This window comes from Schistosoma haematobium, chromosome 2, assembly GCF_000699445.3.
Source record: "Schistosoma haematobium chromosome 2, whole genome shotgun sequence".
Taxonomy (NCBI): domain Eukaryota; kingdom Metazoa; phylum Platyhelminthes; class Trematoda; order Strigeidida; family Schistosomatidae; genus Schistosoma; species Schistosoma haematobium.
The window spans coordinates 36801535-36873623 of NC_067197.1; the positions used below are offsets into that span (position 1 = coordinate 36801535).

Genomic DNA, 72089 nt, shown 5'->3' on the forward strand with positions numbered 1-72089 from the left:
GATTCCTACATTAGGGCACCGATCACCAAAACTGCTAGAATTGGAAGCTCGTTAAACAGTCAACTCTTCTGTTTTGTCCTCAACCCTTTGACACACTTTGATTTTCTAGAATTTGAAACGACGTATATAACCATTCTTTATTCGAAAACCATTAGATGACTAGGCAGAGCATTTCAAGTGATATTCAAATGCAAACCAAGCTAGAAACGTCTTTGGGCACCATTTTAACAGCTTAGGGAAAGAGTGTTATATCATCTGATTCAAATAATATGGTTTGTTTAATTGACTCGGAATAGCACAACTGTAAATTTACCGCCGTTTTGGAGATTCGTAGATCAGCTGCGACAACCATGTTGTGACAAAGTTTTACCCCCATTTTATACCGAATCAGGTTTTTAAAATTCCAAGAATCTAACAATTTAGTAGAGAAAAGTGTTTTAAAACCCTATTTTACTCATATTTATTCTTCTATACCAATTTGTTGGGATATCAGCGTATGTTATGGATCTGGATCATCGAAACGGCTATCATCAGTCAGAAAACTCTCACAACCAAGGAAATGTGATCCACAAATGTGCGATGTATGAAGCGAAAAGGCCTTTGGGTGATCGCACTGTTCTGGGAAACTTAACAAATAGACAACGGGTAAATTTCACGTTTCATAACAATATTCTGTACTAGGACGATTCGGCACGTGAGACATTTATCGGCTCCCAGTTCAATCCAAGTAAGTTGTTTCTGAAAAAAATCATGAGTTATTACGTTATATGACGAGGACGTGCAGTCAATATCACACAACTGCCATTTTAGAGTAGTGTCCAGATATCCCAGTTTGTGGATATATGACTCACTCTTATCATGTGTTCAGAAATACGTCAAAATTTACTCAGGAAGCAAATTTGTCTAAACTTTTGAGGTCGTAGGGAGTGGACTACAAGTTCATAAAGTCACATCAGTCATTATATCATCCTCAGTCAAGAATAAAATTCAGTGATGTATAAATTTGTTTGTAAACTCACGTCATTTCGACTTCATAGACGTTTCTTAGATAATTCTGGCGGCAATTGCATCTTCATGTCAGTGTTCCACCTACTTTGGATGAAGTGATCGTACAAATGGGGGAATGTTTGTGTGTGTTATGAGCCTACAATAAATTCACTAAATGATGGTTCGCAACTAGTCAATATTGTCTTATTGACTATGTTGCGTAAGACGTCTGACAAACCAAGTAGTGATTGTTGATTTTCGATCTAAGGCTTTTTTGGTAAATGAGAGCAATTACTAAGTAACAGGTAAAGATGAGCCCAATAGTAGTCTTTATCGATGCATTTTTAGCCGTAAAGTGCTGATTGTAGTTTCATCAAAATAGCAGTTTTCAACGTAACGTCCTAAAAACAATTAAGAACTTTAAAAAAACCACTTATTAATTGTTTGGGATAGTATCGAAACACTAACAGTTACTACCGTCGCTGTGATCCTACCATGACCATCTTTACTTATGCTGAGTACCATTTTTACCCATTGATTCGTAAATGAAATGTTTTTTGACCTAGTCTTCTGAAACAACTCGTTTGGCAAGCATAGGTTTAATGTATTGAGCTACAAAACATTGTGTGGCGGCTGGTAGTGTCTACGCTGCCGAAACCGAAATAGTTGAAGTGGGGTTCAAGCATGCGACCAACTTGGTGGGATGCAAATGTTTTAATTAATAACTAAATAAGGAACCGAGTCTTCTCAGAGGTTCTCGAAGGTATGTCGGAACTTCTCCAAAACCATCTTTTCTGACTATATATCAGTACAATTTACAATGTGAGACCATCACGAGTCATTTGCCGTTTTTAATCCTTAATAATCGGGAACTAGATATAAACTCCCTCAAATAGGAGAGTGGATATTTATTTATTTATTATTTATTTGAACACAAATATTGGTACAAGAGGGCACCAAATATATATGCGCCACACAAAACAATGAGAATGGGAAGAGAAGAAAGGTAAGATGCGTATAAGGAAAAAAAGAACAATAACGACCACAGGTTAGTGTAAGGTAGTGTAATAATTATGATAATGGGGGAAACGGAAAGGTACAACCAAAAGAATTCTTTCAGTTAAGGAAGATACTACCACTTTTTATGAAGAAAGTAAAAGGTTACAGCAGGATCGCCACTAGCTTCTATTCTGAGCTATATCTGATAACGTCTCTAGCCACAGTAGTCTTTAACACATTTGTGTAGGTCATCTAGAACAACAATTGAATGGTAAACGAGTGACTGCTCTTACTCTGCTTACGTGGTTTGGGAAGATAGCTGGAGATGTTCTTTGTCAGATCTCCCCTTAATTGACTTGCATTAATCTGTCTTCAGCGGCCACTACACAACTAAAAAGACTACCAAGTTTGCAGTCTTTGAGAAAAGCATAAATCTGTATAATTGAAAGAAGGCTGGTATCCAGTAGTCATTAATTTGAAGTGTACCTGTGGTCATTCAAATAATCTTTCTGCACACAAATCAATCATACTTAGTTTACCATTGACAGTCGTATGTTAGCAGTCATGCCAATTTTTAACAACGATTAATCCTAACTACGATCTAAGTACAGTTTGTTTTTGACTATGACGGTAAAGTAGTTCGTTTTGTCAAGAAATAAGCTTCGAGGTATTGAAAATTATGTGGTGAGGATATGTCACTGAACACATTTTCTCAACTTCGGGTTCGGATTTCCTTATATAATTGAAAGTCCAATGATCTCAGTATGCATACTGTTAACATATAGTCTTGGTTGTTTGTTAAAGCTGACCCAGTACCATTCCAAATAAATTTAAACTGCTAATAACATTTTGTAAGAAATGATGGATAGTGACTAACAGTGGAATCCAGGACGCGCGTTTCGTCCTATACACACAGTATGCACATATGCCAATAACAGACTGATCAGTTGCAGTCTTAAGCATCAATGGGAAGATACAAGCCAAACAATACCAAATGCTGATTACATTTTATATAAAGACTACGTTGCTAACAATACATTTGTGTAATTGGCACCATAAATTACATATTGGTTATATCAGAAAATGTTTCATCTCTTTCCAAATTCTACTCTGGGTTCATTTTGTGGCTAGTCTTTCTAACATTCTCTGAGGATAGATTAAGTTTTAGCGTAGGTACATTAACCCTGTACAGACTCTCCTCTCGAACACTATTGGCTGAGCCAAAGCTTACGGGGAATTCTCTTTGGGATTGGTAACTTCAAGTTGTGTTCGTCAGCGTTATCGACATTCATCATTTTTATTTAACCTTGTCATAGATATTCCTTTAGACATAACTCGTCGTCTAATTTCAGGAACTGGTCTACCAGAAGATCCACTTTTGACTTAGAATACCCAGATGATATAGTTCCGTTTGGTGAAGACACTGACAAAATGCATAGTCTTTTGACTACCTAAAACACTAGTGCTATAATGTTTGGGATGCGTTTCTCTCCCTCCAAATGCAAAATGTTCTTTCAAGATTTGTCTGTGTCAACCCCAGAATTAATGATAGGTAGTGAAGTAGTTGAGTGTGTAGACCACTTCGTTTATCTCGGAAGTGACGTCACCGCTAATGAGTTTGCCTAATGAAATTTCGGCGTGGATTTTAAAAACTGGGTAATTGCCGAATTTATTGGGGTTTGTATGATTTCCGTAACTAATAACTAAACACTAGATGACAATTCGATTTACTCTTTGTTTTCCCTTAGGTCCTAAGTTTCTAGCTTCTTCACAACCTTTTTATTCCACTAATTTATATATTCGATCACCAATTTTTTTCTGTTACTATTGTCAGTGTTTCTACCTCTATTACTCTAAGATTTACTATGACAATTCCATCTCGCTGTGCTAATGAGGTATTGGAAATTGGACTAGTGTACATACGTACCAGGCACTACGTTACGCTTGACTGACTGAATGGACAGCCGGGTAGTATCCCAGCCCACACACAAATCAATCATAATTACTGCTGGACAGGTTTTCCTTGCTTCAACGCTCACTCAGACAATCTATATTCACAATCATTTGGTGGCATTCGTTTTCATTTCCTTTATACTATGTCACTTGTGTACTCCCCTTTATTCTCATTTTGTGTATTTTATTTTTCAACTTATACAGCAGCTCGCTTATGGTGGAAACCCTGTCCTGTCTAAACGATCTGAAGTCTTTGACTGGTCGGAAGTTGAATACTACCACCGACTACGAATACTGAACCAATCTTTCTGAAACCACGTAAACCCTTCAAACTGGCCTTCAACGTAGTGCTAATGAGGTATGGCAACTTGAACCGATGCATATATGTGATTAGTCCTACGTTGTAGCTGACTGAACGTTCTCATACTAATTCGGATCGGACCACAGGTAGGGGTGGCTATGTCTTTTGGAAGTCTCAGCATCGATATCTGTTGTCTGTTCCGGATCCGTATTCAAGACTAATGAAGTACTACGGATTAACTCTCCGTCACTTCGAAAAGCTTGTTTCACGTGCGTTTATCCGGGGACCCTGTGGCACTTTCGCTTAGTTTTGCGGGCGTTGGTATCGCACTAAGCTGTAGATATCAGCGAACACTAATCGATTGGATCCCCATTCACAGTCGATCATGTGCTGTTAGATTAGGAAGTTCCATCAAAGTGCGAAGAAATCAGTGGGAAAAAATGTCTTTTCGTCATCTTTGTCTATGCCTGTATACAGAAAGTGCGTTTGACAGATATTGTAGTACCAGTCGCAGACTTGAATACATAGATCGGGCGTGTCTAGGTAGAGAGGAGAGTCGTTTGGTCGACCGATAAGGAATTGTTCGTCGTAAATCAGATAATACTGACCGTCCACTGCATCTGTCTGCATCACGTGGAGTCAGTCAATCAGCTACAACTTAGGACCAGACACATATATGCATTGGTCTAAGTTGCCATACCTTATTAGCATAACAAGATGAACACCAAATTCATAGAAGCAGTTACTTCATTGACAGTAATATATAGAAAAATCGCGTATAAGAATATTATACAGGGAAAAAGAATTAGTTCATGGAAAGAAATGTATAAAGTAATTTTAATCTCACTTTTTGAGGGAAGACACAGAGTGTATAAACCTACGCCATTGCGATCGATTCTGAGCCATGTCACCCACAGTCTCCAGCTATTGGTTGCGATAGTCACGCGGACCCCAACCGAGTAACCTGCATTTACCAACATGGTTCAGACCAAAAGTTGAGGATTGATGCCAAGTTTTGGTTTGGCCGCCCCTAACCTCCGTCCGTCCCCAACACTAGTCAGCATTGCGCGTCGTGGTAGTCGGTGGTTGTGCATGCGTAATACGTGGCCCAGCCATCTCAGTCGATGAAAATTAACAACCTCACCAACTGATTAACCATCATTCTCTAATAACTTGCGTCTAGCTTCACTGTTACTTGCCCTGTGATCCCAGCAGATGCGAGCAATATTTCTAAGACATTTGTGATCAAGTGCTAGTAATTTACGGGTATCCTCTACTCTTAATGACGACGTTTCGCAGCCATAAAGTAAAACAGGACGAACTGATACGCAGCATGCTCTTCCCTTAATCACAACTTTGCACAGACTACGACCTGTTTTCAGTTTGCACTAACTATCGACACAGTCATCGCCGATGTGCTAACTGGCGTTTTCCTTCTGCATCTCGGACTTGGACTTAGAATGGTCACATCGTGATCAGCTACTCCTGGAGCGGTCGTGTTCGAGACTACCACTCCTTTTCGAGTAGCCATCTGAATTCTGATCATGCCCTTGCTTGCGCTAATCTAACCTTATGTTTCATTGGGCAATAAATTTATCGTCCTAGACGGTTCGATGTCAGTGAATCGGTTGCAACTTCTATTGCAACTAAATATCAAACCGAGATAGGTTCAAGGTTAGTTACCAACACGCCGAAAAGCGTAGATGAGCGTTGGTTGGGATTGCATGACGCCATGAAAATGGCGAGTAAAGTCGCTTGTGGCTTCACGAAACGCCTCGCTTATAAGCACTGGATTTCTACGGGCTCCTTATAGCTCATTGAGGCACGTCAGTTGACTCCGGCTGACTGCGAGTTGGACCACAAACGAAGATTGTTACGTAATGAAATTGTGCAAAGTTTGCGTAAGGACTGAAAAGCCTAGTGGTCAGAGAGTGCTAATGAGTTGGAAGAAGCAGCTGCATTTGGTAAAAGTCGGAAGCTCTTTCAGCTCCTCCGAGTCACTCGTAGTAAGACGTCTGGTGTGAGTGAAACAATCTGTGAAGTTGACGTGATGCTAATCACCAACATCTATCGACGTCTTGGACGGTAGGAAGAGTTTTCCGAGGATCAATTCAACTGGTCTGCTGCTCCAGCGACATCAAGCAAACTGTTCTATCCTCCATGGATTGTGGTGACCTCTCCACCTTGTTCCTGAAGCGCCACAAATCACCAAGCCCAGATGACTTGCCTCCGACTTCTTTTTAGAGATGATGACGACTTTCTGGTCAGAGAACTGACTGAGTTGTCTACAAAGGTCTGGGAATTAGAGAATATCCCAACATCACGGAATGAGTCGAAAATTGCACCCATCTTTAAAAAGGGTTCATTTCGTTCTTGCAACAACCATCAGAGGGTAAGTCTACCTCCGATAGTGTCCAAACCATTAGCTTCCGTCATACTTCGTAGATTTTTCAAAACCCGAGAAAGATTGACTTGTGAGGCAGGCTGGTTTTCGTTCTGACCGATGATGTCTTGTTCATACCTTCACCCATCCGCCAAATGTTAGAACATCGTCATACTAATTGCAAGCCAACAGTCGTAGTGTTTCATGCCTTTTGGGCCTCCCTCGATTCGTTGGACAGGACTTCTCTGGGATTATCTATTTTAGAAGGATGTGCCTGAGAAGTTTATTAACATATTGAAAGCCCTATATACTAACTCCTCCGGCAGAGTGGAGGCATATAACCACCTCTCCACTGTTCATTTCAAGCAATGAGGACAGGCAGGGTTTCCAATCTCACCATTCCTCCTCAACTTTGCCATCGATGGCATTCTGGAAACAGCTCTGATGGATGTAGGTAAAGGTGGTATTGTTCTGTTGCCCGGAGAAAGACTTTTCAACCTTGAGTATGCGGTGGCGTGAGTTATGAGATCAATCCACGTGTAGCGAAAGCCTGAACGGTTTATGCCGATCAGGGTCACCTTCGCCTCCTTCGTGATGTTAGTCTAGCTGTAAAAGATTGGATCTACAACGCGTCGGTGAGAGCAGTTCTGCTCTATGCTTGTGAAACCTGGCCTCTCCGAGTTGAGAACGTTAGACGACTCTGTGTTTGATCATCTTTGTCTCCGAAGGATTGCTGACACCCAGTGGCAACACCATGTTATTTATTTATTTTAACACATAAATATTGGTGGAAGGAGGCACCAAATACATATGCGCCACAAAAATCACATTCGATATGTGTGAGGGCTGTGATATTGCCCGGGTGCCCAGGCCGAAGCAGGTGGTTTTCTTAGGGGGCCACTCCCCGAGCCTTCGACCTGAAGGTCTGATCCACAAGGCAGTGGGGCATTGTATAGAGATGCAGTCCCATGGAAGCCAGTGACCAACGATTGATTCATACGCCATTTGTTCCAGCAGGATACTGAAGCCCATGTGCACCATTGATTTGGTTTGGGATCCGGTTAAAGCGCCGGACATTCACTGTTCGTCCTCTCATTTTCGTAAACAACACCCGTGGTACGAGACGGTTGTGGAGGATATATACGCGTGGCCATGTGAGAGCATTTCGAGAGGGAGAGCGGACTCTTCCCACTCTCGGCCGTACGTTCGGCATCGTGTGTTCAGGCACATAGACGATAATGCAATTGGTGTCACCATCTTGAATCATCGACTTCGGTGGCTTGGACATGTTCTACGAATTTCGTCCCAGAGAATTCCACGTCGTGCATTATTTGCCGACGCTGGGACCGGTTGGATGAAGTGGAGAGGTGGTCAGTGTATGACATGGTGTCGGGGTATGAAAGAAAGCTACAAAGAGCTGGCGTCTGTTGGTCCTTCACGACTCCCCGGTTGGGGTCATAGAGGTGGTGCAACACAATGGCTAGAGGTGTTATCACTCATGGTTCAGGATAGAAACCAGTGGCAGTCCTGCTGTAACTTTCTTTTACTTCATAAAAGTAAACGTAACTTCAACTAAAAGAATTTCTGGCTGTATTTTCACTAACTGAACTGTTTCTGCCATTATTATTCATTCTCACACACTAATTTCTTTTTGTTTTTTTATTATTATACGCTATTTACATCCTCACAACCTCATTGTTTGGCGCGTATGTATTAGGTGCCCCCTTGTACCAATATTTATGTGTTCAAATAAATGATTTTTTCTTTTCACCATATCCATTTTGTTGAAAATCGTATGTTAGTATTTCATCTGAACACTTTGATGTTCACCCACATTGATATTTACAATAGCTAACCTTCTGTTAAATCTTAATGTAAGCTACAATGCTAAAAAGTCATATTTTGTGTTTATCTAAATCACTAACATTATCATAGGATAATTTTTAAACAGATGAAATTGTCTGAACCATCCGTAAAGCGAATTTTACAACTAGAATACCCTGCAGTAAATAAAGAGTTCACTAAAAACTGCAATCCCTAAAGTATTATTTATTAAAGTATACACTCATCTAATTTGTTCAAGAATTTTTTGGTTAATATTCAGTAATTTATTGCTAGTCCATATGTTATGAAGTTGTCGACTTAATCTGGTTTGTTTTCGAAACTTTGCTAGTTCACAGAAATAGCAAGTTGATAAATATAGAAGCTAAATACTCATCAATAGTTTCAACTACATTGGGTCATGGTGATTTGAACTCAACATCAAGTGCAGATAGTGGTTATGGCAGCATAAACACTGAATCGATTGTTGTGGAATCCAAACTTACATCCAAATCGTTAACACAATCACTTTTGTGCTGTAAATCATTGAATTCCGAACAAGTATCAATATCAAAACGACCTCGTTATGACGAATCTGATACAACTTCTCAGGTAGAAGTATCTTGCGTTGATGAAGATTCAGATGATGATAGACGACCATTTGAATCAAAGGTGAGTATTCTGTGTAGTTTTTTTGTACGACATGAACTTGTTTAACGATTTTTAATTGTCTGTAATTTTCTTTGATGTACATAAATCAAGCTCAACAAAGTGATCAAAATATTCCAACCGTCATACTTTAGAAGCAAGTGATATCACTTTACTCTGCAACATTTATGTTAGATTCACCCAGTTTTAAGGAGGTTTAATTTCAGTTATGAATTAATGTTAGTTAGAATCTTACTGTAACACGACAAAATTGGTTTGTTAAACATTCATAACTGACTTTATCGTATTCTTTAACAGCTGGCTTGTGATATTGTTCGAGCTGCATTTGCTGATCGTGTTCAGTTGGAAGAACTTTTAGCAGAATGTAGAAGGGCCGATTTCGCTATTTCAGCCTTGGATCGCTCTCCGGTTGATCGCATGATGGAAGCTACAGACTATATTGTTGGGATAATGGCCTATGAACAAACAAGGGAAGCAAAAGTAAGATTCTATCTAAAGAGGTTCCTAATCAGTGTTATAATGTGCTGATTTACTGTAATCAGTATAATATACACCCTCATAATCAATCAGTAATTAATATTCTGCCTTTGAATAGCCTCTTGAGCACCAGATAACATTTTTAACTTATTTTTTCTGGTTAAACACTATGACCAGTGCATTTGTTTATTTATTATATTTTAGGAAGATTTTCAAGTGAATGATTTTTTGGCTGCTGGTAAGCAACCTAATCTCAATGCTGATATGTTAACAACACTAGCCGATTGGTTGGTCGAGGTTCAAGAAAATTTCGCATTGAATCATGAAACAATTCATTTGGCTTGGGGCCTTTTATATGCGTTTTTAGATCGTGGTCAACCACTTGCTCGGTAATTTTTTCTTCCTGTATCCCATTAATTACTAAAAATTTGATTTTTTTTGACAACAGCTTTTGGATTTCCCGTGAAGTTTAGTTGTAGCTGAATTGTGTACAAATGTATCAAATTCACATCTAAAAGTGTTATTAGTTCTCAGTGTTATAGCATAACATTCGAATAATTAACGTCCTTAAATAAAAATCATGTTTTAGTCCATTGATTTTGATTGTCTCAATAATTACATTCATACTAGTTAAAGCATGAATAGTTTTGTAAAAAAAAAACATTAAGATCCTATGTTAGAGGATTTACATTGAATTGGTTTGATTCGAATAGGTTTTTTTATCGGTTTACAAAAAAACTCTAAGAATCTTAACAAAATAAAACCTGAGCTCACGGATTCACTATTTCAACTTGTTGACATAATTGTTATTTTATGCCAGTTTAGATGTGCTTTTTTGTCATTGTGTCAAATTTGTGTGTTTATTCGGTGCTCCAAATTATTCTATAATTAGCCACATATTCTCACTTGATTTCATGTTTAAAACCTTGTTCAACGTAAATCTTACCATAATTATCAATAGTAGTTGGAAACTATTTCAAGAACATACTGTTTAGATTTTGCCTTTGCGGGCTTGTGAAAAAACTGTAATATGAATTAGCCATCTTCAGGACTGCTCACTGTCTACACTTCTATCCAACTTCATTATAGACATTCCTAGATAAGTTTTTGATTGAGAACATGAACAAACTGATGTTATACCACCATTGGAAACCTGGAGGCACTGGACGGCGGTTTCTTCCTATTGTGGGACTCCTCAGCAGTGCGCATCCACGATCCCTCTCTCGAGATTCGAACCCAGGGCCTCCGGTCTCGCGCGAGAACACTAAGCCTCTAGACCGCTCAGTGTGAATCCCACGGTGTTAATGTCTAACCTCAACCAATCCACGAAATTGCGCGACCATCTTCCATTTTACTGAAGTAGATACCTATCACTACCTGACATGGATTAGCCCCACTTCTACTTCAGTAAAATGAAAGATGGTCGCGCAATTCCGTGGATTGGTTGAGGTTAGACATTAACACCGTGGGATTCACACTGAGCGGTCTAGAGGCTTAGTGTTCTCGCGCGAGACCGGAGGCCCTGGGTTCGAATCTCGAGAGAGGGATCGTGGATGCGCACTGCTGAGGAGTCCCACAATAGGAAGAAACCGCCGTCCAGTGCCTCCAGGTTTCCAATGGTGGTATAACGTCAGTTTGTTCATGATCTCAATTAAATACTTAATAACCTCCACAACCCCATACTGATGATTCCTAGATACGTCGTCCTTCGTCCGAATCTTTGTAGATTGGCCTCCTACGAAGAGATTCAGTTGTCGAATTATTTTGCCAATTCATTCTCAGATCTTTCTTACTATCACTGATACTACCACTTTCACCACTCCGATGCTTATCTTGATAATTTCATCCCACTCTGCTGATAAGGTTTAGGAATGTGGTCAGGTACACGGTTGTGGTAGGTTCTTACGTTTGTTATAAGTGATCGGCTGAGTACTCTATATCAAACCTAAGTGCTGTGGTCGCATTCAGAATTTTATCTACATAATATATCCTGTAATTTCAAGCCACTGCCATATTTCTTGATTCTTCAGCTTTTTGATGTATAGAGTTTGGCTGACTTTTTTTCTTCTATGAATACTACAGGCGTGAGATTCAGTTAATGGCATGTGCTGCAATCATGGTTGCTTGCAAACATGAAGAACGACAAATGCCTCATCTGAATGAATTTTTGTACATAACGGACAACGCGTATACAAAAGAAGAATTCATTGAAGCTGAACGCCGTCTACTGATAGCGATCGATTTTGCTGTACATCGTCCAAATCCTTATGTTTTTTTGCGTCGTTATGCTAGGGTAATTCATGATTTTGTGACCTTGTTTTATAATAACAATTAGTAGTTTGTTCTATCATATTAGTTTTTATTTTTTAATTGACGATTGGATAATGCTCATATTGATCAGTAGTTTTCGGTCGGGAAGGAAAGCTAGGGGCGATTAGAGTGATTTGTGATACTGGCCAGTGAAGTTCTCTCAAATGCCCTGGTATGGCTTAAAGTGGGACGAGTCAGCTCTCCCTCTTGAAATGCTCTCACATGGCCACGTGTATACAGCCACTATCAGGGGAGTCCCGCTCACTGCTTTCTCGCGATGGGGGTGTTTTTAACGAAATTGAGAGGACGAAAAGCGAATGTCCATCGCTTTAACCGGGTTGGTGGATACGTAGGACCCACCTAGGGGGAAATCCCGACTCCAAACCAATGGTGCATATAGGTTCCAGGATCCTGAGGGAACAAACGGCGTATGAACCAATCGTTGGTCATGGGTCACTACGGGACTGCATCTCCTGACGTTGCTCCACTGCCTTTTGGATCACACCTTTAGGTCGAAGGCTCTGGGTGTGGCCCCCTAATAAAACCACCTGTTTCGGTTTGAGCACCCGGGGAGTATCCCAGCCCTCACACAAATCGAATGACGAAGTGTGGTGATTACATATCTGGTGCCTCCTTTTACCAATATTTATGTGTTTAAATAAATAAATAAACAGTAAGGTGATGGATAAAAAAAAATTTCTAGAACAGTTTAACTCGTAAGTATTTTACTACACTTCATTTATTTTCCCCTGAAATACATCTGTTCCTTTTCTGTTCAAATATTTTTCTCTATTTCCCTTGGTTTTCTCTCTTAATACTCTTCCGGTTGTGGCAACTTAAACGGATACATCATTTTTTTGCATTGTCTCTATCGATTTATCTCTAACTGGCACTGTTTGTAAAACTACTAGATCGTTAGTCAACTAGTCTCTGATTATTGGTTCAATATTTTGATCTCCGTTTTTCCATAGATTTACGCAGTTGTAATTACTGTCTGATAAATGAATAAAAATAAGTAAATACAGATATATTCATTATTTAAATCTAACCGTTTGCATATACAATTGTCTACTAAATGGAATTTTATACATTACTCTATTCGTTATTAAGAGGGTAATCTCCCTTTGAAATTATCTAGGTTTTAGATGCACATAGTGGGCCAGTTCAGTTCACATCACGATTTCTTTTAGAAGCTGGTATGCACAGTCACACTATTAGTTTGAAACGTGAGTCGCGCAAAGCTGCAGCTGTATTGTGGCTTGCTCGAGTTGTTCTTCGTAATCCGGCTTATGCTGATTGGACACGCAGAGCTGATGTACATCAACTTAGACACTTGATACAAAACAATCCTTTAGCTCAATCATATTATGCTCATTGTCGAAATCAGAAGTCTAAGATAACCAACAACAAGGACAATGCGCGATCAAGATTAAACCAAATTGTTACAGCCAATGCAGATTTATCAAGATCCACTTACGATCTGTCTGCTACGAATTCATGTGACAATGAATGTTTCCAGACTAAATTCACGGAAAAGACTTCGTATGGCTTGTCTACAGCCTGGTGAGTTCATATTATGTTTGTTTTTTATGTAGTAAATACTATATATCTATTGCAATAGTATAGACACTTCTCTGCATTTTCATAGAATATTATCATCTTTAATTAGGTTAACTATTTTTCGTATTGCACTTGGTAATGCGACTTATACTCAAGCAATCTGTTGTTATTTAAAGTTCATCAAAAGGTGTTAAGAACATATCTCCAAATGGAAAAGTTGAGAACTAATCCAATCTTGATATAAGAGACTACTTAAGCGCGTTATAACTAAGATTTTTAGGAGAGGATAATAACTTGGCTACACATCTAAGTACTAAAGAAAAAAGGATGGTGGACACTAAAACGTTAGTACCATTTCTTGTATATCATTTAAGGATGTTTTTTCGTTTTTGTCTGTTAGTCGAGCTAGGTGATATACCTTAGTACATCATTAGTCAATGGTAAGTTGAATTTATTCGTGGTTTGTAAACTTGCAAAATAACAATACGTAATTGGTCGATGCATCATAGAATTAGCGTATACACATTGTTGACGGACATAGTTATCGTTATTCTATTGGATACAATTCAACGCAACTAATGGGTGTTGTACATTTTCTACTTCTCTTGAGGTGACAATAAACCACCGGAGATTCAATATGGTTATCATTTGTAAAAAAATATTCGACCACTCAAATTCAGTTTACTAGTACAACATTTAAACATATTAGAAAAACGTAAACAACTTGAAATCTAACCCAAATGTTTATCGATTCAAATTACCAATCTTCAAATTAACATAACGAAAGCAAACTACAGCTTCACCTACCTAGCAGTTGCGGAAATTCTGCGTTACGTTGTTGGTTTCGAAATCGTACCTTTTCATAGTCTTGATATGCAATCAGAAGTGTTTAGAGATTATTAATATTAACTGGTAGGAATTGCTGCTGTAGTTCTCCATCCTTTTTTAATTCGATTTTGTCACACCTAAAATTTTTATTGACTATTTCTTTCAGCTTGGCGTTGTATTGTATGGAGTTTTTGGGTTTATTTTTTTAAGGACTTTATTCAATACTTAGTTGTTTGGAGACGGATACCAGTAATAGTCACATTGAAAATCTTTCAATCATTCTTTCCACAGACGCTTATATTAGTTGCTTATACATAATGCGCAGCGACTCAAGTTGTTACACTATATGTATAGTATTTAACAGAAATTGTGTGCATAGCTAAATATATTGGGTAGTTAGTAATAGGATAAAAACAAATGAATGTTCCAGAACTACATGGATAGACATATTCGTTTAAATCAATATAATGCTTGTGGCTAATTGTAATGCGGCTAATCCCTTTATTGCTCCTCTAAAGAGTAACATCATAATCTTAAAGTTTAATATACTTTATTCATATATTTTTACTTCCATTATTTATGGTAAATGCTACAAGAAAATCTTGGATTGTTTCCTATTTTATCTTATATAGGCAAGTATTTTTATTTCTGTACAGAAAAGACAACTTTATTTTCTATTTATTTATGTGACGGAATTTAAATGTAAAAATGTTTTCAAGTGTTTAATGTGAATTGTTTTGGGCATCAATGTAAAAATCTCAATAATTTCACATATTTCCTTGATGTTTAACAGATTTCAATTAGTTTTTCCTAATATTTTGAGTATAGATTTTAAGTTGTTTGTTTCATTGATTATCTGTAACTTGTATCAAATGATACATACTCCGGTTGTGTAATATTTGCTTATCACAATTTCTCTTTATGAACTCTTTTCTTCCCTTTAGTGATAATTCTGACGAGTCATCCAATGAAGGAAAATACACAAATTTCTCAACACTTATACGTGCACCTCATTCCACACCGAGTGGTCATAACCATCATATGTCAACATCTGTGATTGATTCTTTCTCTGAAAACCATATATTTGATGGTTTAGATCCTTCTATTAAATCTGATCTCGAAGCGCTGCGATTAGAGGAAGAACAACGTCAACCATTGTGGCCTCCAATTTTGGAGCATATCACAGGTTATAAAGAAGCTAATTTAATTCCGCTAGCTTTACGCTACCATGCAATAGCTTTAAGATTAATAGCTGAAGTGGCTCGTGGCGGACATTTGGCTGTTGCCAATACCAGTACATCTGATCAACCTACCAATTTAAGTGTGAAACAAAATAATGATGCAAATGTTCATATGATCGACGTTGATGTGGAGGATCCATCTAATCCGCAGAACTCACGTTGTGTATCACCCGGGGGCCATTATTTGCGTCGCCAGTCTGTTACTAAATATTGTTCAAGGTAAATTAGTATTTTCTATGTGTAGTACATACTTCTAAGTTATTTAACAATTTCAGTTTTTAATTGAAGTTCATTAATACAAACCTGATTTGTATAGAGTGGCCTGTTAGATTGTTGTTTGAGATCCAACTGAGGAAATTTGTAACTCAGGTGAATGATTTTGGTGTTTGATCACGAAGCATATAAATTTAAATGTAATAAAGTTCTGTTTTACTGTAGGGTGGTTGTATTAATTTACTGTTTTTAGAGGTTACTTAACTTACAACGTAGTAAATAAATAGTTAGTTGGACGTTGAATACTTTAACCCCTAACCACCGCTTCACAATTAATAAATATAGAAGCTTAACTTATTGTCTAATTGCTTAGTGCACTTCACCGTAAAACTGATGGCAGTTCTGATTCACATTACGGATACTAACACACTACCACGTATCATCTGATTAGTTCGAAGTGAGCCCACAATTCGACTGCAGTAATTAGTTAATGAGTTTCATTGAAATTATGAACCGATCAATGTTAGACCACCATTGAAGACGTCCGTCCAGTTCTTTTAGGTTTTCAATGGTGGTTTATTAGCATTGATCAGTTCATAATTTCAGTGAAATTTGGATTTGACATTGAAAGGTAAAGAAACGTCATGAGACTTTTTCCACTCTGCATTAAAATACATAAACCATAAAATTGCGAGATTTCATCGCTGTTAACATTTTCAAATGTAGCTAATGGGTAAAACATGCAAATCAGGTATGTTATATTACTCTTCAAGCTCAATCGTCATGGTTTCTGCACTCTGATATTGATTACGTAAACTTGCACACTTTAGTTCGATCTAAAAAGCTAGTTTTTCCAACGCTTAACGTAATACATAATAGAGAGTATACAATACACGAACCTACACACAATATTTGTTTTTCTATACCGTTAAATATGTTTATTACTTGCTGATAATTTTTAGATCAAAATGTATGTTGTCATTTCGTTTCTGAATTTCAATTGTAATAAAGTGTTTATTTTATCTCTCAACATTTCTTACCCGTACGCGTTTTTTCCTGTTTTAATGCAGTGCATTTTTGAGTGTCGCTGATGCCTATCCTCAATTGTCATTTGACAATTTTGTTCCATATTTCCCATCTATCCAATGTGCAGAAACGTGTACGTGCTTTGTTTGTACAAATCTTATTCGTCGTTCTAATTAGTCACTACCACTACAACTCCAACTAATTCTTCCTACTACGTATATATATAATTGTCTTTCGTATGCTTGTATGTATTTTATTCCTCATATTATTTCGGGAGGTGAATTAAATTATTCGGTATTCGTAAAGTGCTAACGTGATTTTTTCATTGGTCATCTCTGAATTCTTCTGTATTGAAGCAGAAACATGTTCTTTTTAATGTCTTTTCCTTCTCTAGTTTTCTTTTTAATCTATATTATTTATTTTATATGTATTAGTCATAATTATTATTGTGGTTTTTTTTCATAGCAAATTAGGATTTTCAATTTTAAGGCACCATTATATGTGGACCGATGCATATATGTGCCTGATCCTACATTGTATCTGACTGACTATTATATTCAACTAAACAAAAAAAAGTCGAAATTTCGCTGTGTTGTACTTTTTATCCGTCCAAACGATCTTTCCAATTTTATGTTAACAATGTATACATACGAATTATGATGTTACTGATGATTTTGTGTATTTCCACATATATGTTATACGTCGAATTAAATTTAAAATCCTACCATAAATAAAAAGTAAAACGCAAGTATGGTGAAAGGAATCTGGTTCATTTAGTAATTAATGAATCCAGTATTTGCATTTCATCAAATTATATCTCTGTCAAATGTTTTACTTCATTTAAACTTATGTTTATGTGTAACGCATGTAACACTTATTTATTCGTTTTTGGAGTAAATTATTTCCCATGGTTCTATACAAACATTTGTGAAACATGTCCCATTATTGTGGCATTTTTCCGTATTTGTTTTAATCCAACAATAAAGGGACTAAAAAACCAGAAACAAATAATTCAGTCTTGATCAACGAGCCTCGAAAATAAATGTGCGTTTGTCTAAATTAATATATTACAGCAGCTTGCGAAGAGGAGGTTAGCAAAATTAGTACTAAATCAATCGAAATAATCGTATTAGCAATGGTAGTGAAAAAGACTAAATATCGATAATAGAGTTCAAGAAGGTTAACTGAAAAAGAATGCTAGGATTTGAGACCTGTAAGATTACAAAGAATGAGTACTACCTCTGCGTCATTTTGATCATTTTTGAACCATTTCTCTCTGAGTCTCCTACCACTCCTCGTGGATATTGCCCGAATCACCCATAGTCAATCAGTGTATTAACTGATTCCACGTTTTGGTTTGACTGAATTGTTAATCTTCGTAATACCTACTTCAGCGATATACAACGAGTTAGCTGTGGTTGCATGCATATTACACGTGCCGGCCATCTCAGTTGGTGGAAATTTACAATCTTACGCCTAGTACTGTGCATCTATCATCACCGGTTGCACTTTCGTTCCACTGTATTTGAACATTGCTTTAAGGACCCCTATAGTCGAATGATAGTAACCTAGGGATGCTGTTTACTCCTGAAGACTACGTTTTACAACCATAAAATAAAACAAATCAAACTTATACGTAAAATTCTCGTCCTTTGGTTGGTGGACGGTCATCTCATCTAAACCACAGATGAGGCAAGTTAGAAATAGGAAGTGTCCTTCCTCGATTCCGAGGCAGTGTGGTCGACGATCCTAATTCCTTCAGCTCTTATCATCAGTATGTGCGGTGACACAAACCGGTCATGGGTTACCATTTTACATACATCATGAACATACCTGGATGACTGAAACTGTTCTGTTCAGCATCATTGATTACGATTGTCGTCTACGTACTCCATCTCGATTAGTGAGTTTTCGGAAAAAACCAGTGCCTGAAGAGTTTGGTTGAGAAAATGAAATTTCCGGTAGGAAACGGCCGTCCAATGCTTCCAGGTTTTCCATGGTGGTCTAGCTTCAATTGACTCATGGTCTTAACGATTGAAATTACCATAACATCCACAAAAACCCAATAAATATTTATTTAGGTGATAGCATGTTGTATGCTTTCAAAACGTACGATTGAATTTTCACAAACTTCATTTCAACCGAAACTTAGTTATAAAATTATCCAGATTTCATAATTGTCAGAAGAAAGAATCTAAGTCTCAGATTCTTTTCATGTTTGTTGTGCATTAACCCATAAAGTAGATCTGAAATCGAAGATTTAACCGATAATCCGAGTATCTTCTTTATCATTAAGACTGATTCCAAACTTTCATAAAGACTTCAATCTTAGTAAGACTGCTTTGTGAAGTAGAAGACCACTAAAAATATCAGTTATTATGAACTTCGTGTCTTAAGGGAAATTACGAAACTTGGATAGTCGGATGGATTATAGAGATTCATATATATTAAACAACTATCCTGTCGACATCGTTTCGTGATGGAAACTGTCTTCGAATTAAACGGATCTTTACATACCACCCACCTAAATAATTGTACACAATTATTAAACGTGTTATTAAATGACGAACGGAGAGTATATGAATTAAGTTAGAAATTGTGACAAACGTATCTCCTTAGTAATTGAGTATTATGGTGGTAATTATGAGTCCAGAAATCCACAGTAGAATTGTCTGTGCACTCGTATATAGCGATCTTCAGTTGGGTTTAGTCTTCACCAGTTCTTTAATCAATGTCAGCCATTCGTTGTTATCATGGTCAATCTAGATTCGAATGACCAGATGAATAGTCTCATTAGAACTGAAGATTACTCAGTTATATGATTTGGAGAAGCTTCTCAGCTTTTAATATATTCACCAAAATAAATTAATCCAATGTATCAGCAATAATAAAACTTTATTCCACACAATTTGTCTAGATCATCTGACTGATATTCAGCATAAGAAGGACAAAACACAAGGTATTTTATAATCCTTTCCTTGTAGCGATGATGGGCATTTCTCGTCGTCATTGTTTGAAAGATATACTCATTCTGAAAAAAAATCGCTAACGTAGACTTATTTGATTCAAACACTGCTGTCTAAAAAATACCAACCCAATATTCAGCAGTTTTTGATGACTTTTGTTGTAAACTTCAGTCCACGGTAATGATACTAACGCACGTTCTGCGTACTAAACAATAGTCACTCGTTTCCGAACCATTAATCAGAATGACTAAAAGGTACTTTGAATGCCTCATATTATACACAAATTATACCAATGGCCTATGTTGAAAATTGTTCCTGAAGTTCCACAATTTTGTTTTCTCACCTTTCGTAACACATTATTATAAAATATCAAAATATCAGTGTACTTTTAGTAGATTGATGTGTTTTATTATCAGAAGAGGATCTGTTGTGAGACAGTAACTTACTGAAGACAATAGTGGACAGTGGCGCAATTTCGTGAATTGGTTGAAGTTAGACATTAACACCGTTGGATTTCGGCTCACTGGTCTAGAGGTTAAGCGTTCGCGTACGGGACCGGTAGATCCTGTTTTCGAATTCCGCGGGGCGTGATCGTGCATGCGCACTACTGAGGAGTCCTGTACTAGGACGGGACGGCCGTCCAGTGCTTCCGGGTTTCTCACGGTGGTCTAGCTTCAATTGACTCATAAATTCAACTATTAAATGTTTTATTCCTTAATGAGATCTAGCGTAGTTACTTGACCTTTACTAGTAACCTAATGAATTAATCATCAACTAGTATTAATCTAATTATTTTATCAATCTAAACCTTTTATTTGATTAAATAGATCTAAATATATTCTCATAAACTATGTTTAAATTTTACAATTTAGTATTTATACTTCATTTATCTTGTTATACCCTCTTCTTTTTGAATGAATAATGTATAGCGTTTAAACGATAACCATCTACATTTATTTTAATCTTACCATCATTTTGACATATTCTATGTTTTATATTAGTTATTTAAACATAACAAGGGAATTAACTCTTATTCTTATGTAATCATATGCTTGTTATTCATATGAATTTATTGATATTTATCTGATTAAAAATAAATTGGGGTTATGTTTTCTTACAAACCATATCCAAGTGAAATATTATTGAACATCATAGTATATAAAAAACTTGTTTCTTTTTAATTTGAGGAACTCCATCACTACACTCTGTTAAATACATAAATTTTTATAATCTTTTAGTGATTGTAAAAAAAAACGGAATCTTAACTATTATATAGTAACCATGGCAAATTAATTTCTACGTTTAGCGCTCAATGATAAATTACTGTGTAATACTGAAAGTCAATAATTTATGTATATATTGCAAAGTAAAATGAGTTGTTTGTTGAAAAATGTAACAAAGCACTTAAAAGTGATAGATAGATCTGATGAATCTTCTTGATCAAGAAAATAGGGAATTTCTGACTAAGAGCGTTATGGAATGGGTATACATTGACGTTTATTAATCATCGCTAAAAGTCAATCAACCACTCCTAAATTTTGCTTTGAATAAAGGGATTTATATCACGTTACTATGCAGAGGGAAATCAAATAGCATAATTTTGAAATTACAACTGAAAACAGTTGTCCAGAACATATATTATGATGAATATTTCATATCTAGGTAAAGTTCATGATTCCATACAGACCTGAACATCCCATTTACTAATTTGCATGTGTATGGATCAACAATTAGGGAGAAGAGATCGAACAATATAATCTAGGCTGGTGAAACATGACTAAATTGCATTATGAATTAGTTAACATCACATGACCAATAAACAGTGAAAAGAAAACCATGCTCTGTGACAGTGAAACACATAATTAAAACAGGTCATAAGATTGACCTTACATCGTCCTTCAAGTATTTATGTAGAATTTGTTGATGACGCATTTTTAGGATTGTGAAAGCCTTGGCCAACAACAAAAAACTCCTTTGTATGTATAAGAGCAATTTTTTAACCTTGAATCTGTCCTGACAATCTTTAATCCACTGTAATAATTAGATTCATGTGACACCTTTTTTCTTCTAATATTATCTTTTCTCTCTATTTCTAATTATCATTATTTACTTCTCTGAACTTTTATTCGACTGACCTTCATTAGTTTTCAAAATATAACAAGTATATATGTGACCAGCTTCTAATGCCACTGCTTAATATCGTAAATTGTTCGAATATATTAAATGGAAATCATTGGATGCTGGTACAGTGTTTTCAAAGGTTAAATGCTTGTAGTGAAACGTAGAGGTTTTTAGTTTAATATGGCTCAGTAACTTAGAATCTAAACATTGAATAAAAAAGGAACTGGTAATATTTCGACTTTCATGAAGCATGAATTTAGTAGGATGGAGATTTTATACAATGATGATATATGGAGTTATTTTACCAGTTTTTATGCCATTCATATACCCACGTCAGTATGTATACATTGATTCAACATTTATATAGAGTCAAGTATGTTGAATGTAATGAATGAAGTAACATTTCAATAAAGCTATCAGGGTGAAATACATGCATCGGCGAAGTTCATTCAGTCAAACTTAATTATTCAATTTGTTATCAAGTATAAACTGTTTAAAGATTTTATTCTCTAAATTAACCAATCGTATATAGAAATATAATAAACTATTTTGATATTTCTGAAACCACAAAATATGTTTTTCCTTTGTTCATATGTATTAAATCCACTGCTAGCCACTATCCATCTTTGCTTATAATGCTTGTAAATTAAGGCAATATCGAGGCATACGCACAGTATGCACATATGCCAATAAGAGACTGATAAATTTCAGTCCTAAAACATAAATGGGAAGATTCAAGTAAAACAATACCGAATGAATTAGACTTCACCCCATTGCACAAGCAAGTGGCTACCAGGGCTCAGTAGCTAGGTGCATAACGCGATGGTGTTTGAAGCGAATGGTACTAGGTTCGAGTCTCAGGCTGAACATCAACTCGGGTGCATCCAGCTGACGAGTCCCGAAGAGGAGGGAACGCGCGTCCTGGATTCCAATGCTAGCCACTATCCATATTTGCTTATTATGTATTAAATACTTTATTTACACGTTGGATCTGATGAAGATTTGCTTATTTACACTCGTTTTCATTAATACTAGTGTTGAATATTTTATTCAGTAGTCGATAAAGAAAATTGAATAAGTGATCATATTATCATCACTATCGCATTTGAAAACGTGAATGCAGATATAAGAAAGTTTTGTTTTTCGTCACTTACAAAATAAATACTAACTATATCATCGTCCAATAGTGAGTGAAACAACATTTAAATTATATGATTAGTAAAACGTTATTGTACTAGTAAATGTAAATATATGGTATGCAAGGTATTTTTCATAGATTTGGGATATGGATGATATGGGAACCAATGGACATAGAAACGCGATCATATGATAGAGATTATTGGAAAATAATAATAATAATAATAATAATAATAATAATAATAACAATAATAATAATAATACAACTGTCAATTGAAAAGAAAGAACAACTACAGCCAAACTCATCTTAGATGCGAAGATAGGAAAGCACGAAAAAGCTCAAAATACAACTAAAAAAAATCAAATATAAAGGTATCATAGACAGTAGTTATGATGATTCTCCACCTAATCTATTCTAGAAGGACAAAACAAAAACCGTTAATTCATGTTCTGTTTAGAAAGCAAGTGAACTTGATTAATAAACACAAACCTAAGAAATGATGGTGGTTCTAGAATGCAGAAATGGTCAACAATTATGCAGTAAATTACAATAGATTCAAATGCACTATTCAAGATTGAAGAACACAGCTATCTAGTGGTGAAAACCCAAATGAAAAGTATCCAACTCCAAAACAGGACTGTTAAGTGGTAAAACACTAGAGTAATTTTCTCCCAAAAATGTTCAGTATTATTACTAATACCTCTCATAGTCCCATAGGCTGTTGTATAACAATTCCTGATACCGTTATCCAACGACTAGTAGTTACGTACTTTTGTTTAAAATAACGGTTAACTGCTAAAGTGATCATGAATATGTTTTTGCAACTTCATGTTGGGACACTTTCTATGATGAATTGTTTTATTTGTGAGAGATCAATTTGATTAAGTAATGCGGTCTGTATTACATAGTGAACAATTGCACGTTAAATAAGTACCACACACTTGATACTAGTTTCTTGCTTTTCGGGTTAAATTACTAAGATTTTCGATGTGATATTGTTACAAACAGGAATATACCTACATGACTATAATTTACACATGGCCGACTGAATAATATACAACACAAGGAGGTGTATTAGAATAATTTTATGCACAACTGAACACTTCACATAACCCTTGAGAATGCACATGTGTTTGTAAATTTAAAGTCGATTATTTTCCTTCTATGTACGAATTGTGCTAACCATAATAGAAATCTCCATAAATTTTCCCCTTGTCATTACTTATACCATACTTATCAGTCAGTGAGACTAGGAGTGTAAATCGAGGAAGTCAGATTTACAAGAAAATGCCGTTAGTCAACAAAATAACCCTGAGTTATTCAATACGATTAGAAGCTGATTGACGCGAAAGATAGAGGTTTAGAATCCCCAGTTTACAAGAGTAATCACTTCAACTACGTTATTTCATATTTGAACAACTGACACAAGGAAATTACCTGACTAAATCAGATATCCTAATGGGAAAGAAATGGTTGATAATCACAATATGCAACCTGCCCGATGCTACTCCTTTACTAACGAAGTTAAATTTAGCAACATACTCGAAGTAAAACATATTGGAATGATGTGTTACACACTTTGATAAGTTGGTTTGCGTTGTTATTGACTTTATTCTCTTCTCACCACATCGTTCACTGTTAATTTTCTATACTACTTATTAATATTCAGTACGTACTTGCATTCCTAACAATTCCCAAGCTTATGTTGTCGTGTAATATTCTAAAATATTTACCGGTACTTATAACATTTATCGTATTTATCATTCTAACTGCTTTCTCTAAATCTCTGTATCAGTTATTCGTGATTTTGCATAGTCACTGAATCTTTGTTGAAACGCAAAGGTTCCTATATTTGTTTGTTTTAGGTTCCCTTTTTGCTTGTTGATAAACTGTTATCAAGATTAGACACAGCGATTATTTGCACTATCCTAAGTCATAATTATTCTTTATGTTATCAGTGCAGGGAGTCCTTTTTATTTCAGATGAGCTAAGAGCCACAGATACTTCACAAGTTAAGGTTTATAACTAATTTCTACCTATTCATCGATAAAGAACCCCATTCCAGACAGATCGTTGTTTCGCACATATCTCAATCGTTTGATTAGACGCTTCGGTAGATTTAACATACCTATTACTCAATATAATTTTATAGCATAAACCTAAGTATATAAAAATCAGAAAACACGATACTTTACGTCATATTTAAATAGACTTGATAGTATGGGAAATTCGGTAGACATCAATTTACCATTAATAAGAGATATTATGATGCACTCATATTCATGGAATTCATGTAACACAAGTTTCGATAAGGTTAACAACAGCCAAAATTATGGTTAATTCAAATGCTTCTATTATAAAATTATATCTGTTAAAAAAGTTGGAAATTAATTTTCACATCATGATAGGATCAAATGGCACTTGATTATTTAGTGTTTTCTTCAGGTCGATTAGATGATAATGGAAAAATTTCAACTCATTTGTAGCTTGTTACTTAACCAACTAGCATATTCTTCGATTTCTTCATAACTTTCACATAGTGTAATAATGTTTCTTGATATAGTTGAATTACTGTCTACTGGAATGCCAATATATCCACCAGCTAATGCAGTAGCCATACAACCAATAGTATCAGTGTCACCGCCTAATCCGATCGATAAGACAATGGAACGTAGAGGAGGTGACTAAAAACACAAAGAAAGCAATACAATATATATATATATATAATTTCTTGCAAATAATTACAAACGTATATGCTTAACCAGTAATAAAATACAGAAACCTTTCGTATGAGATATATTAGACTCCAACTTGGTGATTTAAAGATATATTTACCGAGAGAACTGACTGTCATCAGTTAGATTCTCATATAGGGTCGTAAGCAACTGCCCAACACTTTGGGGATCAGTTCAACTGGCCTTCAGCCACACTTCGTTTTCCCACGATCTCTAGTCAGCCTGAATGGCAAGTTAATGTAGGTCCTCCGAATCTTTACAAAGTTGAAAAAGCTATCGAAAATCTGAAGCGAGGGAGAGCAGCAGGCCCTGACAGGTTTACTTCTGAGATTTTGAGGATGGTGGTCCAGTATTAGCGGTGAGATTAACTGAGGTCTTAGGTAGAATTTGGGAACTGGACGCAATCCCATCTGACTCGTCTCAATCACTGACTGTGCCAGTCTATGAGGAAGGACAAAAGTCCTCTTGTGACAATCACAGAGGAATCAGTTTGACTAATATAGTGTCTAAAATATTGGCTTCAATAATACTTCGACGCCTAACCAAAGCTCACGAAGAGCAGACTAGAGAAAATCAGGCTGGTTTTCGACCTGGACGTGGTTGTATAGACCACATATCCACACTACGTCAGGTTCTAGAACACAGACACACATTCAGACGCCACACAATGGTAGTATTTCTCGACCTTAAGGCGGCATTTGACTCTGTTGATCGTGAGGTTCTGTAGCAGTGTTTGTCATTGAAAGGAGTACCAAAGAAGTACATTAACCTTGTAAAGGCTCTCTACTCGAACACAACTGGTAGAGTGAGAGCTTATGGCGAACTGTCATCAGAATTGATTACCTCAAGTGGTGTTCGTCATGGCTGTCCACTCTCCCCATTCTTGTTTAACTCTGTCGTTGACGTGCTTTTAGAGATGACACTTTCCTCATCTAAATTTCCAGGGGTTGAACGTCTACCGGGAGATTCACTTTTTGACCTAGGATATGCCGATGACATAGTTATATTTGATGAAGACGCTGACAAAGTGCAGAGTCTTCTGACCACTCTAAGCAACAATGCAAGCATGTTCGGGATGCGATTCTCCCCCTTGAAATGATATGGAGTGTAGTAGTTGAGCGTGTTGTCGACCGCTTCACTTATCTTGGGAGTCTCATCAGTCCTTGTAGTCTGGTGTGTGATGAAATCTCAGCACGGATACAGAAGGCTCGATTAGCGTTTGCCAACTTTCGTCATTTATGGAGTAGGCGAGATATCCGTCTATCAACCAAATGACGTGTTTACTGCGCAGCAGTTCCTTCCGTCCTACTTTATGGCAGTGAAACATGGCCGGTAAGAGTAGAGGGTATCCGTAGGTTACTAGTATTTGATCACAGGTGTCTTCGAAACATTGCTCGTATATCCTGGGACCATCGAGTAAGTAATGCAGTTGTTAGGAAACGGGTACTAGGTAAGGATGGCAAATCGATTGATGAATTAGTGAAACTTCATCAGTTGAGATGGCTGTGACACGTGTTACGTATGCCCAACCACCGACTGCCTCGACGTGCGATACTCAATGGTATAGGAGTAGGTTGGAAGAAAGCTAAGGGCGGTCAGACCAAAGCATGGCACAAATCCATGCAGTCACTGACAAGTGGACTGAGTCATGTTAGTAGATGTAGGCTACCTGGTTGGGATCCGCGAGATGATAGCAACCGATGGTTAGAGACCCTGAATGACATGGCTCAAAATCGTCTGCAATGGCGCAGGTGCATCCACTCTTTGTGTTCTCCCAAATTCTTTATGTCCCTTTTTTTCCTCTTCCCAAATTTATTTCACTGGATTATACTCTTTAAATAACATCTCCAAACCCTAATCTTTCCGATTATTGCTTATACTCTTACTACCTCTACCACTACGGGATTTGAATCGAAAACTGCACCTCTGTGCTAAGTGGCATGGCAACTCGAATTGATGTACGCACGTACGAAGTTCTACGTTGTTACTGACTGACTTTAATGATTTTCTAGTTTATTTCCATTAATTATGGTAATTATCTTCACATTTACGAAATAGCCTTCAACTTATAGTGGATTAAAAACACATCAAAACATAAATAATATGTCATTAAAAAGCAAACAAAAGATATCTCACATTAAACTCGATTCCGTCTATAGGTTTTAAACTGCGCAGAAATACATATAATGCAGTTGGAACAGAGTTGATGGCTTTTAAATCATTACCTAGAGTGCAGTAGAAAAATAAGTAATAAATTAGTAAAGTGTTAAGTTATGATCATTATAACAGTAATACAATAAGTTGTGAATAAAATGCATAGTAGTTTCGTCTTGTTAATCGCGGTCATAGTTATAATAATGATAATAATAACGTTGTGTGATTATAATATGTAATAAGTGGTGTGTTGTCAAGGTAATTATGTTAAAAAATTCACTCTGAATATGGCCTATGTGACTGGATCTACAGGAGCAGTTGAATTGGTAAACACACATAGAGGAGCCCATAATCAGTAACCTATCCTTAATTTGTTGTGTAAGTACTGGTCTGGTTGAGATTACATGTATGAGTTAGAGCAAATAAATAATCTACCAAGTTCCTATTTACTTTTAATTGTTAGTTTATTTACTTGTTATCAAAATCAATCAGATTGATCATTGAGTATGATTTAAACCTTCACCTGTTGTGCAGTGAACGAAGACTTTGGTAGAGTAAACCAATTTATTGTAACATGCAAAATCACAGTGCATTTATAAAAATATGAAAAAAATACACTGGATACAACGTTTGCACATCTTGCTGAATTATCTCTGGCGAATTCCATCATTCTTTTATTTCGGTTGTTACTCGAACCCCTGTTTTTTTATTTCTCTTCTCCTCATGTTCCTCTTTTGTCAGTAACAATCCTTTTTTTAATTCTTGATACATACTACATATGTCTGTCCGTATAAGTAACACATACCACAGTTGGACGATTTAATGTGTAATGATTTAAAGAACCACATAGCACTCATGTGTTTTTAAAATACTAGCTTCAACTACAATTTTGTAAAAGTATAATACGGTGGCTGAACTTAACTATACCTTAATTTTGACAAACAGTATCTGATTAGTGTACCGTGTACTTTACATTTTCTAGACTGTGTGTAGTTTTGTTATCTTCGAGTACACTGTTCACTTTCGTCAGTTAAACAATCTGACGTTTGTACTTTGTATACGATTAAGCAGTCTTACGGTGTAATGTGAAGTAAGTGTCATATTCACATATGTATACAGTTGAATTTCAACTTAAACCAGTTATTTATGTTTGGATTGTAAATAATTGTGTAGCTAACCAAATATGTGATTCATTGATTGGGAACTGACTGATTAAGTGAATAGTTTAAAGCTGTAAAGTCAACATAGGCTAAGGAGGATTCATGTAGAGAGTACAAAACTAACTCTTAACTGATACAGTACAAAACTATTTTTTCACACTATCCTAACGTACGGCTTATTTGGAGAGGTAATGTCGTGGTTATAGCATCCGACTTTTAGCCACTAGTTCCCAGATTTGAACCCCAGTATACCTAATTTAGTTCAGAAAACCAGTTAGTACAATTAGCCTCCATAATTAAGGTTTGGTTCATACTCCAATGAAGCGCTCCTAGGGTTACTTCCAATCCAGAGCCCGGATAAGGGAGGAGGGGTGGGCATGGGGTTAGCAACCCCATCTCGTAGGAAAAAATAACGCTAAAAAGACGCTAGTCAGAAGAAACAATTAAAATCATTTGAGTTGAATAATTTTCATTTGGAAGAGTTATATATGTATTGAAATGTAACATTAGGGGTAAGACATAATGTGAAACAATTGAAATTGATGACGAAAAGAATTAGAATAATAAGGATTATCGGTAATGATTATATATATATATATATATATATGGACAAGTATAGGATATATAATAGAATTAAAAATCGATAAGATGGGCTATGTAATAATTGAACAGGATTTGAAGAGTTTACATATATTCAAAGAAGTAAGGGAATGAAAATAACAACAACAAAGATTTATCAAGGTAGTGATAAGTTGATCATTTTCCCTTTCTGGATTAGTAAATCAGGTTTGAGTTTTTTATTGCTGCTGCTTCGGCGAACCGGATACGCTGCATTTTTGTCTGCTAATCATTTTAAAGGATTGTGGAATGTTAATGGAATGCCTGGTATTAGAAAGTGTGAGAACTACCGAGGCGTCACACTACTATTAGTACCGCGAAAAGTTCTCGACAGTATTTTAGATCGGATGAAGTATTCAGTAAATGCTAAACTTCGAGATCAATAGGCCAGATTCCGTAAGGACCGGTCGTGTACAAATCAAATTTCAACGCTATGGATCATTGTTCAACAATCAATTTAATGGGACACGTCACCATACATCAACTTCCTTGACGATGAGAAGACGTTTGACGGCGTGAATAGGAAAACCTTATAAAGTCCTTTTCGGCATTATGGTGTGCTTAAGAAGATTGCCAACACCACACGGAATTCATATGACGGACTATACTGCAAAGTTGTGCATGGAGGACAGCCCACATATCGGTTCAAATCGAAGGTCTGTGTCAGACACGACTGCCTACTCACGCCCTTCCTCTCTCTTCTGGTGTTTGACTAGATCACGAAGACCAAAACTGAGTGGAAGCACGAAATACAATGGACAGCTTGAAAGTAGTTAGACAATTCGAACTTAGCAGATGGCCCAGCTATTTTATCCCATAAACACTAACAATTGCAGGTGAAAACAGTAAGTGTAGTAGCAGCCTCCGAAGCAGTAGGTTCCAACATACACAAAGAAAAAGTAAGATCCTCAAATGCAACACAAACAGCATCAACCTAATCACACTTTATGGAGAACCTCTGGAACGGATGGAAACTTTCACGTATCTGAGAAGCATCACCAATGAACAAGGAGGATCCGATGCAGACGTAAAGGCAAGGAATGGTAAAGCGAGAGCAGCATTCCTACAAATCAATAACACATGGAACTCAAAACAACTGTCAGACAATACCAGAGTAAGAATATTCAATACAAACATCAAAACAGTTCGACTATACGGAGCTGGAACTTACAGAACTACTAAAACCATCATCAAAAATGTACAGGTTTGTAAAAGTAATTATCTACGCAAGGTACTCAATGTCCGTTGACCAGATACCACCAGAAACAACGTATTATAGCAGAGTATAAACCAGCTTCCATCTGAAGATGAAATTAAGAAAATATGCTCGAGGTGGATAGGACATACACTGAAGAAATCACCAATAAAACCCGAAAAATCCAAAAATAAGTTTTTATTATGGGCAATTAAATTTCATTGATTACCCTATACTCTCAGTCTAGGCATGTATTTTAAACAGTATTGAAGTAACCATCTGCATTCTCCGATCTCTCCACATAATGTCCAGAAAATTTACACTTTATATGAGTGTCCGTTCGCCTATCATGAAGAACAAAAATCTTCAGAATATACATTGGAAATTTGAATAAAATTGATCCAGGGTCTCTACATATACGATGGGAGCAAAAGAAATGTTCCTCGTGAAAAAGTAAACCTACCCAATTGATGGACAATATTTGTAACTGATGGTTTTTTATCGTCTATCAAGAGATATTTAACTATTTGTAATTTTTCTTTATAAGCATCAAGTGCTTCTAACCAATTGGGTTGTTTAAAATCTACAAAATATTCTGTTCTCTCTAGTCTCTTTAATAAGTTATCGATGAAAGCTACATAATCCAGTTGTATATGATCATGTATTAAAGAGAAAATCATTTGTATAGCATATGCTTGTATAAGTGCTCCAAATATAGCCAGTGGATTGGTATGAGTTAACCGAGTAATATCGATAACGATTTTCTGAAATACAATGATAACGTAACATATAGTAAGGCACTAGTTTGTGAATGTTTTAAGATAAATTTATAAGAGAAGATATTGGTTTAAAACCAATTGATGGGTCAGTTAGAGTATAAACAGTTTTTCACTAGTTAAAATAGATGAAATCCAGGTCAATTAAATTTGGACTGAACTTTTAAATTTAATACATCTGAAATCGAAATCTTGATTGCGTTTTTAAAGTCACGAATGACCTACTTCTAAGTATTACAGAAAAGCACGTTCAACAATAAAGTAAAGCCCATATCCAGTTGTATTCTTGCCTTTCCAATTTTAATCTTATATTACAGGTAACAAAAATTCTTTTACAATCAATGAACATTGATCATACCTTTCGTCAAACTTTGACAGAAATTTATCCCAGCACATAAGTATATCCCTGATTGTACTTCTTGATAGGACTTGATAATACCAAAGGATTGACTGGTATTAAACTGCTGATATAGGGAGTTATGATAATCTTTGAATTTGAAGTTTCCCATCACGGACTAATTTAGGCTAAACAATCAATGAAATAAATGGAGCATTGGATATCTGTTTTGGCCAAGTATGGGACCCATCATTGGTGAGCATCCATGATACCAACAAAGTCAGTCTATAACGTGATATAAAACTATAAAATACTTTGTTATTAGTGAGCACTACAACCAAACCACCTAGCTCAGAAACTCAAACATACCAGAAGCGTTCATTCGAGCTGCAAATCTCCGTTATTTAACTGGAACGTATAACTGTGAATTAAAATTTCCATGAGTAAATATCTAAAGTATGCAAGCTATGAGGTAACCTGAATTTTGGCCTTATTCATATTTGACATTATCCTGTTTTTACTATGTAAGGTGTTTCTTCTTAAGAGATCTGGAAAAGGAACCGGATTAGCAGTGATTTGGAAGAGTAATCACAGAACCAAACGAACATATGTTAGAAGTTTTTAGCACACAACATTTATGTGAGTGTTTATTTTCGTAGGGTTAACCCCATACTTTCCAAACCTAACTACTGGTATACGAAATCTATGGCGTAAGGAGAAGTATGTTGTTTTTAAGATAAACCTTGCTTGACTTTTTTTCTTGTCTGTTGAAATGAATACCATTGAAAGCAGCATGGTCTTATCGGTCATACTGATTAACACTAATCGGAAGATAAAATATTAGTGGTTGTATCTTTGAATAAGCTGGTGTGATGTTTATTATGGCCTGTAACCTTATAACCTTATAGGGAAACTAAACAGTAACCATTTACAGTCTACTTATTTGGTGGCCAAGTTAAATGTTTGATAAACACCATGGCAATATATACCTTTTATTCAATATACATTGGAAGTTATCTAAAATTTATGGTCCATGTTCTTAATAACAACTACCAATATCAATCTAATAATTTGGGCAATTAGTGAAACACGTCATTTCAAAAAATCGTCCGAATTACTTCAACAGTGATATTCTATTCATTTTTCACTTAAAACAAGTCGAGATATCCTATTAAATTTAATTCACTATAAGTACGCTTCTCTAATCTGATTGTAAACTAGTGAAATATTATGCTGTAGTACATGATTGTGTGAACTGCTTTAAAAATTTTTAAACAAAGGTTGGATTGTCAAAAAAACTCAATACACACAATACACTAGCTACCAACTTTCTGTTAATGTTTATGAACTACACCAAGGATAACTGAACACCAACGACTATTTCACATACATTATGTGCAACCACCTGGTTTCAAAAAATTTCAATTTGTAATAAATTCCCTGTTTGTCCGAAAATATAATTTTTGAGTATATAAGCAATTACAATTCATAAAATACAAAGAATAGTTGACTGAAGGACAGCTCACCTCAAATTCACGTTTAGAATATCGTAATCCATATAGCGCTGCGGGTGCGATTCTCATGGCTCCGCCGTTGCCATATGATCCTGTCCCATTAAATAAATCAGCAGCGTGAGCATAGGGATCTTTATAATTTGCCATCCTAAGTGAGGAAAAAACGCGTCCAATAGAACCACCATAGCACCTATGTAATCCATTTTCAAAGTAGTCAGTGGTGAATCTGGTAATATGGAGGAGGTCATTTTGAGCACACTTGATAAATCATTCCATAGATGTGACAAAAAGTAACTTAAAGAGTACTGACCTGATCATTTCAATTAGATGAAAACGCAAATATTGAAGCTCATTTATTCAAATCAAAATAAAATGAGCTCCTCAACAATGTACTACAACAATACGGTTTTCAAAAAAATGAAAAACCAGAAAGAAAATACATATATAGAGGAAAAAAATCAGGAAACTTCCGCTATTGATTTTTCCTTTTTGCGTCACAAAGATATTGTTGGTGATGCACTGATTAGTAGGAAGTCATATTACTCTAAACAGTATATATATGGTTTGCGAATAGCAAAGCCAAAGTAATTCATTTTATTCTGTTTTCTGCTATCAGAATCGTTGGCGAAGCTTTATTGTAACATCGTACAGTAGCATCTGGGTTAATAAATTGATCGAGAGAGATTATATCTTTTATTAACCGATCACTGAGGTATGACTTCGATAATTTGGTCAAGCCTTGTGAATAATATAACCAGTTACTCAGGTACAGTGGGAGCCAAATAAGATGAATGCAGGTTACTATAATTAAAAATCAAATATCGGAGATCATATAAGGAAGACAATTCCTTAATATTTTCGTATAAATCTAATATATGAATTACAAAGCCATTTCTACTTACTCTTTAGCCAAATGTTCTGCATCGAAACTATTTCTAGCCCTTAATGATCGGAGAATCGCAAGACTCATTTGCGTATCATCACTGTACATCAGCTGTTTAGTATCAACTAAGGACAAAGATGAGGAACGTAAACTTTGTACACACAGCCATTGATTGACCTTTGCAGTAGTTCCAAAGGAATGGTGAACTTTGCTGCTGGGCTACCTTCGTACACGAATCCATAACAATCTCCCATCAAGCCCCCAATCAGTACACCACGACAGAAAGACAAGTAATCCATTGTGAGAAGATAAGTATGTTTGAGTTTCTAGACTACTTGAAACCTGGGTGAATGAAAGATCAACTATTAAAATCAATGTCTTATGTGAGGCTAAGCTTATTGAACAGTCTATACATTAGTCAGAACTATTAAACAAAAAGAGTGGATTCTGTACTCCTGAAAATTTTTGCTCGGTCTGTTGGTGCCTTAAAGTATGTGTGGGCATGAATGTTGATAATCTTTTAAGAATGCAGAAAAGACTAGTTAAAAGACTGATCGAGGCCAATAATACAGAATATAGTTTAATCTACCATTGGTTTTAAAATGAGCTTTAGTTCAGTGGTCTTTCTTTATCCCGACGATACCAAACTATAGAGGTTAAACAAGACTGCTTTAACTGAGTGCAGTTATCTGTATTCTTTTGAACTGTTAAATCTGAAGTACTGGCCTATTCGTCTTGATATATATATATATATATATATATATATATATATATATATATATATATATATATATATATATATATATATATATATATATATATATATATATATATATATGCATATGAAAAAGAGACTGACCTTATCTCCCGAAGCTCCAATATGAGCCTCATAGAAGTGCGATTAAAAGCCACAAAAGTTTTCCAGATGTTGGGTTTTCCTATAATTTCAAAGTGACTTGAGGGAAAACCACAAAACGCTTGAAGAAATTTCAGGTTTTCCTCAATCACTGGTCAGAATTTCTAACAAGTTTGAGGAAATCCACTGGAGTACGATGGTAGAACTTCAAATGTCGACTTCTAGTAGTGGTAGTAAAGACTGCATTGACCACAGTTAATATGGATGAATTTAAGCCGACTTGAATTGTTGTGCTGGATGACAAAAGTTTCAGTGTTTGGGGTAATTAGGTCTGTCCTAGGACCTAATTAAATGTCCGACCAAATCTTACACCTCTTGGAGAGTTATTTTCGAAAATGGTTAAACGGTTTTGTAACAAAAAAGTGACAAGATTAGAACTAACATAAATCCCCAAATCACACCTGTACTAGCCTCTGTACAGTCAAGGTCACTGTGCTTGTATGATTAGTATAACATAACAAACACAATCTAGGTGGAAAAGAGAGCACATTATTTTTTGTATGAGCAAACAACAGTCGATATATGTGCGAAAACTAACCATTTTTGCGAGCCATGCATTTCTGTTCTATAGTATGATGCGGTGATCAACGGTTGCTATATATGGAAGCCAGTTAGGCGAAAGCTTCTTCTGTTCCGTCCAGAACCACCTTTTCGTTCTCTCCGTTCAATCTGTTAAAAGATATTCACAAAAAGTTGTTTTAGTGTGAAAAGTACTCATGCAAATTGGATTTAAAATTCATAATATTTTCCCATTTACTTGGTTCAGAAGATAAACTTCGTCTGCGTATAAATGAAGTAGATGAAGACATAGGTACTAAATTTCAACAAACCTAAGTCGTTTTGTTGAGTAGATCATTATTTTGGCATCAACAGACTATCTAGAAATAATGTTAAGACTTTATCTCACTGGATGTGGTCCTGTGTCGATTATCGGTGGTCTGGTTTGTCTGTCGAAATATGCAGTATGTACCACAGATGGGAAGTCAAAACCTTGTCAGCAGAAGGCTATGGAGGTTGACTCAACCAAAATAGAACCGCAATAAGAAAGGAATTGTAAATTGGAAGAATCGTACGGAATGTGAAGGACAAATGATGGAGATTTACAAATGAACTATTGAATGTATGATTCCTGTATTTTACTCAGAGTTATCGTAATTTCGTATTAGAATGCAATTATTTGTCTTACATGTATAGCTAGTTTAGTTTCGGTTAGCAATGAAAGTTTTGATGGCAAATACCCAGTATGGGTTGATAAAGTTTACTTGAAACATTATTTATTTCAGTGAGTCACTGGTTATTTAATTTTGTATTGCTCGGAAGTGAACATTATGAATGGACCTATTGTAACGGTATTAAAAATCATTATATGTGACATTACTAATGTGGCAGCGCAGTAAAGAAGAACAAGCCCTATGCAAGCTGATCCTGCAGAACAATGAATAGATCCATTTCGTGATAAGCTTCCCTTTTTGTACTCAAAACGCACCTTTCAATTTTTATAATATATCTGTTGTGCCAGTACGCTGTGTTCTTACTTCAGAGGCATTTGAATAACTATGGTCTACTATGATATTAGTACTGCTCTAATAATAAACCTAATCCTAGGATTGTAGATTTGTCATGATGTAACTGCCTAATCTATAAGATCTTACGTGGAATTCACATCATCGTCTACACCAACTCACTACATTGTATCGATTACCAATACACGATAGAGAACAAACTTAAGCTAGAGATAGGACAATATATTTAACGTGAATGAAAGATATGTGGTGGACCAGACAAATATAAACGCAAAAAGTATAAACAAAGTTACTAAAGATAAATAGTAATATTAATATATACAGTTAATTGTTACAAATACAATAATAATTAGGGACGTTACTTAAATTGACCCGACGTTGCGTGCTCTGATTAGGTCCGGTAAGGCAAATCCACAATTATGAATGCTTGATGATTCTGAGCAAGTTGGTGAACTCTATAGTGATATAATCCCACGTAGGATGTGATATATTCCAATTACAGTCTATAAATAATGATAATATTTGATTTAGACTTCAGTTAACTCAATCGCAAATGAAAATAGAACGAGGGATGCGTGAACAGTAATGTATTTGTTAGTCGGCAAGAATATGTCACGCTATGTAGTAGCTCAACGGAAAGTGTGTTCAGGGTCATTGACTAAAACAACACGTACAGTCATTTAATGATGAATGTACATACAGTGAAAAATTGACAAACAAATACAAATAATATTAAAAACTATTTACAAAATAAGGTTGTCAGGTCTATCTCCACATAGCTCCCCCCAGAGTGTCCGGTGGTAACACTGGTTATAATTTAAAAAAATGTAAGGATAAGATATATATACATGTATACAAAAATAATATTTACAATTATAGCTAACAAAAATGTAGAGATGAGTATGACATGTAGCAGAGATGTAGCATAGCAGAATAAACACACACACAAAAAAAATATGAAGACGCTGTCATTGAATGTCTTGGTTGTCTAACAATGATAATAATAATGTACAAAACTGCTAATGACCCAAAAAGAAATTGAACCGTTTATTTTTGTGTACAATAAATGGGTAATTAAATAGATTTTACTCGCTTATTATAGTAACAAAAATTATTTTTTTATAAATAAAAAAAAATAAATGTGACAAAACGAATAATTGTGGAAAAATGTGATTATGTACACTGTGAAAAGGAAAAAAAATTTTTCTTTTTTTTGAGTGAAATTAGTAGTGTGTGACATAGGTAGGTGTATGCTTTGTTTTTGGGTGTTTTTTTTTAATCGACGAAATGGACATAACGCTTGGGTTTGTTTATAGGTCTGCCGGAGCGTGTTAAACAAGAAGGCTTAGTATTAAGTTTTTTATCCTCCACTGGTTTTTCAGTCACTGGTGAGAGGGGTTGATTGTCAACAGCTTTGTCTTCTTTGACTTGAGTAGCTTCATAGAAAGCAGGTTTGATTCTGTCTATAGAAATAGTCTGCTTGTTGCCATCTCTGCTAATGATGAAGTATTTTGGTGTGCGTTTAATTACTTTATATGGACCTTCGTATGGTTGTTTCAATGGTTTTTTAACAGCATCAACTCGAACAAACACAAACTTGCATGTTTCTAGATTTCTGTCGAGTTGTATTCGATTGTTATGTTCACGAGGCGGTATGGCTTTGATCTGTTGCATGGTCTGCAGCAGTTGGCTAGCAAAACGACTTGGGTCCGTTGGTGTTAAAGTGTTTGGGTCCACTACTTGGCCTGGTAATGTAAGGGTTGTACCATAAACTAGCTCAGCGGCTGTACAACCTATATCTTCCTTTATAGTTGAACGGATACCCAGGAGTACAAGTGGTAATGCGTCACTCCATTTTGTCGTATCATTTTGTGCCATCAGCGAGCTTTTCAATTGGCGGTGAAATCTTTCAACCATGCCATTAGCTGCTGGGTGGTAAGCTGTGGTTTTAATGTGGTTGACCCCTAGAAGTTTAGTGAACTCCTGAAAAAGGACAGATTGAAATTGGGGACCACGATCTGTTGTGATTATTGATGGTACTCCATAGTCAGATATCCAGCGGTCGAGGAAGACTGAAGCGACTGTTTCTGCCGAAATGTCTTTAATAGGGCAGGCTATGGCCCATCTAGTAAACTTGTCTACTGCGGTGAGAATGTGGGTGAAAGAATTGGACGGAGGCAGTGGCACAACTATATCTAAATGCACGTGTTGGAAACGTTTGTCAGGGACAGGAAACTTCCCAATTGGACTGTAGGTGTGTTTTTGTATCTTACTGCGTTGGCACTGGAGACAGTTACGTGTCCAACGTTTAACATCCGAGTTGATTTTAGGCCACACAAAACGTTCGGTAATGAGCTTTGTTGTTGCTCTGATGCCTGGATGTGAAAGACCATGCAAATGCTGAAATATTTTTCGTCGGCAAGCATGTGGGACAAACGGGCGATTGTTGCCTGTTGAAGTGTCGCACATGATGAATGCGTCTGAAAGGGGAATAGGTACAGGTTTGAGGTCTAAGCTAGACTTTTCTTTGCAGACTTTTAATTCTGCATCGTCTGCTTGTAATTTAGCCAAGGTTTCAAGGCTGATGTCATGATTGAGTACCATCGTATTGATATCCCTCCTAGATAGTGCGTCTGCAACAATGTTCGAGTGTCCTTTGATAAACCTGATGTCTGTGGTAAATTGTGAGATATAATCAAGTTGTCTTGCTCCTCGTAGGGAGTGTTTGTCATACGATGTGCTAAAAGAATGGCAAAGGGGTTTGTGATCTGTCATAATGATGAAATCACGACCCTGTAGCAAGAAGTTGAAATGTTTTACTGCTAAATACATAGCTAAGAGTTCGCGTCCAAAAGTACTATAACGTTCCTGGGCTGGTGATAATCTCTTGGAATAAAACGCTACGGGAGTAGTCATGTTATTTACCTGTTGTTGCAATAGAGCCCCGACAGCTTTCTGTGAGGCATCCGTACATAGGATCAAATGGGTGGTGGGGTCGGTATTGAGGTGTTGTAACATGGTAGCGTTGGCTATCAAGGACTTTGCTTTTTCAAATGCAATTTTAGCGTCAGGAGATAGCTTGAATGTTTGATTCTTTTCCTTCCTCGTACCTTTTTTGTCACTTTTCAGTAAATCAGTTAACGGCTGTAACACATCCGCACATCGTGGTAGGAATCGGCGGTAGAAGTTGCACGTTCCGAGAAAACGGCGTAATGACTTTATAGAGGTTGGTTCAGGGTAGTTGGTAATAGCTTCAACTTTTGTTGGGAGTGGTTTGATGCCTTGAGAGTCAATGTAATGTCCTAAAAACTCTAAGGCTGGGACGGCGAATATACATTTAGAAGGATTGATAACAACGCCATGTTTCTTGAAACGTTCAAAGAGGATCTGAACATGTTGAGTGTGCTCTTCTATTGATGAGCTTGCGATCAAAACGTCGTCTATGTAGGCGAATACGAAGTCTAAACCTTTGTAACATCGTCCATAAACCGTTGGAATGTCTGGGCGGCATTTTTCAATCCGAATGGCATTCGTAGAAACTCAAACAGACCAAAAGGTGTTATTATGGCTGTTTTCTCAATGTCTTCCGGTGCCATTGGAATTTGGTGATATGCTCGCACTAGGTCGAGCTTCGAAAAAATGCATTTACCGTGTAGGTTTAATGAAAAATCGTGTATATGCGGAATCGAGTACTTGTCAGGAATGGTTCGATTGTTTAATCGTCGATAGTTACCACACGGACGCCAATCTTGGTCCTTCTTTGGTACCATGTGTAACGGCGAGGCCTGTAGCGTGGCGTCGAGTTGAGATTAACTATGAACACCGCTACCAAGAAACACCTGCCAAATAGATCAGAAGGCGTAAGAAGCTCGTTCCAAATGACTCCATAAAATCCCCGAGAAGCCAAATATCAGAAGGCAATTAATGGACCAAGTCGAGTTATATTTGCTGGCGATCTCATGGCATCGAAAGGATACCGAGATCGTGCCAGGATACAACCTTGGTTACAGAAGGTAACCGAATTCGCGCGAGGTTACAATCGAAGTGTAAGCACAAGAATGGAAGCACAAAATAGCTGTCATTAGCACAGTCAAACAAAAGCACATTAAAACAAACACTGGTACAGTTGGTTATAATAATAATTGTTTTTATTAAACCAGTCGTGTTCTCGTGATAAATGTGAGTCACTACAGGCCCAAGGGCTGTTGGATGGTCTGATAATACCAAGTTGCATCATATGTTCGAATTCTCTTTTAGCTACTTGCAACTTGCTTGGTGGTAGTCTCCTCGCCCTGGCGCTAATAGGTGGTCCAGTGGTAGTGATGTGATGTTGCACATGGTGTGGATCGCATTCTTTTTGGTAGTCTATTTTTGTGATGCATTCGTATTCTGTCAGTATGTCGTTGAAAACGTTGTTCGCAGGCTTCATTATCCGTACACCATGGATTTCACAGTCGTTGGAAGGTGTACCTTCTACCTGTAAACGTGTATTTGCGTCGATTAATCTCTTCTTGGTCATATCTACTAACAAATTGTAGGCACTGAGGAAATCAGCTCCGAGAATGGGTCGTTTGACTTGAGCAACTATGAATACCCATGTGAATCTTCTGCGGAGCCCGAGATCTAATATAAGAGATTGCTCTCCGTAAGTTTTGATAACTGATTCGTTAGCCGCTACTAAGGACAATTTAGTGCTTGTCGTAGGTTGTCTGCGTGAGAGATGAAGTGGGATGATGCTGATTTCTGCTCCAGTATCGACTAAAAAGTCTGAGCCAGAAATACGATCCCTGATGTGGAAGAGGCGGCTAACATGTTGGCCAGTAACAGCTGCCGCCATTACTGTCTGGCCGGGCCGTTTCCCTGATTCTCTGTGTCAGACGCAGAAAAGGTGCACGGTCGTGTACAACGCCGTGCTTTGGTGCCGTATTTTTGGTGGTACCAACAAACATCAGATGTTCGCTTCGGTGACCGAGACCGTTGTCTAGAAAAAGATCTTCGTCTGGAGGGGAATCTCGATTGTCTAGCTTGGATGGTTGCTATGGTCGATTGCAGTGACGCCAGCTGGCTCGTTAATTGTGTTAACTGCTTTTGAAAGGAGGCTAAACAGCTAATATCTGTTGGTCCAGGTGGTTGCAATGAGTTTAAAGCATTATCCTCTGGTTGTGGAGAGTTTAGAAGGTTGGTCGGTGAACTATCTATATCAATAAGTTTACCCGGAGAGTTCATAATGACAAAAACAAAAATGGTGTCGTGCCAGGTTATAATAATAAAAAAATATGTAGATATATATAGTAAATGTCTATAAAAAAAAATCGAGGCTCACCAAATAATTGTAGTGGACCAGACAAATATGAACGCAAAAAGTATAAACAAAGTTACTAAAGATAAATAGTAATATTAATATATACAGTTAATTGTTACAAATACAATAATAATTAGGGACGTTACTTAAATTGACCCGACGTTGCGTGTTCTGATTAGGTCCGGTAAGGCAAATCCACAATTATGAATGCTTGATGATTCTGAGCAAGTTGGTGAACTCTATAGTGATATAATCCCACGTAGGATGTGATATATTCCAATTACAGTCTATAAATAATGATAATATTTGATTTAGACTTCAGTTAACTCAATCGCAAATGAAAATAGAACGAGGGATGCGTGAATAGTAATGTATTTGTTAGTCGGCAAGAATATGTCACGCTATGTAGTAGCTCAACGGAAAGTGTGTTCAGGGTCATTGACTAAAACAACACGTACAGTCATTTAATGATGAATGTACATACAGTGAAAAATTGACAAACAAATACAAATAATATTAAAAACTATTTACAAAATAAGGTTGTCAGGTCTATCTCCACAGATATAAGGTAACATTCATCAGGGACCATGGCTGCATGGCCGAGCCATGGCATACGATCAACTCCAACTAATTCAACTCATTCTTCCCACCCTCTTCATCGTTGGGTTTTTCTCTTTGCTAAATGTTGTATGTCTATTCCACACATTGTCTCGTATTAGGGCCCAATGTCACTACACATTTACCAGTTTTGACCGTTGTGTTGTTGTTTCTGATCGCTCTTGATTCCAGGTGAACGCTAATATAACGTGTTTCATTATATCCAAGTGGATAATTGATACTTAAATAAGAAAAAAGACTAAATTAACTGTATGCTGTAAATCTTAAATTTTCCTAAGAGAATTCTATTAACTTATTTATATATACACTTCGGGCTATTAGTCTGTAAGATAATGTGATTTCAAATCTAACTATGATTCATTTTTAAGTTAACAGTATAGATAAATAAAACATATATTTTATAATAAAGTGGTCTGACGGATCTGTAATGGTTTGTAGACTGTCGTTAGTTGTAAATGAACTCCACGTTTGTACATATAAAACCTTAAAGAAAAAATATCCTGAAAAATGGCCACTAATTAATAAATAGTCACTAATGGAAACAGATGTTATTGCATTCCTAAATTACATTCACTATTCATTGAAAAAGTAGAGTGTGGAACAGTTGTTTTAAGTGTAGTTAAATACCTTAAGCTATGTGATTCGTTGAACCTACCACTTGTTCATTAGAGAGGTCTTATAAAATCTACGTTATCGTTATGTCATCAAGACAAAGTTAATTATATTACAGAGTTTGAATACTTTTCGTAACTTGAATTCATTCCTATTATAAACATGCATATTAACGTCATTGTCAATTCAGGGCATTTGAGAATAAAGGTATCTTAAAGTAGTTGGTTTACTTAGTATAAATATAATAATCACTCAATCAGTATACTGTAAGTTAAACTGACAGAATAATATGTTATGAATATCATTGAAGAATTCTAAGTGGAAATAAAACATGTATCTGATATTGTATAGTTTGTAGTAATTCTAAATAATCTACCAGTTTTATAAAGTAAAGTAATTCAAAATTACTTTCATCAAACAAATTTTTCTTATCAGTATAGGGGTTGTGGAGATTACTAAGTTTTTGATTGAGATCATTAACCGATTGATGTCTTAACACCATTGAAAACCTGTACTGAGGTAGATACCTATCTCTACCCGACATGGATTAGCTCCACTGGTCACGGTCATGATCTCAATCAAAAACTTAATACTCTCCACAACCCTTATAGTGATAATTACTATGTGCTCACAAGTGACTAGCTTCGTGAGGGAATTCTCGGTGTTCTAGTGAGAAGCCGTGACCAGTGGAGCTAATCCATGTCGGGTAGAGATAGGTATCTACCTCAGTACAGTGGAAGATGGTCGCGCAATTCCGTGGATTGGTTGATGTTAAACACTAACACCATTGGATGCCAGCTTAGTGGTCCAGTAGGTTAAGCGTTCGCGCGAGACTGGAAGCCCTGGGTTCGAATCTTGCGAGCGAGATCGTAGATGCGCACTGCTGCGGAGTCTCACAATAGGACGAAACGGCCGTCCATTGCTTCCAGGTTTTCAATGGTGTTAAGATATCAATCGGTTAATGATCTCAACCAAGAAAATTTTTAAACCATATAGTCTTGGTAAATATTATTTATATTGATTAGTTATTACAGTGTATTCAAGTACAAATTTCATATATATGTATTCATAAAAGTTGTGGTAAAATAACGGAAAGATTAACTTATGATTGTTTATAAAATACACTATTTACTGACCTATTTTAATTATATAACCTTTTTTTCATCACTATCAGAATATTATTTTCATGGATTCACTTTATATGTTTAACAGTATTAGTGATTATAAAAATGATGAAAACTTTTGTTATTTGATGAGAAGCGAAACAAGGTCATTGATTCAACTATAAATGTTAAACTGTATATTGATAATTCAATGTTATACTCATTCAATACTTTATTCACTTACATCTCTATTTTCTTAATGATGATGAAAATATCAAGTGTCCGACAGAATTTCGCCAAAGAATGTGAAGATGCCATCAATAAACAAATCAATATGGAACTACAGGCTGCTTATGATTATATGGCATTCTTCACTTATTTCGATCGAGATGATGTGTCATTTCCGAAAGCAGCTGAATTCTTTCGAAAAGCTTCACATGAAGAACGTGAACATGCAGAGAAATTGGCCAAATATCAGAACAAACGTGGTGGTCGAATAGAATTTATGGATTTAAGAGCAGTTCAGAAAATTGAATTAAATGATCTTGAAGAAGCATTTGAAATTGCTCTAAATTCTGAAAAGTCGATTTATCAGGTGAATTGACTAATCAATTAATTATTATTATTATTATTATTATTATTATTATTATTATTATAAGCTTTATTCAATATTATATTTTTGGTACAATATAGAATTCTCAGCGTGAAGTATTTCAACAAGTTTCCGTTTCTTTCTTCTTGGTCGGTCCTGGCGATAAATATTAAGTGATCACCAATTAGATGTTAGCAGTTCAGTAAATGAACATCTGAATATTGTGCATTCTTTTCGTTGTATATTGCCAGCAACCACATTGTCTCTTATTGAGTTTTTTGTAACTTTGACAACGAGAGGTTGTACACTTTTCAGAAACGCAGCAGAATAGGTTATGCGATTAATAAACATATTGATATATTAAAACAAACAAAAATAGATAACTTGTTGAAATATCTAGATGGCAGGAACAGGTAGCCCAGATGATCAAGCAGGCCGCTCTCTAATCATTATTAATAAGTTTATTTTTTGTAAAGTAAGATATTTTTAAAACTTTTTTCTTTTTTTTCAATCTAAAATTAGTTATCATATAAAATTTCATGTTAATGAATAAAGTTAATATCTGATTATGAAACTGGCAAAGAAACTACTTGAATTCATATACAACTAACTGATTTTCTTTGATCTCATTTGATTTAATTGCAAAGGAATTTCAAATTCAATATGGAACAATGAAAATTGTGATTTAACATCTGGTAAACAGACTTTTAAACAGACCACATCGTACCATAAAATAGGGAACAACATTTGTCCAGGATGTGGCCAAATGTGACTGTGAATGTGCGAGGTAGTGATTAATAGGCAGGGAATAATTCAAGAATGGGAAATCGTATAATAACAGTTCATAGGTTAAAATAAAGCTTATGATAAGAGAGATATGAATATGAATAGTTTAGTTATTTAACAATTATACGCATAGCATTGGTCTATAAATGGGTCCCAAAAGTTACCATTCATTGTGCTTATCGGAGCATAACAGATTGTAACCAAACAATGTAGGAATGAATTGTCTTTATTTCATACTGTTTATTATTATTATTTCTTTAAAAAAAGCATTTACACTATACTTTAATTTGTCTTTTGTTATTTACTTTAAAAAAAATTTTTTTTCTACAGTCCCTACTGGAATTACATAATGTAGCTGAAGAACACAATGATCCAGGGTTATGTGAATTTATTGAATCTGAATGCTTAGAAACTAAAGAACAATTCATTAAAACAATTGCCGATTATTTAACACAAATTCAACGTGTTGGGAAACAACTTGGTGAATATTTATTTGACCAATTAACATTGAAAGAATAATAATAATAACAACTCAAATATAAATTAATTGTGAATAATCTTGTTTTATATTTATTCTTCTTAAAAGTAGTAATAGCAGTAGTATGTACATAACTGCATTATTTACTTTAATAAATTAAACAAAGTTTTTATTTAACATTGAGCTGATCGAATACTCAAATGAATGATGAATTCTTATTTTGCCACTTAGTTTCTTATCTACTTACTGACTGAAGCTGACTGCCCTTCTTAAAGTATAAGCTGTCAACCAGAGGTCTTCAAGAAACTATTCTGCGCTCTTACATTTAAATATTATTAAACAGTGTTCATGGTCTTGATGTCATTCTCTAATGTTTCTTGTCATCCTTGCTTTAGTCTCACTCTTTATTTTCCTTGATGATTCAAAGTTACATATTGTTTTGTAATGTAGTCTAATGGTTTATATAGTGTCTTCTCCAACTCTAAAGTTTTTACTTGATATTCGCCTCAGCCGAATTGTTTACTACCAGAGTAGGTTGTTGCATATATTTTCTGTTCGACGGATCTGTAGTTGTAATATAAAGAATATGTTGAAACTCCACTCATAGTATTTTATTGTTATTTCGTCGTTCTTTTTCCCTGGCCTGTATTTTAAACTCTACTCAGATCTCTTGTAACCACATTTTGTTTTCTTCAGTCTTCTTTGTCTGAGCATTTACTATCCAACTTTGGCTCAAGATTTATATCTATTATTTTATTTTACTGTTGTGTGTTGCCAGACCATTGACTATGGGGTCGTGTTTGAATAAACTTGAGGTTACGAAGTGGTTCGATCAATAATTGTTGATCTTTGGTAGTCATCTGGGAACAGTGACTCGAATCTTTGCAGATAGATATTTGATCACATATTGTTGGGGATTCTCTTATTAATTCTCAGGTACTGGACAATTATTTAACAACCATTCCTTTTTCTGTTTAGCTCGTTATTTTGTGCATGGAAGACCTTCGACTGTTTAGCATATGCTATGCCATTCGAGGTGTTCTGTACTTTTGATAAATTCTGTTTCCTTTCTTAAATTAGGACCATTTAAATCGAGCCCAGTGTGTGTTTGGATATGATTTAATACGAGGAACTGAAGAATGTTTAATATACGGTACAGAATAACGTGGTTTGATCTACTGAAATAAATTTTGGTTCGTTAGCTTTGCGTTTAGATTAGGTACTGGAATTTCGGTCGTTATAGTATTATCTTAGTAGTAGTATCTTGCATCGACAACTGTTTATAGATAACTGTGCATCTTTGGTGTTGTCGATGGTAATTCTCCATATAATAGCTTCATATAATAGAACTGTTTAAATTTTAGTGTTGAAAACTTTGACCTTCATCTTCGGTATCGTTCACTTTGAGTTTCGGATATTCTCCAGATGAATGAATTTACCCCTTGCTTTACCGATCTGTGCAATGATTTCTCCACTGGAACTTCCTTATTGCTTAGGAATGCTGTCCAGGTATATAAAGTTGTCCACATTTTCTAGAGTTTCATTATCAAGTGTGATTTAGTTGGTGCTCACTGCATTGTACTACCTGATCTTACTTTTCTCCTTGTAAATTCTGAGGCCCACTTCTGTAGACGCTGCTTCTATGGCGACGATGTTTACCTGTATTTATGGCTGTGTTTGGGGATAGGAGGGCTGAAGCATCTACAAAGTTCAAAACATTCAGCTATATACAAACTATCTAGTGTATTCCATGCACTTCCTGAGGTGTGGGAGTCCTCATAATTCAGTCATTAGCTAACAGAAAGAGAAACGTTGAGAGAAGATAGTCTTGTCTAACGACAGTCTTCACTTGAAATAGGTCTGTTGATTGCCCCCCCATACAAATTTCTACAATTCAGTCCCTTATTGAAGTTTCGCATGATAGGGACGACCTAAAATTCTTCATAGTGTCGAATAAGATTCCTCAGAGCTTTCATATGCACCCTGTCAAATGATTTCTCATAATCAAGAAAGTTTACGTATGGTTATGAGTTCCATTCAATTAATTGATCAGCAGTTGTCTGAAGTATCGCAATTTGATAGTTAACTGACATATCCTTACGGCAGCCAGCTTCTTGGTCACAAAGTTGGTCATCTACTGAATCCTTCCTTCAGTTTTGTAACATTCTATTGAATAACTTTCCAGGCACTGACGCAAATTAACGCTTCTGTAGTTCTTACATTTACTATGATCTCATTTATTTTGCATCATGACGAAATGTCATTCTTTGCAGTTTGTGGATACTTGTTTTTCCTAAATATATTTGAACAGAATGTTTCTTGGCTTCGAGATAATTACTTGGGCTGCGTATGTCAGTCACCGTAATAACCATTATTAAGTAAATCTTAACGGTGTATGAACTCAAAAGGCGACACGAAGTGCTAACCACAGTCCATTATAAGACAGCGCAAATCACGAAGCTACAGGCACACCAAGCGAATAGAGGCCGAAAAAGCAAATATAGTCTAATTCAAAGTCGAATCAATTAGTAAGTTTCAAGCATAAATATAAGGAAGATATATTGAATGCACCAAATGCTGCTCAGAAATTTCATGTTATTGTACAAGTTATGGTTTGTCCTGATGATTCACATATTTCTGGTGATATTTCCTATAAATCTGTGGAAAATATGTTGAATGAATCAAATCATGATCAAAAATCCGATGCAGTTTTGATAGATGCTAACTTTTCTAATGATCCATTATTCTCCAATCAAATATTTATAAATTTGAGGGAGATATTTCAGAAAAATCAGATTCTGATGTCATATGAAATATTATTTGTCCTCATAATGCATCTTTTTCTTGTCGGAAACTTATTCAATGAGAAGTACGAGTTCTAAACGAGTTCGATTTCGATTACAATTAGGATGATTTCTTATTAAATGTTGTTTATCCTTATGATGAAGTCACTTCTGATGAATCATCCAATCAATGTGAGAAATATGGTTTAAATGAAGCCACATCATTTATGACCTAGGAATATGAAAATCTAATCATATTTGTGGGGGAGGATAGTGTTGGAAAGTCTATGATTCGAATTCTAGATATCAGTGATTTCAGTACACAACCAACATGTTGATCATAGACAATCCCAGGAACCATGTGAGTCTGTCCCAATTTCATTTGTTAATTCTAATACTATTGAGTATATTCTAGATCATACAGAGTCTACATCCAATACACAGTCGGATAGACACATGATGAACCTAAGGAGAAGATATACAACAGACTGCAAAAATTTGGATTCTCATTTAAGGTGTGGTGTTTGTAGAAATTAATGATTCATTTTTATTTGATGACTGCCTGATTTTGTATTCCAAATACATTACGTTCGTTTGTGCTTACCTAGTTCTGTTTGGTTTAAATTCCAATATTTCGAAGATTCCTAGTTGGTATAGTAATTCAAATACTTTTACTCACCACACTGACGTATCACAAGTTAAAATCAAACATTTTACTTGTTCCCTTTGGCTTTCTACATTTTATATTAGTTCGTATCAATTAATATCTTCGAACGAAATGATCACCATAAACTCCTAAACCAATGATAGCCTTTTTCGCACTCCAAATGGGTTAGTAATAATGAGGAAATATAATCTATTTTGTTTCATTTTACCGAATAATGTATCAAACAAAGTGAATAATAAATTCTTACTTTAAAGAGAAAAACTAAATTCCTATAAAAAGTATGATATTTCAAGCATACCAAATGCCTCATAAGGACAATAAGGTATTATTTGGATTTTCTATACATGTTCGATGCTTTCAGAACAAACCAAACTTTACGTTTCATCTTATTGGCACGACAAATGATTTTCATTCAATAAATAGTTCTGGAAATTTCAAAAATAATGATCGCAATATATAACCAGAAATTTGCAGGACAAAACTTGTCTCGGTCATGTTTGAGATCCAACAAACGTTGGTATTCGGTTGTGACCATTTGTAAGGTCATATTAGATTCTCGTTCATTATACACTAAAATTCCTATGCGGATGTCAACAGTTAGATTCTTCAATCTGAAGATAAAAATCAAACAGTTAAATTGATTTGCTGTAATTTCATTAATTTTGAATCGCTCACATTCTCGATGTACTTTTCTAGAATAAGTGAGATAATGATTGGATTAAGACTTTGATATTTGAAAACATTGATAGCGAATGTCGAATAGTGAGGACTGTCCTCCAAATATTTTAGATAACATTTGGGGTGTACCATTAAGAGATAAATCCCGAGGATTTTGTGGCAGTATGAAATCCACATATGTATTACATCAACCTGTTCCAAGTCTTCTATGAAGTAAGAGAAATTTAGGTTTATCATCGAGATTTGAGCATTCGACACGGAATATGTCTTCTAATAGATAAAACCAGAAATCGAATACGATACCAGATTCCGGATTTAAGTTGAATTCACGAATGAAATCTGCGATGCTTTCATATTTATTTGGTTGAGAGGTCGAAGTTGAATGAGACGAGGCTTCTGCGTCAGTGTATCCAAAATCTCTGCTTCAGTTGCGTCTGCCCACGCTTGCTGAACTTGTAAAATGGTTGTAAGGTTGTCCAAAGACATAGATATTTTCCTTTTGGGCAATCAAAACAACAACAAAACTTTCATCGCCACTTTTGTTGCGTCCTTGATCTGTCTACCCAGTAATATACAGGAGAGAACTTGTCTCGATCTAGATTAAGGCCTTGACACGATAATCTAACCTATTTAACTGTGAGGCTAGAAATGCGTGAGTCCGAACTAAGACTAACGGCCTTGGGCAGAAAGATGAAAACTATTCTATCACATGATCGGTTGACAAGCGCGAGAGTGAGGAAGAAGACTAGTCAATTTATTCTTGATTTCCGATCCCAGATTAAAAAGATACATGAATAGATAAATGACCAACATGACCACAACGCAAAAAAAGTTAGAAAAATACAATGATGTCCAAACTAGGCGTTACGGTAGAAGAATAAAGTACAAAAGGTTACGTTTAAATTACTATATCTTTAGTACAGAAAAGGGTGTGGCAGTGAATCATACATCAAACGAAAGCTTATGGTTTGTAGAATAACATAGGGACAAAACTAATTGTTAGTATAGCTACTGTTATACACCATGGATTCTTTGTGTCTCTGTTCACATCAGTTTTATTAAATTGTTTAATAGAGTATTTATTGTTTTTAATGTTAAATCTAGAAAATTTTAATAGGTTATATTGTTCATTGTTCTTTTTGTTAGATTTTTCCTAATGTTAGCCAGTTTTAATGTTCCCATTGTATTCTATTCGCAATTAGTATCACTATGTATCGTTAAATACTAATGCAATTACTTAACATCTACTAATCAACGAAGACATTGATGAAACAGTAAAGCTTATACAAGAATGGTGAATTTTAAGGTGAAATTATTTTGAAAACTGTCCATATAAACAAAGATTGTATAGTCATGGATAATAACGATTAACAAAAGTGAAATTTTAAAGTAACTGTCATTGTGTAACGAACGTAGTTTTTGTTGAATTAAGCTGAATCACACACTGCATTTATAGAATGTGAAAATGATTCATTAAATATGCCATTTGCACATCTTCTACGGACTCACTCATAAACTCCATCTTTCTTATATCTCTGTTGTTACTCGAAGTGCTTCTGTACTTTTTTTTCTCTTCATATTCCTATTAGTTCAATAAGAATCCCACTTCCAATTCTTGATACATACTACTTATATCTGTCCGTATAAGTAGCACACATCACAATAGCAGTTAACCAAAGTTCCAGTTAGCCGTCACCTTAACTGAAGAGTGATACAATCAAATGGTTTCATCTATAACCACTAGTACTCATGCAGGTGCCAATTTAATATGATGTGACTTGTATCAGTTTAAAAGGGAAATAATTGAAAAGAAAATTCAACTGGGTTTAGTAAATGTAAGCAGATAATTTCAAGATCATACTATTGACAAATTACGCAACCTCGGTACAAAGATACAATAATGCTATTTCAACTCTTTTTAAAAAATATGAGTCCTTAAAGCATGTGGAAAAGTAAGTAGGAAAAGTTACAGTTTAACAAATGTAGATTTATAAGTATTAAATATTTCAATGGTTAAGATCATGAGTCAGTTGAAGCTAGACCACCATGGAAAACCTAGAAGCAATGGACGGCCGTTTCGTCCTATTGTGGGACTCTTCAGCAGTGCGCATCCACGACCTCGCCCCCCCCGCGAGATTCGAACCCAGGACCTAATGGTTTTGCGCGCGGGCACTTACTCAATAGACCACTGAGCCGGCATTCAACGGTGTTAATGTCTAACTTCATTTAATCCACGAAATTGCTGTAATATCCACAAAACCCATCTGATATTGAATATTTGACGATAATTACTTCCTTTTTGCTTCATTTAATGCTTCAATAGAATAAGGTATCATGACTACATGGTGCTTTTTTGTAAAGTTCATCCATATTAGTTCTTTTTCACTTCAGATACTTAAACGAACATGAACCTAGAAGAGAATTATTAATACAATATGAGATATTAATTAGAAAACCGAGATGTATAATTTAATATACTGTACTTTGAGTGTAAAACAATGATTCTGTATAACAATATATGTGTAAATTTCATACAATAATTTACGATTACCACGTAAAACAGAAAGGTAGGAACCAAAATAGAACTATTCTATTGATTACCATAAAGTGGCTTGCTTAAATATTCGGGTTACCTGATCCTGGCAACGGGACATTTCAATAAGTTATCTGTTTTCTTGTTTGTTTTAACACGTCATTATGCCTATTAGTCACATAACTTATTCAGGTGCGTTTGTGAAAAATTTAAGACATTTCTCTGTAAAAGCTATAAAAAAGACCGATCAGAGATATCTTGGTTGCTGGCAATATGCATCGAAAAAAATACACACTAATCAGATGTCTGTTCTTGAACTACTAACGTTTAACTGGCGACCACTCAATAATGATTGTTAGGACCGGTCAAGAAATAAGAAATGGAAATTTGTGCTTAGAATTCTATATTGTACCAGAAATATAATATTGAATAAAACCAATAATAATAATACCATTACAGAATTAAACGATGCTACAGAACAGTTCTGACTAAAAAGTCTTTTATTAATCTCGTAATAATAATAAATATCTCATCTAGTTTTATCCAATTAAATAATTTGAATCTCACGAGGCGGCATCATGGATGCGTACTGCTGAGGAGTCCTACAATGGGACGAAACGGCCGTCCAATACTTCCAGATTTTCCATGATGGTCTAGCTTCAATTGACTCATGATCTCAACGATTAAAATTCGATATAACTTAAATTGTATACGATCACACTTTCATCATTCATCAAATTCAACTACAGTTGCATAACTTGAACTTTTAAACTATTTTTTTTAACAAAAAACTCCGATATTCTATTCTTCTTAATATGTCACATAGTTATGAAGAATTTATCATAAACATTAGTCACAATCATACAGTTGTATACGTACTGGTGTACTTCATATTGTACTACTATAATTTTACGATGATGTCACTGTTAGGAGAATAATTTCACGTTTTAATCTTATGAAACTATAAAATCTGCATGGATACGAAACAACCAATAGGGAAACGATTTGAAAAAAATTGTATGAAATTTGTATGAAAGTAGACCATGTCTTATAGATATTAATTTCAACCAATCTAAGTAGCATAAAATAGTAGTGTACAAACAGGTATTCAAAACAAATGGAAAGCATTTGTTTGATTATTCAATCCTAATATTATTATTTAGGAAATATGTGTTTATTTCATAGCTTTAACAGTTCCTATGTATTGTTATACAGTATATGTGTCTGTTTCGAAATCAATAAAAGGACTGAACAAATTTGGATTGAATCAGTTTTAGTCAATTGTTAGATCAGTGAGTGTTGGATTAGACGAAAGACTCTAGTAAACGATCTAGGAAACTAAATAAAATAAAAAAATAGTTTAAATAGTTTAAATTAGAAAAATCATGAGTGGATCAAGAGCCAAACATAATTTTGCCAAAGAATGTGAAGATGCCATCAATAAACAAATCAATATGGAACTACAGGCTGCTTATGATTATATGGCATTCTTCACTTATTTCGATCGAGATGATGTGTCATTTCCGAAAGCAGCTGAATTCTTTCGAAAAGCTTCACATGAAGAACGTGAACATGCAGAGAAATTGGCCAAATATCAGAACAAACGTGGTGGTCGTGTTCAATACAGTGATATCAAGTGTCCAACTAAGACAGAATTCAGTGGTTTGGAGGATGCTATGAATACCGCCCTTGGAATGGAAAAAGCAGTTAGTAATGTAAGTCAGAACACTAATTACTTCTTAATTACCTTTTTTTCACCAATTGAGCTACTTTTTAAATTGGTTTATTTGTGTGGACATTAAGAAACCGGCCGAACAACCGTGAGGTCATGACCTGATACCATGAATTAGAAGACAGAAAATATGAATGTTCAATTTATGATGAATAAAAAACAAAAGAACCTGCTAGGGATTTATTGGTTTCACATGATCATTGAACTTTCTTAAGTTATATATGTATGGTTTAAATACATAGTTCAGAAGTGGGATCTAGGTTCTGACATAGGATTTAGGGTTAGTTTATACATTCTGTAAAATCTAGTCCTGACTAGGTCTTAGTGTTGACCTGAATTTTACCCTCAGAACTAAATTTAAGAGATATTGCATCGAAATATGCTACTTCGTATTTCTTTGAACCGATCCGTAATCACTTCATTATTCCGCTTACATGTCAGTATTTTCACTAATTTTAAGCCTTATAAGTACTAAGTGATAGTTTATTCATCAAAACGAACCGAAAAACTGCCAGCAGAGAGCATGTTAGCTTGATGATTAATCCATGACATTGGAGTCACTTACCCCATACCAATCGTTTATTTTTACTGTTTATCTGTTACAGAAGTAATTGTTTACTCCTTTATATTTAAATTAATTGTTCACTACAAATATTTACCAAATGGCAAGTAGTTTCGAGTTGCTTGAATTGAAGATGAAAAAAAAATGAGTAGGATATCTTGACTAGTTTGGCTTTAGATACATTTAAAAATTCTGTTATTTTACAGAAATATAACTAAATTCTCTAACTAAGCACGAGATATAGCTCAAATAATATTCAGATAATGAAAACCTAAATCCACTGATGGATAAAATACATTAAGGATGATAATGTACTTAGCCATATTCAAGCTATATCTTTAATTAATTAATTTATTTAAGGTTGTATGGTGTCTATCTGTCAATTGTTTCTCTAATCTTGTAAGATGTAGTTCATTGACTGTTTTTATACGCATAGTGGATAAACAATTACAGTATAGAACTAAAGTGTAGACGACTGTTTCAATTATGGGTATTGTGTTCTACTGTGAATATAAACCACTTTAGATTCTATTTTATAAATCGTTTTTAATGCAATGACTTACATGTTTATGTTAAGAAAATTTAGTTACACAGCGAATCATCAGTTAGCATTTCAGTTAGATTTCTATTCCGTGGTGTTGTAAATAGTCAGTAAAATTTAAGTTCTATAGTCAATTACGTTCTCAATAAGTTAGTAATTCTCCATAAAACTATTCAGTTTGATCACTAAGTTTATTGTATTTTAATGTCCGTTTACTGTGGTTTCGCATCAATATTTCAGTTTTAGTGGGTAGTTATTGGTCATATAGATTATTTGGGCTCCTTTGTTGGATTAACCACACAATCTAAACTCACATGATTGCACAATATCCTACTGTTTCATCATTTTGGTGTCATTGGTTATCTCTTAAAATATGAAAACCTAACAAATCAAAACATTTTTTGGGTATTGTTAACCATAGGGTTGTTAAGTTAACAATACCATAGAGACAGTCAGGTGTACTCTGTCTGCTGAAAGTTAATTATATATTACTCTGAATAAATATCGTTTTCATATTAAACCAATTTCCAGCTACGTATTCGTACGTAGCTTAATATGGAACTCTCTCCTATACCAAAACGAGGTCATGTAGAATAGCACTGATATTCATCGTTTGTACATGGTTATTTCATAAAAATTGATACGGAGTTGACCAACATGTTTTTTAGATACTTCATTTCGATCACACATTTATCGAGAACACAGCGCATACATTTAGTATGTAGTTTCTATTACGTATCGACCTTATTTAGACAACCACTCAAAACTAGGAAACGTTGCATAGCTGTTTACTCTTAGTTTGGGAGTCGCTGGGGCTTATCCAAACTCAGGACCTTAAGGTATCGCTACAAGCGCTCAACCTTTAGATAAATGAGCGATTACCAATCGTTTGTTAGTTCGCGATATTTCTAAATCCGTGTTCAATACCACTGGTGATACTTATTTCACACCTGACACGGTTAAACTTCACTGGTCGCAATTTCCCTATGGAACTCTAGTGACTACCTTTCGAACTTCGTCATTTTTTTATTTTACAAAACCAATTATTCAGTAATCATTCTATTACTTTTTTCTCTTAGTCATTATTAGAACTCCATGAAGTAGCTTCAAGGAACAATGATCCAGGATTAACAGATTTTATTGAAAGTGAATTTCTTCATGAACAAGAAGATGCAATTAAACAATTTGCTGATTATTTAACAGAAACACAACGAGTTGGTAAAGGACTTGGAGAATATCTATTCGATAAATTAACATTAAATGAATAGAGTGATTTTAATTATTCTATTTTAAATGACATTCCTCATTATCATGATTTCATTTGATACAGCATAGTTTATTTGTTTTTAAAAATAAAATTTATTTGTAAATATATCATATTTACTTCAACAATATAACCATCTAGTTCTAATATACTTTACTTTTTCAATGTCTTCTATAAGCTTATCACGTTTTTCGTTCGTGTTTAAATAAAGCCAATGTTGTTAATAATCGATAAGACGAGAAACAACTAATCGAATATTCTGTAACCCTATATGATCAGTGAACTAGACATAAAAATGTTAGAATAGTCCAAATGATATAAATGTGAATTAATTTCTTTATCCTTATAGTTTGCATATGGATTAAACGGTGTCTATCATTTTTCACTTCATAGTATAAAGGTTTTATAGTAATTCAAACTTAGGGTTATCCGTAGCATTTTAATTGTTCCGTAAGTATGTCTGCAATGAAAATTACACAGTACTTTGTATCACTTACCTATTAAATGAGCATAAAAATAACTAATAGTATCGAATACAGTAGGATTATGGAATATTAGAAGTGTTGTGCATAACCTCAACAGAATTTAAAGTGAGATCTTTTAAAATAACAAATTGATATAATTGTTACGAGTTATAAACATATTCAATCGAGGAAAATTAAGTTAAATCATATCCATTTATGGTGGGATGTACACATTTAATATGAGTTTTCAGAAAATTGTAGTGTCTTACTTTCTGGGAAGGATTACCGAATCGAAAACATTTCCAGTTTGAGAAAGTAGATCTATTATAAAAGAAAACAGTAAGAACTTCTGCTCTGAAGCAACTAGTCGATACTTGTCACCTCAACGAAAAAGGTTAACTTTCAATATTTCCCATAGACCTGTTCCATGTTTGCAGGATTCATCTATTACATACAATAAGTGTTATGGGAATACATTGAAATAAATTGAATCTTTGTGCACAGGAGAAATTTGTACAGCAGTTTAACTTACCCTGACCTTCTGCATAATTATGCATATGTAGTTTAAGCTCTTTTTTGGTCGTATTCAATTCTAATTTTATTCTTGTGTAATCTGCCTTCATATGATCATCTAATTTTCTTGGAATTATCTTCATAAATAACACTAAATATTAATATTCGGTTGCTTAGTTTCAAAACTACTCAATTTTGTTTCCTTATTCTTATGTGACCAGCTTCAATAATTAGCGGACTATGTAATTTCTCTTTACTCTAGACTTTGAATCTATTGAGTTTCTAATTGACTAATATCTCTAGAGAAAATATTGAAATACATTCTTAAACTGACCGACCACTACCTATTTAGTATTGACATCATACTTTATTGTAATGTAAAGCTATAGTGAGAAACCAATTGTATTCTTATCTCAATGGGGATATATTAGGATTTATCTAAATTTGAATTAAGAACTTATTCATCTGAATAACTTGATTTAAATTAAATTTTGATGCTTGTTGTAGACCGAAATTCAAGTATTTGAATAATTGTGACGCTACTCAAGGGATAAAATAGTAAAAAGGTATTAATATTCCACAAAACAAATACAGGTAAGTTATGCAGAGATTACTTGCAAATAATCAGTAGTTGCGCGTTCACAAGGTTCAATTGTAATTTCACAAATTATGAAAGAAGACTGTCAATTCAAAATATGGAATGTACTCCAAGATGATGACCAATAACTGACCAAGATGTAGTTGAGATCCACCAGTTTTAAATGTATGTACAAGTATATTAGAGATCTGTTGATGTTGTACCAAAATGAGAGAAAACGAAATGTTGTATATGAAGCACTTGAATTCAGTGAATGTTACTCATTGAGGGTGTACGGGGAAATTCAATATCGATCCAACGACTTCTTAGTCAGTGATAATAATTCTAAAGATTAACGAAGTATGATTTTCTTAGAAAATATTGAATTGAAATATATTTTAAGCATTACATTGCATTAAAGAAGCATGGAGAGTTGTGGCGTGTGCGACTTATGGCGACAAACATAAATAGTATGTAACACCAATTAAAGTTGAATGGCTGGCAGTAGAAGGTTAAGAAGATTGAGTTGGAGATAACAAAAAGGGAAATACAAAGGAATTGTGAATTGGAAGAATTGTATAGAATGTGAAGGACAATTGATGAAGGATTTACAAACGAAGTATTTAATGTATGGTTCTCATATTTTATGAAAAGATCCTGTAATTTTGTATCGAACAATAAATTAGCTGTTCCCACCTGTGTCTCATACACTACAGACTAAAGGATGAAAGTAAAAATGTGGTGAAAGTTTCGTATTCATTAAGAACGACTTATTGAACCACAGTACAGGAGGTAAGATAATCAAGTTTGTTATTTAGTGTCTAGTTGACTTCATTTCATAAGTTTTAAAATGAAGTCAGTACAATAACTTATTTGTCTTTCAGAGAATGATGATTGTTTTACCGATATTTATTTTCAAGAGGTCATGATTATTCTAGGAATTCACTGAGTTATTAAAACTTGCAATCTTTAACTGTCTAAATGGATAAACAAATATATACAATGGGATATTATGTTTCATTTCATTGTATGAATAATATGTTCAATGGAAACAGATAGAATAAAAAAAGTGTCACTGAGTTCGTTAACGGATTTCTTTACGACAGAACTCTTGAGAATTGTGGAATAATCAAATAAAGATCTGTCGATCGCTTGATTAGGTGTAGGATCTTATCAAGTTTCACTAAACTATCAGTTTTTCAAATAATTCATGTAGCTCAGTTAAAATTGCGATGAAGAGTTTAATGAACAGAACAAATCCGCATTTGCAAATTCTAAGTGATTTAGCTAAAACCAATAAAGTGTTTACACAGGGTCCTGAGTTTTTTTACCTTCACATCGCTATTCCAGATAGATCTTTTTCTATCGACTATTATTCAATTGAATTTTCTTTAACGATAAATGATGTTTTGCTACAGTGTTAAAAATTATGACAATGTGAACATATTCATTAATTGTAGCCACTGAAACTGGGACAAATTAACACACTACTTCAAATTATCATGACTCACTACACAGGTAACCTATTGATGAGATTGATCTTGTCTAACAATCATTTAAGCAAATCAAAATCTTAATTAAGAAAGTTTAACAAAGTAAACAAGTAAACAAAGTCCAAGATCTGATAATAGAGACTATCGAGTTATGTATTAATATACCTTATTGACGTGAATAAAGATTATTTACAGGTTGATACAACATGAATCCAGAGATTTATGCATTTCGGTGTCTTCTGAAAGTATGACAAAGTAACCCATGCCATAGTATCTAATCCTTAATAATGATGGATTTTTAATAATCAATTATAATGTGTAACCTGGGTTACATGTTTTGGTCTCATAATACACAGTTTCTTGATGTTAGACAACTGAAAGCAATGGAAAGAAGGTCAGGAACTTGATCTTCGTAATAACTAATGTCAGTATTTTCAGTGAGTTTTAGAACTAAATGGGATGATTATTCCCATGGAATTTAAACTCATGTCATTAAGAAAACAATAAACCCATGCTTCTATTTGCCTAAACATCAGAGAAAATATAATCTACCATTTAAACCAAAGAACTAAAGAGTAGGTGTTAACATTCATGACTGAATATATTGTTATTTCTTTCTTAAACATATCACTGAAATCACTAAGATCTTGATGTTCACACAATACATTTATCATAGAACATTATTAACTAATTACATAGGTAGTTTTATCAATGACTAATAATAATAATATTCTTTAGACTAAACGAATTACTCTCTTAATCGGTCAGCACATTAAATATTGATTTCCAGTATTCAGGACACTTCACTTCATCTCATTGATATATAAATATAGAAATTTAAAATACATTATTTCAATAACAATGACATACAGTATTGAAATATCTAAGAAATTCTTAATTCAGATAGGTTTATTAGACTGAGAAAAAAATATACGATTATCCTGTGACCCATTTCAACCTACAAGCATTGTTTAATAATGAAATTTCATTACATTACCTTGTTACATTTGATTAACTAAATCATATGTCAATTATAGTTTGTTTACAATATTATTTATATCAGAGTAAAATAACATTTGTGTTCTATGGGGATACAAATAATTGGTGATTAAATATATCAGAAGGGTTTTTGTGGAGATTTTAATAAATTCAATAGTTGAAATCATGAGTCACTTGAAGCTAGACCACTATGGAAAACCTGTGACTGACTTAAAGAGGCATTTCCTGGAGTTCTAGTGAGAAGTCGTTACCAGTGGAGTTCAACTAAGTCGGTTGTGAGATATCAGCTCACTAAAGACAATGGTTTACGGTGGCGCTATTTCGTGGATTAGTTGAAGTTAGACATTAACACCGTTGGATGCTGGCCGGCTCAGTGGTCTAGTGGTTAAGCGCTCGAGCGCGAGACTGATAGATGCTGGGCTCGAATCTCGTGGGTGGAGGGATCGTGGATGCGCACTGCTGAGGAGTCCAGTACTAGGATGAAACGGCCGTCCAATACTCCCAGATTTTCCATGGTGATCTAGCTGCAATAGACTCATGATTTCAACGATTAAATATGTATCTTTGTTTTCATTGTAATGTAGTTTAATTGTTAAGTAACGTGTAATACATACTTTATGTTATGAAATGAAGAAATTCTATATCATATTTGTCATTAAAATTCTAATGTGTTAGTTTTCATAAATTAGGGTTGAGAAGAAATGATTAAACTAATGATTAGAGATTTTAGTTATATAATCAATGAAAATTAAAGTGGATTAGATGATCGTTTCATTTCAACATAGGATTCTTCAGAAGTAAATTATTATTTATGTAGAAACCAGAATTGCCAGGTAACTTTTAGATCAATGAGTTATCATCGAGTGGTGAATATTTTAAACTTTAATCAATGGACATTTATTAACTTGACATTTAGGTTCTAGACTGTTTGTTACAATAATAATGTTAAAGTCATAATGGTCTGAAACATCAAGGTTCTGAAGAATGAACACGGACTAGTTATAAATTCAATCACATACTGTGTGCATTTATTGTAATATAAGATTTTCGTGAAATGTTTTGAGATAATAAAGCATCCAACAAAGTTCTAGTGATCAACGGGATCTGGTTTGAGAATTTAATGAGAAAAATATGTTTAGTTTCAACTGATATAGTAACAAAAGGTAAGGGTCTTTCATGGATGTTGTTTTCCTAAATCACTACTGATTTTCTAATAGGCCATAGAAGGCGAATAAAAATTCCAATTTGTTGGCGGTGTAATATATGTATTACTTACTTAAGCCTATTACAAATTTTGGGAATATAGGTCGCCCACCAGCATTCTCCAACCAATTCTGTCCTGAGTTCTCCCTTGAAATCCCTATTTATTATTTTGATGTGTACCTCCTATTCCCGACGCAATGTGCTCTTTAGTCTTCCATTTACCTTCAAAAGACTGATATAGGGCTTGCCTTTTGGTTCAGTTCGATAATTTCCGTAATATATGTCCTATTCACTTTCAATGTCTTTTCCTAATTTCCTCTTCAGATGTAAGCTGGTTGTTTCTGGCGGTATCTGGTCAACGAACTTTGAATATCTTGTACCGTACTTGTACTTTTTTGACCATAGTTGTAGTAGTTCTCCAAGTTTCAGCCCCGTACAACAGGAAATTCTTGACGTTTGTATTGAATATTCTTAGTCTGGCGTTGTCTGACAGTTGTTTTGAGTTCCATGTGTTATTGATTTGTAGGAATGCTGCTCTCGCTTTGCCATTCTTTGCCTTTACGTCTGCATCGGATCCTCCTTGTTCATTGGTGATGCTTCTCAGATACGTGAAAGTTTCCATCCGTTCCAGAGGTTCTCCATAAAGTGTGATTAGGTTGGTGCTGTTTGTGTTGCATTTGAGGATCTTTCTTTTTCTTTGTGTATGTTGGAACTTACTACTTTGGAGGCTGCTACTACACTTAATGCTTTCACTTACTTAATCACTCATTCGTTGTATGTTAATCTACATGATATATCTTCTGTAAAGTGTAGATTAAAATTGATTCCATTAATGTATCATGAAAAATAAAATTCGAGCAAATATAAAAACAACCTTCACTTTATAATGTGGATTATAGTTAATCATCTGTTGTTCCTTTTCTAGGTTGGAAGATTATTTATTTATATTCTTTACAATTCTCTCATCCGCTTAATTCTATTGGTTTAATTTTACATCACCTTACGTGACCTACTCATCAGGTGACTTCATTTATGCATTGATTTGTTTGATTTCAAATGCTATTACTGTATATTTACCATATTAATGTTTCTACTTCGAAAATCATTACCATTCTTTTTAACTGCCTGTGCGTGTCTATAAATTTCAAAAGAAAGATGGTGGAGAAGATTTGTAGTTCAGGTGGATGATTCGGATAGAGTTTTGTTCTCTGAGTTGGATGGTTTGGTCGTGGAGCTTTCATCGTCCTTCTGATAATAATGATGTGAAGTCAGGTGAACCAGATTCGTAGACAATTAATCTTATCTAAATACAATCTGTATATGAGCTATCTTAATGAAATCTTGACTGAAGTCATCATAAAAGAAGGTTCAATGTAAATAGTGAGGACAACATACTTTAAGATAATAGCATTAGATATTTTGATACTGTAACTCATTTGATACGTTATACTACCGATTTCTAGTTTCAATTATCAAATTGTCCTAATCTTACCCTTGTGTTATTGCTAGCATTTATTGATTGCTTTCATCATGAAATGATGTGCGTTCTATGACTTTAGTGAGTCATCTGCTCATACTTTCTCTCATTGAGATTTTTCACAGGGGCTGCCACTCCCACTCCTCCAACACACAGCTTAACTTCTGCTAGACACTTACTTACATGCTGAACGCTACAATACTTTTGTATTTTAAAGACTATATATATATATTAAAAGATACTTGTGGCTATTTCAGTCGCCCACAATCAAAAGAGCCTTTAGATGGAAAGCATATCCTATCTTAAAAATAATAAGGGTCAGCTGTTTACCAAAATCCTTATTTATATTCTTGACCAAATGAAAAGTTTCAGTAAAAGCACCGTCAATAATCTTCAATAGTCCGAATATAATGGAATAGTAAAGGAAAAATGACTATAATCGTCGTCTGGGCATAGTGAACCCCATAAATTATTTATAATAATTTGAATATATTATTTCTTGTTTTCTATGAAAACTTAGTTGCTCACTGAAAAATTCTCATCAACCAAAGGTAACCATTTTCATTTTGATAATGATGATGAGATTTCAATATGGACTGTATGAATCACATTCAAAAAATAAAGCATTCTAATATTGATTAGGCTGATTGAAATATTACAGTATAATAAATAATAGTTTTAAGCTTAGTGAAATCTTCTAGTTTCACTTTTGTTTATCAGCTTCCATTTTCAAGTGACCATATGTATACACACAGATATTGTGTAAATGTTAATAATATTGTAAATGTTTTGTGAAGTATGTTGTTAAGTGTAAGAATACAAGTTAATAATAAATTGTATGATTGATTTGTTATCATTTCAGTTGGTAAGTTGTTATAGGTAAATTTTCAACAGAGTCATGTCAACCGTGTGATTTTCAAGACTATTAACGTTTTTTTTTAGAAATTGGTTTGATTTTCTTAGTTGTATTCATCACAGGATGATCTCAATTTGAATACCATTTAATACTAGGAAGCACTGAACATACGTTTGATCCTAATAGGAGAGTGTCAGTCAGCTTACAGATAAAATCATAGATGGGATTAACTAAAAACTTTAAGGTTTCATGAAGAATTCTGAAACGTCAGATTGACAGTTTCAGGGTCCAAATGTATCATCATCAACTTCAGTAAATTCGCGATGTGGTGCGACTACTAACCAATGATTCTGGTGACACCTGTTTAGACGTCTACAGGTTGGAACGTCACAAGTTAGGACATTCAACGAGAACGTAAGAAACATATAGAGAAAGTCATTTGTAAGTTTAAAAATATAGTTTAATTGAAGTGACTTCGAGTAAATTGGTTTATTTTGTAAGATTTATTAGTGACATTTCAAGGAAATCCTTCACTAGGATGGAACAATTATCCAGTAGTGTGTAGTTTTCAACAACATCAATGTGTGGTAATCTGTGAAAAATAAAACTTGTAAATTTCAAAATATTCCTAAGCTCACTAATGCATTATCGATTCATTCAATGTGTAGAAAGCTAACACGTTATGTGCACTATGGAATTGCGATATCCGTCACAAAATAAACAACTTCCCAACGTTAGCTAATACCACATGGTTACTTTCAAATGTATTCTGGAAAATAACTGTATAGTATAATCTCATAGGATAGCACAATTAATCGTTATTCACTTACTATATAGAAACATCAAATACCATTCATCTCGTTGATTTGGTCGGTCTATAACATACTTCCCACACCGAAACCTCAAAGTCAACTAACTCACTTAGTTACTACTTCAAACGGGTTGTCCACTTCCGAGTTCATCACATTTTCAATGACAATAAGAAACCTAGTGAGAAAGTAGTGAGAATCACTCATTTAATGATAATAACAACAATACAGAGAAATACATGAACGACATAACAATGAATAAACAGTTCAACTGAAGTCGTGTTTATTCTTTCAGTGTGATCTTGTCGAATAAATATTGACCAAGTCCACTTCCAACTCGATCTGTCTCTGTCACATAGTCAGCAAATTGTTTGATTGCATCTTCTTGTTCATGCAAATACTGACTCTCAATGAAATCAGTCAGTGCTGGATCATTGTTCTTCACAGCGATTTCATGAAGTTTCAATAATGACTGTAAAAAGAGAAGAAACAATGGAACCAGTGGTTGTAGTGTATTTCATGTTGTCATTTAATAGATTAGTATTTTATTTTCACAGTGAATTGTGACTCACCATGTCTATGAAACTAACCAAAGTAAAGTGTAACTTTCACATGTGTCAATTTAATACGATACATTCCAGTTTCATAATACTACTCAGAGATAGGAATGTAATGTACGAAACATGATGGTCAATTCAACACTTGAGAATTACACGTATTTCAAAGTCAGTGATGTGAACAATTACACAAACATTAATATAAAATCGAAATATATTTTTAAAACCAAATAATCATTTTCGATTGTCGGTTAATGATGATCTAGTTGTAGATAGATTATGATTCATTGTACCACTCACCTCATTCACTGCCTTCTCCATCGACAATGCAGTGTTCATCGCATCCTCCAATCCACTGAATTCTGTCTTAGTTGGACACTTGATATCACTGTATTGAACACGACCACCACGTTTGTTCTGATATTTGGCCAATTTCTCTGCATGTTCACGTTCTTCATGTGAAGCTTTTCGAAAGAATTCAGCTGCTTTCGGAAATGACACATCATCTCGATCGAAATAAGTGAAGAATGCCATATAATCATAAGCAGCCTGTAGTTCCACATTGATTTGTTTATTGATTGCATCTTCACATTCTTTGGCGAAATTCTGTCTAGTTCTTGATTCGGTGAATATATGTTTGTAAGATGTTCTGTTCATGGTGTTAGATTCGATGTTTGAATAATTTATCGAATGATAATGTGATATGCATCTCTTCGCCTTATATACTTCTGAATCAAACTGACACGTGCTACTTAATGGACTACAGTCGAGTGATAGAGAACTCGTAAATGACGCACGATGTTGGTTGTTTACATTTGAAGTGAATGGCTATGCACATAACTCCACTCTTTCAGTTTGCGTATAAATAATTTTGTGATTATTTAATTGGTAAATGATACATTAGAAATGTTGTTTAATTGTTTCACATATTTTCATAACTTTTGTTGTATTTTTTGATTGGTTTTTATATGAGAGTCGATATTTCATACATTTTCATGATTAATTTGGAATAAGTTGTCTCATATATGTGATGTGTGTGACTAATATGGAAAATAATTTCTGATGATTATATCATTTGATCTAAGGACGCTTGTTCTGAATCGATGAAGATCCTTCTGTGATGAAGTATTCTTCTGCCTTTTCCATGATTTGTGATGTTCAATTATATGTATTATTGGTGAAATGATCAATAATTCTTTTTCAAAATGTGTGATAGAAGTTGTTTTCACTATTTTTATGTCTTCACATTTTCAATGTAGATCGTTGGTTCGAAGCCCTCAGTCTAAATTGATCATTAGATTTCTTATAATCACGATCTTTTTGTTCATGCATTTAAGTCGTTTTGATCATTTCTCATAATCTCTCATAAAGTGGTTTATAAAACCAGTGAAGTATATTTAAGTCGTTTATGGTATGCATAATTTGTGAATATTGAAATCCTGAAGTGGAAAAATATGGTCAATTTTATATTACAGAGATATATAGCTCACCTAATTGATAAAAATAATCTATATAATTTCATGAATCCAACAACCATTCAAACTTGAAAATATCTTGTCAGTTTGTTTAGCATGGAGGTTTTTACTAATGTTAATTTGTTACTTTACCCCCTAAATCCTAAACTAACAACAACCTCCGAATAGTTACATTCATACTTTAAATGAACGAACACGCATATATGAAAGACTAATTTATTGCAAATTTACAGAGTGGCTTAGAAAAATATGAAAACTATACATTAAATACAAGAGTTGCACGTCTTCCTTCCATTGTCCATTTCATGCTTCATAATACTTTCAATTCTGTTATTATTACAATTAATTTCTGTTTGTCATTCTTGTTCTCTTCATTTCGGGTTTCTCAATCTTCAACTACCACGGATTTCACTTCTGATTGATGTTACATACTACTGATATCAGTTAACATAAGTAACACACACCACAATACCACTCTTGAAGCAGACCTCTAAAATCCAACTTCTTTACAACTTTTGAACATTAAACCAGTGAGAAGGTGGAAATACTATTACAGCATTGTATCAGATTTCGTTGAGGGTAATAAAACATATTTTATTTAAATATTTTGCAAACAAATTTGGAATTCTGAATTTAATTTAAGTAATAATTTGCAAATCTTACGATTCGAAATCAAACTGACTATAGACATATCTGATGCTCGTTTTACGAATGATGTTTATTGTCTTAAAGTGTTTGAATACTTATCAACTTTGTTGTGTTTGCATAAAACATTGACTACACCTCTTGACAGTGTCAAGAAACATTTTAGCTTGAATTTTATTTTGAATAACAGTTCCTTTAAATGAATTCATAGGAACTTGAAGATAAACAATTAACGCTATCCAACAAAAATACAACCAATCAATAAATTACATATTACTTACTTATACCTGTTACTCCTAATGGAGCATAGGCCACCGACCACGCATTCTCCAACCCACTCTGTCCTAGACCTTCCTTTCTAGTTCTATCCAATTTTTATTCATTTTTCTCATGTCTGTCTCCATTTCTTGACGTAATATGTTCTTTGGTCTCCCTCTTCTCCTTTGGCCTTGAAGATTCCATGTGAGAGCTTGCCTTGTGACGCAGTTCGGTGCTTTCCTCAATGTGTGTCCTATCCACTTCAAGTGCTTCTACCTGATTTCTTCCTCCGCTGGGATCTGGTTTGTTCTCTCCTACAGTAAGTTGTTGCTGATTGTGTCTGGCCAATGGATCTGAAGTATTTGCGTAGATAACTGTTAATAAACACTTGTATCTTCTGGATGATGGCTTTCGTAGTTCTCCAGGTTTCCGCCCCATACAGTAGAACTGTCTTGACATTTGTATAGAAAATGCTGGCCTTGGTATTGGTTGAAAGTTGCTTTGAGTTCCAGATGTGCTTCAATTGTAAATATGCTGCTCTTGCTTTTCGGATTCGCGCCTTCACATCTGCATCAGATCCACCATGTTCATCAATGATGCTGCCCAGATATGTAAATGTTTTTACATCTTCCAAATCTTCTCCATCAGGTGCGATTCGATTGTTGCATGCTGTGTTGTATCGGAGAATCTCGCTTTTCCCTTTGTGTGTGTTGAGACATACTGCTGCTGAGGCTGCTGCCACACTGTTCGTCTTCTCCTGCATTTGTAGTTGCGTGTAATAAATTACATATCTTGGCGTATATTTATCTAGCTGATAAGTTTAGGTATATCTAACAATGAAACCCAAAGGAAAATATATTTATCTATGTGATTTATATAATCTACCAATTTATAAAAGTAGTAACCACATTCATGTGATCAAACAAATTCTATTTATATAAGGGTTTGTATAGAATAGTGAATTTATATACTTCACCTCATAGACTAGTGTTAGTTACACAAACACATGAAACAAGAAATAACATTTTTGTTTAACTGACTTTATACATATGTATACTATGTGAGGCCGGGTTACGTTTCTGAAGGTAAAGTACTCGCATGCTAGAGTTAAATATCTTTGGTTCTACCCTCTCAGGAATCATGGGTGCTCTCTGGTTAGGAGCTCCATACCAAGACGAAATGGCTACCCAGAGATTCCTGGCTTTTCTTAGTTGTCCAACTGAGATTAGTTCATTGTGTCAACGAAGGAGATTGATTATTTATTGTACTATACGATTTATCCCCAAGTTCTCAACGCGCATATTGTGTTTGAAATAGTTATTCATCTCGTTACAACTCAGTTTACTGTAGATTCAATGAATATTTATCTCGTGTAATAATTTTCAGTGACAAATTCATGTTTTTTGACCAAGCTATTCATGGTAGTGTTAAATGCGTTGGATGAATCTAAAATGATTATAAGCAACCAATTCACATGCCAATTCAGCTTTATCTCAACAAGATGAACTACTTTCAATTTGTAAGTAGACGGAATAATTAAAACAATTTATAGGCTAATGATAACAGTGAAATAGATAGACTTTTCGAAATATTATTCTAACAACATCAGTATCAAGTTATTGTTTGAATATTAAGTAATTTAGAGACTAAAATGGAAATGTTTATTTCCACTAAATGAAAAAAGATTCATAGTAAACAGACAATGGTTTTCAGGTTATAAAAACTGTCCATGAAAATTAGAAGGTAAACTACAGTAAACATGAAATTCTAATGTCTCACAAGTTAATCCATTTATTGATGTTGATGAATACGTACATATCAAACATCACTAACAGATCAAGGTAAGTATATAAAAATAAATCCATACAATTTGTGATTCATTCTTAACGATGAAATAGATTTTTTCCCATAGTTATTAGACAGTATGACTTGGAAAATATTGATTTGTTAATGAATGCATTGAAGATGTAGCTACATTTCTTTTGTTGACGCTGTTTAACACGTATATTTCAAGTATTACCAACAAACGATTATTCGCAAGTTAATGCAAATTTCAAATCAAAGTATGAGTTTGCATGATGCTAAACTGATTCGTTGTATTAGAACTTGAGTGATAATTAAAATACACAATAAAATGTTGAGTAGTTAAGCCCTACTTACTGATATACTGATACACGAAACGTGTTTGTTTTTCTGATTACTTTGTAGTGTGGCATCGAGTCGCGGTTGACTATGATCACCACTACAGGAAGACTACGTACCAGTTAACCGATAAGATCCCCATAAGCCAAATATCAGAAGGCAGTTGATGGCTGTAGTCAAGATGTATTTGTTGGCGGTCTCGTAGTATGGAAAGAATACCGAGATTGTGCCAAGTTACAAGTGTGGTTACTGAGCGTAATCGAATTCATGCAAGGTCACAATCAACGAGAGAAAGTATGTATTCTGGTACAGTTAAACAAACAAGTACGGTAAAACAGTCCCTGGTACAATTGGTTATAATAATAATTGTTTCCATTACACCAATCGCGTTCTCTTGATAAAAGTAGGTCACTAAAACTTCAAATAACTATGTTTATAAAAGTAAAGCTATTGAAATAGATGTTATCGAAATGAAAAGTTTCCTCTTCGAATTAACTGTTTATTTTGAGTACAATGTAAGTCCTAATTAATTTACATTTCTGATGTATTGATTATGCATTCCATTTCAATTTATATTCTAAACAGACAGTTAGTCTCATCACATAGTCATTCATTGTCTAGGAGAAGAATTATTGAAAGCTTTTGGTGAAAGTTGGTTTACTCTCTGAAAGATTCAAAGAACACTTTCAAATTTTCACTCTACTAGACGGAGATTCTTTCTTTTATTAAAATAATTCTAGATTAAATTGCATATGAAGTCAGTTTAAATTCTGATCGTTGTCTTCTCAACACACTTAGTTTCATTCTACTTTTATTAGAAGAATATTACTAATCGATTTTTTTCAGTGCAGATATCTTGATTACGCACGCCCGACTGATAAAATTTGAAACGGTAACCTAATCATTAACTCTGTTCATATTGTTTTATATGCAATGTGATTTATTTTTTTTATTGGACATTTAGCACTCAATTTTACCCTTTATTGATACATAACTCATAATTTAGTTTACATTTGACTGTATGTGGATTGACGAAAGTTGTTTTTCAAACATCATGATAGAAGTTTTTTTTCATATAGTAGAATGCAGAACATTTTTGAGTGTAAGTTGTTCATTGAAATGATGGATATTGTATTTCGATGGATTGTATTCAATAAACTGAATTCTAAATGTAGCAAGTGTTAGTGTAAGTAATATTCAAAGCTTATTTGTTACTTCAATCTATATGATGTGTCCTTGCTTTTTTTGTACGTTAGATTAGAAGTAACACTAGAGGGGCTCTAAAGTGAAGTTAATCAAATACATGTTTCAGAATATCTTTGTTGTGTTGTTTTGCTACCATTCACTATATTCCAGAAATATGATGAATGAATTACTCAACTAACAAACATTTGGCACTGTTGTGACTTTAAAAGAAAAAATTAAACTACTTTATTGACTAGAATCATAAATTCACCTTTTTTCTATTCGTTAAATCTTTCAATCTATAACATCATTGAATATTCTAGCACTAAAGCAAAATAGCTAACTATGAACCCTTGAATGATCATTAGATTTTTGAAACAA

The 72089-nt window shown here is 34.7% G+C and overlaps 5 protein-coding genes across 8 annotated transcripts; 3 read left to right on the top strand and 2 right to left on the bottom strand.

Annotated features, from left to right (window-relative positions):
- The first annotated feature begins 315 nt into the window (after positions 1-315).
- Positions 316-20495, top strand: CCNB3_2 (G2/mitotic-specific cyclin-B3). The gene is made up of 10 exons (XM_051215099.1): positions 316-391; positions 427-645; positions 682-727; positions 8797-9116; positions 9411-9593; positions 9795-9979; positions 11673-11883; positions 13039-13463; positions 15233-15748; positions 16813-20495. The coding sequence occupies exons 2-10, from the start codon at positions 502-504 to the stop codon at positions 16943-16945; spliced, it is 2163 nt and encodes a 720-aa protein (XP_051068279.1). The 5' UTR covers positions 316-391; positions 427-501; the 3' UTR covers positions 16946-20495.
- Positions 20496-25188: 4693 nt separating this feature from the next.
- ADPRHL2_1 (ADP-ribose glycohydrolase ARH3) lies at positions 25189-35712 on the bottom strand. Of its 3 annotated transcripts, XM_051215101.1 has the most exons (7): positions 35225-35712; positions 34529-34707; positions 34385-34490; positions 33495-33708; positions 31319-31619; positions 27865-27953; positions 25189-25677 (listed from the first exon to the last, which is right to left on the bottom strand). In XM_051215101.1, the coding sequence occupies exons 2-7, from the start codon at positions 34662-34664 to the stop codon at positions 25465-25467; spliced, it is 1059 nt and encodes a 352-aa protein (XP_051068281.1). In that variant the 5' UTR covers positions 34665-34707; positions 35225-35712; the 3' UTR covers positions 25189-25464. The 3 variants fall into 3 exon arrangements, with proteins under 3 accessions (XP_051068281.1, XP_051068282.1, XP_051068280.1); XM_051215102.1 differs by lacking the exon at positions 31319-31619 and adding an exon at positions 31990-32516 and having other exon boundaries at positions 33495-34283; positions 34385-34707; XM_051215100.1 differs by lacking the exons at positions 34385-34490; positions 34529-34707 and having other exon boundaries at positions 30832-31619.
- Positions 35713-44698: 8986 nt separating this feature from the next.
- FTH1_2 (fts3-like protein) lies at positions 44699-46374 on the top strand (the record flags this gene model as incomplete). The annotated part of the gene is made up of 2 exons (XM_035733099.2): positions 44699-45034; positions 46148-46374. The coding sequence occupies 2 exons, from the start codon at positions 44699-44701 to the stop codon at positions 46334-46336; spliced, it is 525 nt and encodes a 174-aa protein (XP_035589555.1). The 3' UTR covers positions 46337-46374.
- Positions 46375-54048: 7674 nt separating this feature from the next.
- On the top strand, positions 54049-57357 carry FTH1_3 (fts3-like protein; the record flags this gene model as incomplete). 2 transcript variants are annotated; one of them, XM_012943841.3, is made up of 2 exons in its annotated part: positions 54342-54671; positions 56871-57357. In XM_012943841.3, 2 exons carry the CDS (start codon positions 54342-54344, stop codon positions 57057-57059), a joined length of 519 nt encoding a protein of 172 aa, XP_012799295.1. In that variant the 3' UTR covers positions 57060-57357. The 2 variants fall into 2 exon arrangements, with proteins under 2 accessions (XP_051068283.1, XP_012799295.1); XM_051215103.1 differs by having other exon boundaries at positions 54049-57357.
- Positions 57358-65147: 7790 nt separating this feature from the next.
- On the bottom strand, positions 65148-66850 carry FTH1_5 (fts3-like protein). The gene is made up of 2 exons (XM_051215104.1): positions 66304-66850; positions 65148-65918 (listed from the first exon to the last, which is right to left on the bottom strand). Exons 1-2 carry the CDS (start codon positions 66658-66660, stop codon positions 65730-65732), a joined length of 546 nt encoding a protein of 181 aa, XP_051068284.1. The 5' UTR covers positions 66661-66850; the 3' UTR covers positions 65148-65729.
- Positions 66851-72089: the final 5239 nt, after the last annotated feature.

Excerpts from the sequence above, each read along its gene's own strand:
- CCNB3_2 (XM_051215099.1), top strand. The coding sequence starts at position 502 with ATGGATCTGGATCATCGAAACGGCTATCATCAGTCAGAAAACTCTCAC. Across the intron at positions 646-681 it reads ACTTAACAAATAGACAACGG|GACGATTCGGCACGTGAGAC; the intron begins GTAAATTTCACG and ends ATTCTGTACTAG. Across the intron at positions 9,594-9,794 it reads AACAAACAAGGGAAGCAAAA|GAAGATTTTCAAGTGAATGA; the intron begins GTAAGATTCTAT and ends ATTATATTTTAG.
- ADPRHL2_1 (XM_051215101.1), bottom strand. The coding sequence starts at position 34,664 with ATGGATTACTTGTCTTTCTGTCGTGGTGTACTGATTGGGGGCTTGATG. Across the intron at positions 34,491-34,528 it reads GCAAAGGTCAATCAATGGCT|TTGATACTAAACAGCTGATG; the intron begins GTGTGTACAAAG and ends CTTTGTCCTTAG. Across the intron at positions 27,954-31,318 it reads AAATATTGTCCATCAATTGG|GTAATGATTTAAAAGCCATC; the intron begins GTAGGTTTACTT and ends ACTGCACTCTAG.
- FTH1_5 (XM_051215104.1), bottom strand. The coding sequence starts at position 66,660 with ATGAACAGAACATCTTACAAACATATATTCACCGAATCAAGAACTAGA. Across the intron at positions 65,919-66,303 it reads TGGAGAAGGCAGTGAATGAG|TCATTATTGAAACTTCATGA; the intron begins GTGAGTGGTACA and ends CTCTTTTTACAG.